The sequence below is a fragment of the Pieris napi genome, chromosome 17 (genome assembly GCF_905475465.1).
Source record: "Pieris napi chromosome 17, ilPieNapi1.2, whole genome shotgun sequence".
NCBI lineage: Eukaryota > Metazoa > Arthropoda > Insecta > Lepidoptera > Pieridae > Pieris > Pieris napi.
Genome location: NC_062250.1, coordinates 1,278,631 through 1,350,719, shown reverse-complemented (window position 1 = coordinate 1,350,719; position 72,089 = coordinate 1,278,631). Strand labels below are relative to the sequence as shown.

Here is a 72,089-nt window from a genome sequence, read left to right as displayed (position 1 = left end):
TAAATTTCGGGTGTAAAATGACAAGTTTACTTATTCGACTATGATATACATTTTTCTTCATACATACATTCATACAAATCTCCATTCGTTTGTATGCCGCTAGAGTGAGAGAGACGGGAGATCGGTCCGTCTCTCTCTCGTTATACCTGCGATCGCGCTCGTGAGGTTTTGGTGTGACACAAGTTTCTGAACATGTCACCCGACTAAAACGATTTTAAAGACGTTATCACGTCAAAAAATTCTATACATTATACATTGAAATAAATAACTAACCTTATCATAAACTAAAATATATTATTAAAGGAGTCCCTTTAGGCAAGGTTCCGAAGATACTGGCAGCGTTCCCCTTTTGAATCGCTAGACTAATTCTTTGTCCGAGATAGCTGCCAGATCTTCGGTCTCCTGTGATGTCGACTAACCTTTTTGATATTTCTTTAAAAAACCTAAAAGCGCTAGGACCAAGGGTCTTGACACCGAATGGGATAAAATCATATTCTGAGCCTAGTATTTGCATGCTTTTTGAGCCGCTTCACAAGCCGCACCAGCTCTGTTGTTGGTTCCATGTAGATGGGAAGGGGCCAGCGTGTCTGAACAGGTTGCATTCCATACCAATACCCGACCCATCTTCCATGGAATTAGACTCATACCGTCCGGTCTTTTGCCATTACGATAATTTGAAACTGAAACAGAATATAACCTGCATTATTGCTAACTTTAGTCCACATTAGAGTAATACGCGCTAATTTTCAATATGCGACAAACTAATTTACATAATTAATTCACTCACATGTTTGCTACGTGAAATATTAAAGTCGCGGTCCCTTCATTTAAATTTCAAAATCACTGAAAGGATTACGAGCCCAATTTTCCTGTTTGTTTCCATTCTTGTGTGTGTATAGACATAGCCTCGTGCTGTTTGTCGCTTTTGTTTGTGCCCGACCTTGAGTAACCTTTGTGTGAGGAAATTCCAGTTGTAAGACAAAACACTAGATAAATCGTGGACGCATGGGTTTTACATTTAGAAAACTAGTATAAGCAATGAAACATTTTAATATAAAAAACGCAAATGTTTTAGTTTAATGTTTAATTTCAGATTTCTTTGTATAATTGACGTAATTGACTTATGGTTTCTGTTTCGTATATATTGTGTAACAATGTACCTAATCTGTTTTAGTTTTGTATATTGTCTAAATGTTTTCTTTTTTATAATATGTGTACATGTAGCTGTAAGATTATTTATAAATAAATAAATAATTTGTAAGTTAATAATCACAGAACTTATATCCATTTTGTTTGATACACAAACCATTCTATAAATTAAATAATTATTTTAAGATACAACTTATTGTATAATAAAATGTAAATGTCTCAAATAAACTCCAATTAATTTTAAAAAAAATTGTTAATTATTATAATTATCTTACCAATGGCGCATCTCAGATTCATTACAACTCATTAATGGAAACATAGGATAGTAAACCGATTCCAATAAGAGGTATATCATAGATACTATTTGGTATATTATAATATATTAATCTTCCAATATATAAAACTCTCGTGTCACAATGTTCGTTCCCATACTCCTCCGAAACGGCTGGACAGATTCTTATGAAATGTTTTATGAATATTCAGTAAATATGAGAATCGGCTACTATCTATCTTTCAAACCCCTAAATGTTAAGGGTGGTCCAACCTAAAATTTTTACTTTTTAGTTTTTTTTTATGATACATAAATACATACAACTCTTAATTTTCACGCTTCTACGATCAACCCCAATTTTTCATTTCTTAATTAATCTTATGACTCTGAGGTTTATATAAATGAACAGAAAAACCTAAAAGTTTTCATTCCAGAAAACCGAACAGTCTCTGGGGTAGCATAGCAAAATGTACCATGTTGGTATGTACTTAAAAGGTAGGCTAAGTACAATCACATTAAGGAATAACGAAGTTCGCGGGGGCAGCGAGTAAGTATATACTCGTATAATGTAGTGCAACTGTTAATCTGTAAACTAGTCAATCGCAAGAAAATAACATTTAATAAGAATGTTCGGACCAATGTTTCGCTTAAGGTGGGAACTGACCAACGTTACGAGGTGTAATGTAACATGTAATGTAATGTTATACAGCGAGCATTCGTGCAGTCAGTACGTCGTGTTACGGGGAAACCAGCGAGCAACGAGCCGCTCGTTGCTTGCATTGAGTGCTCCACCCGGCTGTCGGTTTTTTGGCGAATCCTTTGAGTGTTACGCGGTTCGATCAGTACGCTCTTTGTCAAAAGTCGTCCCGAGCGCACGCGCGTCGCGAGTAATCACACGTCAATCAATCAATCAATCAAACATGGAGTGGAAAAAAGAGAAATCTCTGTATTTTTCTATAAAATGGAAGAAAAGAGGAAGTGTTGTGGAACCCAGCTCATCCAGAGCAAATAAATTCAACAGTTCTTCAAAATCGATCGCAGACATCCGTACAAAGTTTTTATACTGTCCAGTAATCATTTGGTTTTTCAAAGTTGCTATCAATGACAAACCACCATATACGCATCTGTTTTTAAATTAGTTTGATCTCCAGTGACGTTTTTTCTTCTTCTTAATTTGGATGAAACAATAATTAAATAGAATCAAAGATACCAACGCATCCTCGCTGTCGGCCATCTCGTGAACACTGGCGGCGAAAGCGGAGCACAGACGTTTGACGAGCATGTTACGCCGATTTTAAAACACAGCGTAACATGCTCGATGCGTTACACGCTCGATGCGAATGCTACATTACACCTCGTAACGTTGGTCAGTTCCCACCTTTAGATGCTAAAACCCTTTGTTTCAATAGGTTCAAAACGTCTCCTTAACAACGTTTACTAAATAATTACCCCGACACATGTTATCACGTGACTATTAAAACGCTATTGTGTCTCCGTCTAAGCATTGTTCACGTTCATTAATTTCACAACTATTCCCTTTAGCAATGCCCGAGGCTTTAGTATCACGTTGTCACAGGAGTTTATTTGACGTTGCCTTAATTAGAACCGCCTTAACCGGGACGTTAGAACGCAATTAAAAACTAATTAGATTTGCAAACTCAACGCCATTTCTGTTAAATATTATATTCCATAACATTATGTTAAGGCCTATTAATTATTTACGTTACATAGTTCGCATCGCGCTGTGACGCGAGTGTTAAGAAAATGTAAATTTTAAAGTTATTATTTAAAATAAATAAAAATAAAAATGAGGTTCAGTTATCATTACAAGATAAATTATCTTTAAGAAGCTACAATGACATCAATTTCTTAATAAATTAAGCAATGTGGTACTTTTCGTACATTTAAAAATAACTAAATTATAAAATTAACCTGCTTCAAGACTATGTCTCTCCTTTTATGCTAACGCTAAAATTAGAAAAATGTATCTAAGTCATTTGATATATTTAATAGTGATCACGAATTCTTCGGCATATGCAATTTTATGATATCGTGATTCATTAAAAATTAAATATTCTACGTAAATTGTCTTTGATAACAGTCGTATTCAATAATAGTAAAATGTTATACATCCTTCTAATTGTTGTTATATTGTATTTCTATTACATGAGAAAATTTCAATATTTCTCTCAAAGAAACATCAAACATGAATCGCCTGTACCAATTTTTGGAAATCATACAAAAGTCTTTTTTGCAAGGAGAACTAATATTGAGACTGCATGCTATTTATATAAAAAATATTCTGACGAAAAATATGTGGGATATTACAGAGGGACGAATCCAGAAATCGTCGTGCGTGATCCTGATTTAGTGAAATATATTTTAAGCGAAAATTTCTTGGTGTTTCCTAATCGAGGAGTTAAACGTGATCCAAAAATTGAGCCCCTCATGTTAAATATGCTCTCAGAAGAAGGCGATGCATGGAAGTTACTAAGAACTAACCTCTCGCCAGCATTTTCAAGCAGTAGAATAAAAAGCATGTTTCCTATTGTAGTAGACTATGCTGAAAAATTTGTGAAAATAGCTCACAATTTAGCAATGGAAGAAAAAGAATTTGATGCATATATTTTTACTGCACGCTTCACAATAGATTTGATTGGTGCTTGTGGATTCGGAATTGACATGAATGCCATTAATAATGAGCAGTCTCTCTTTATTAAACTACGTGACTATATGTTTATAAAATCTAAATTGCAAATGATTCTTTTTGGAGTATATGACCTTTTTCCTCAATCGCTTATTAATAAGGTTCCTTTATTAAAACCGCAAGTTCGCGATATAATTATGGAAATTCTACATAGCGTTCGTAGTCACCGACAACATGGTGACACTCAGCAAAACGATTTTATCAATATTTTACTCGAATTGGGTAAGGTGGGCAAATTAACTGGCGATTCTTTAGAAACTGATGATACTGGCAAATATAAACAGGCAGAAATTGAATTTGACAATAACAGAATAGCTGCCCAACTATTTATATATTTTATAGCTGGCTTTGAAACATCTTCAACAACAATGAGTTATGCCATGCATCAACTCGCACACCATCCTGAAATACAACAGGAAGTTCAAAAAGAAATTGATACAATACTAGCTAAGCACGATGGTAGACTTTGCTATGAATCAGTATCGGAAATGCTTTTCCTAGAAATGGTAGTAAAAGAATCACTAAGATTATTTCCACCAGCTGGTTTGACGACAAGGGCTTCGCCCAAAGATTGTACCCTACCGGGAATAAATGGAACGATCAAAACTGGAACAAGAATAACAATTCCAATACACGCACTTCACATGGATGAAACGTACTTTGATAACCCAGAGGAGTTTGACCCGAAGCGTTTTTCTAATGAATCTTCACAACCAAGACACAAATACGCATATATTCCGTTTGGAGAGGGACCAAGAAAATGTATAGGTATGATTTAATTTAATTCATTAATATAACAATATTACGTTCATTTGATGAATTTTACCATATGTGTCCATCCGCCCAGTAAAAGATTCACCTGTATATATAGTTAGAAACAAAAATAGTATTTAAATGGAGGTGAAACTTAAATTGTTAAAAAGTAAAACGACGGTTTTTGTTAAAATGTCTCCTCCAGCCACCTCTGACGGTCCTTTAAACAAGAGATTGCTAGGGCAATATCTGACCATATAGCCAGATTTGTGAGAGTGGCCGGCGGGCTTCAGGGACTCGAGCCCTCTCGTCTCTCGCCAAAGCATTACTGTCGAATTTCTGTCAGCCTTCCGTTCCTACCTCGCACAAGGAGGATGACTAGCTAGCCCAAACCGCGATGGAGAAAGCCGACCTTTTGGGCTGTCTCTTTACGTTCAACTGGACTTTGGATTACCAGGGAAGTCACCATCGTCCATTTCGCGGTGTGATACTTCGATGCAGCAAATCATATTCTGGCTTACGTGCTGTCCGAAAAACTCTATCTTCCTTGGACCTGTACCTGACCGGTGCCTGAACTCTCTCGGCACTGTTTCGAATTGCTGGAAGACCGCTTCAATATATCCGATCCCTACAAAAAGCGATCGCTCTAATCCGTCCATCATCGCCCAATAGCTATAACCTCAAGGAGGTTCTCCAAAATATAAGAAACCATTTTTAACAGCCAGCTCCTGAGGTATCTATCTGAGGGCCACCAGCTGATTAGTGACTATCAGTACGGCTTTCGACGCTCAGCCTTCTTGTATATCGTACACATAGATGGACTGAGGCAATTGAATGCAAGGGGGAGGCTCTAGCGGTTAGTTTGGATATAGCGAAAGCCTTTGTTCGGGTGTGCATGATGTCGAGGCAAAATATAAAATTCCTCCTGTATCTCCCCGTTCCACAACTGAGCGTTTTTTAAGGCAGTTTTTGCCGCGCACCATCGCTTTGTGGAACCAGCTGCGCACTGAAGTATTTGCGAACCAATTATACTTATTTTCAAAAGTAACCATGGATGGCTGAATTACTACACAGATGAGCCTCCTGCCCGTTTGTTCTATAAAAAAAGATACTGCTTTGTTTTGTTTACTACTAACTATAAAAGTAGAGTATATAACGGTGTTTCCCACCAAAAAGCCTCCCAAAACTTATGTGATTATAGTATAGTATTTATTTCTTTTCATCATCATTTTCAGGGGCTCGTTTTGGAACATTAAATACGATGGTAGGACTGGCAGCAGTTCTTCATAAATACAACATAAAACCTTCACAGTCAACTCGGAAAAACATTCGCCCAAATCGAGCAGCGCATCTTATTCAGTTCATAGACGGAGGTCTACCCTTAAAACTTACCATGAGAGAATAGTTCTGGAAACAAACGGTTTCCAATATAAAGCAAAATAAATACGTAAATCAAATTGTAGTACTTTTTATTTTCAAGTTACTTTCAAATATTGGAACGGAATCATTTTAGTATAATGTTTTTTTTATTTGGCCCACAAAGGACAAACATATGGTACAACAAACAAATTGCCGTCCCTACAATATGCAGACACGCCCTGCGAAATCAAGTACAAAAAAAATCGGTTGTCTGTAAACTCGGTTTACTGACGATAGTTGAACGTGACAACGTCATAAGAAAATACTGATGGAATGGTTGCATTTTTCAAAAGAAAATTTAATTCTATTTGTTTGATAGATATTTTGTTTGGATATAGAGAAGGAGGTAATTGGAAATCACAATTGAATTGATCGATTACAATATAATCGATATAATTCGATATATACAATAAAGATATACATTATACATATACATGTACCTACATCTGTGCGCTCTAATTTCTAATTTTTAATCTTAGTTTTAAATATGTGTTTCTCAGTAAGTGAATTTTGTATGCAATTCTTATGAGAAATAAAGTTATTCTTAAACCTAAAAAAGATGTCGAACGCTGCCGAACGCGGAGGCCGATTGTGCCTCTTTGTCGCTCGTTCCGCGCTCTCGCTTGCACTTCAAGCCTCAATTCAATTCCTCAGAGCGAGGAAACGCCGCATGTTTTTTCGTGCGTGTAGCCGGCTTCATAGAATTATAAGACGTTGTCACGTCAAAAACAGTGATAATACAAACAACAATAAAAAACTATAAAAATTATTAAAGCTCCATTTTAATATAGATATAATTATTTACTTGTTAAAATTATAACATAATAAGTTAAAATAACTTCCACAAGTCGCATCAATAAGTGGAAAACTCTGATACTGTTAATGGACTCTAAGATAACTTCGAGACGTTCAGGTGTCGAAAAGTGAAATTTATCTTTCGCGTCAATTTGAGCGAAGTTGGAAATAAACTGCACTTGAAATAGATAGAAATACTTTCAAGACAATTCGAATCTTTTTACCAACTTGCCTTTCCCGACTTAAGCATATATCAGTAGCTAGTCCATATCTAATTCATCCATTTATACAAATCAGCCTGGCGATTCTGTAACTCACTTTTCGAAGTCTCACAGTGGTTTTCACAGCGACGGTCGCGCTCAAATCAGTCGTAAAGTAGTAATTTTACGATTTGGCATTCAGATAAACAATAAACTACAATCTCCCTCCTTTCGTAAGTTCGAAAAGTGAGTTACAGAATCGCAAGGCTGATAATATTTATATAATACGTAAGTAATACATATTTCGTTATTTTCGCATGGCTTTGGAATTTTATTATAATGGAGTTATTACTTATTTTGTTTTTTCCTTCTTAGCCCATAAACCGCTAAATCGACGCAAAAGAGGAGGTAATGTTGCATCTGCAAGTCACTAACAGCCGAAAAGTGGTAAATGAAATTTCTCCGTTTCGGAGACATACTTTCAGTCGCAGAGACAGCGGAAGGAGTGTAACAAAATTTTAATAATGTTTCATTTTACCAAAAAATCAGGTAGTGTTTTTCACAGCAATAAAGAATATGGTTTATCTCTCCTAGAATGAATTTTTAAAATACTTGGTGAATGCTTTCATCTCAACCCTTCGCAAGTTTTGCGATTTACATAAGGCGCGTAATGTCGGTAACTTTGCTTTTCCCTCTCAACGTGCTCTGACTGAATCTCGACGGATGTCATGAAGTTTTAAATCAGTACTTCGAAAATGAATTTCACCCTACAAACACGTAATATAAGTATAAAATTGTTTAATATAATAATAAAATGTTTAGTCACTATTTTTCCTTATATAAGAAATTAAAGAAGACAATATAGAGAGATATAATTTTAAACCTAAACTAAATTGTGCGCCAATGTGCGTATATAAAAACTAAATTAAAAACACAATGAAATAAAAAACCATAGCCAACACAGATCAGAATCAACAGACACAGAAATGTCCGATGTCCTATTGGGTCAAACTCAAACTCAAAATATTTTTATTCATATATGTAAACAAGTACACTTATGAACGTCAAAAAAGAAGTTAAATAAATTATAATTTTAAATTTACTACCAGTTCGCAAGTCAAGGGTAAGCAAGAAGACAAGCAATCAAGAAGGCAAGAAGCTTTCCGCCAGTCTTTTTAATCGCTAAGTTTTGAGTCATACAAATTGTTAGAATTGGAGCAAATCAATCTCAAGGATTAGGATCATTTAAGTATTCTTCAAATTTATAATTTTTTTTATTGATTAATTTACGTTTAAGGGCTTCAGTTATAATTCTCTAATTTCGCTTGGGAGTTTGTTGTAAAACGAAAACAATTTCCATATGGGAATTGTATTCGTTTCTAAATATTCCAGGAGTGGTGGAATATTTAGAAACCCACACACATAAAAATACTGTTGAGTTAAATTACCTGTAACTTCTTTTTTTATTACAAGAACTATGTAGCACTACCTTAATGGCAACGCATTTGCAAGCCTCCTGGTGAGGCAGGTGTCCAAGAGATATGGTGAAAACGTCCCAAACAAATTTAGCCCTCAATACTCTGTGCCAAAAGCATATTGCCGATTTTCTCTGCTCTTCACTGGTTTTCTATAAAATAGTCACCAAAGCACTAGAAAGCAGATACCTGAATTGTAACAAGATCGGCCAAGCTCCATTCACCTTAAGTCCGGAGATAGTGCCGTGAAACAATGAATCCTTTGTTGTCATTTTCATGAAGAGAATTGTAGTTTCAGTGACTATTATTTTTATATCCAGGAAACAAACAAAACTTTTTGTTAAAGAATAAATATGGCTTTTTTAAATTTATGATTAAATATAATTATTGATTCATGTTGAGGTTCAATTGTTTATTGGTTGTTTAACAGTCGTTTCGAAAGGGTAATGAAAGAGGCAAGGTTTTACACTAGCATCTGGACAGTATAATTATTATTTGCTACGCGTCATGTCATTTATTCATGAATATAGAAATGGGCAACGCACATGGCAAGAGGAACAGAAAATTGTAGCAATTAAGTACTAAACTGGTGCCCAAGGGCAAACGAAAAAGAGGAAGTCAACTTAGAAAGATAGACCAAATTAAAGAAACAGCAGGCTTCGTCGCTTCATCGCTTTCGCCAAAAAAGGGCACACAGACACCTAAAAGAAGCTTGAAATAAAAACGTGTTTAAATATAAAAGTATCTGAATTAAAAGGCTATTATTATTATATAATTTATTCAAAAAAATATAATTTTTGTTTTAACATATTAATTATTATCAGCGATCGTGATTAAAAACTATAAAGACGTTACTGTGTTGTTAACATAACTAAAAAGGTTTAACACTGCTGTAACTTCAAATCCTCTCAACACTGATGTCGTGTATTCGTAACCCAGCGTTTATAGCCTAATAGATTTTTATATCAGTATACGCTATAAGTTCCTGTTTATGATAAAGAAAATTATCGGAATCCAGCGCTTCTAAAGCTTGGCAAAAACTTGCCATAAAAAAATTATCGAGGAAACCAATATAAAAATGTAAGGTATTTTTATATAATAATCGTTATTTCATTTTCTTTTTTATAGAACGGGCAGGAAACTCACCTGATGTTAAGTGATTCCACCGCCCATGGACACTCAAAGCCAGAGGGCTCGCGCGATGCCGGCCATTTAAGAATCGGTACGCTCTTTTCTTGGCCCTAAGTCGTTTTCTATATTCCTAATTTATAGTACCATTATTACACATATTCTCTCATAAACTTGTCTTTTGATGCCTCGTTGGGAAATAAGTTCTATAGAAATTTTCATGATTATATTGTGGCGCGTCCTTATTCATACTCGTATAATCTTATACAACATACAAATAACCTCTTCTGTATAATTTAGGTTAGGCTACTAAAGCCGCTCTAATGATCACAACTGTCCCCCAAATACCCCCCCATATACCCCAAACTGTCCCTCGAAAGTTTTACTTAGTATATTTACGATATTTGTTGCTATTTTCCCTTGAACAAACTGTATAAACTATAATAGCCCTGACGCTAAGTTATTTATACACTACGCTAATATATTATACAATATTTTATTTATAATTCTTGTTTAATATACGAAATTTAACATAAATATTTTAACCAAAGGTTAAATGTACGCGTGCATGATTTACTTTTACGCGAGTAATACACATTTTAATTAAAACTTTGTTATCGAATATTTCCTACATTAAATACAAAATTCATATAGTAATTTTTAGTTTTTATTTTAATAGACCCGTCAATTGTCACTTTGTTGCATTACATATTTATAACTGCACTATCGCATAACGACGACTCATTGATCTAGTGGTTAGTACCCCTGACTGCGAATCCATGGGTCCCGGGTTCGATCCCCGGCTGAGACTAACATCGATGTGATGAGAATTTGGTGTTGTGCTTAGGTCTTGGGTGTTTAAATATGTATTTATATGTATATCTATCTATAATATGTATGTATATCCGTTGCCTAGTATCCATAACACAAGCTTCACCAGCTTAGCATGGGACTAGGTCAATTGGTGTGAAAAGTCTTTAAAAAAAAAAAAAAAATAACGTAACAGCTAATTGTATTTATTTTTAAAAGGTATAACTTTTATTGATCGCTCTTGGCAAAACGTAGGTAGAAATGTTTTTGTCCTACCTTCATTCTCGCGATGACTACGTTAGATAGTTCTTCCATTAGACTATCACGGCTCTTCAATTGCTTTGTGTATCATCCCAGCTGATTAAGGTGCCGGCGGAGGAAGGTTCAAGGTGAGTGGAGTTGATCTATCCTTAATGGTGTTTTTCGACTGAAGTTTTCTGTTAGTAAAATGATACTAATCGCCATATTTTATGATAATTATTTCTTGTAACAGTCTACTTTACAATCATATACTTATTATTTATTTTACGTTGTTTTTTATGTAGGTAAATTTATTTATTAGTAACAATTATATTAAAGATTCTGTTCAAGTTGTCACTGTGGTAGTTTTTACCTGCATAAAAACATACTTTGAAACAAATGCATTGGAATGCTTAAACGGCGATATTTTTTAATATGTTTTCCTGAATAATGAATACTCTTTTATATAATTACAGCTCTTTTTGTCAAATGATGATTATGCTATGATAAAAAGAAAATTAAGAAATACTTAGATTAGTTTAACAGTGTTTTTTTGTCATTTATTTGGGTATTAAAGTGGTATTCACTTCGTATCGTAAGATACGGTCCTTCACATTAGTATATTTAAACGCTATTGATATATAATTTGTCGAGGTTTAAGAATCATGGGTATACCCGTGCGAAGCCGGTTTGCTAGTGTTACATCAATAATACAACATTTGTTATCGAAATTTTCTGAAAATACATGTAACCATGGTAACAAGCACGACATCTTAAGTCCTTTTATAACTAAGCCAAAAAGGTCACCCTTTGCTTCATTATTTTATTGAAACCACAACAGTCTTACAAGACATGCATATTATCTCTCTAATCTGGTAGTTAGTCATTCCTTTTTCACTAATCTATAAATCTTTTCTATTTTACTTTGAGGTAAACCTTTTAATATAAGATTAAAATGTAATCCAGGATAATGGTAACTGGTTTATGTTTTTGAACTGAACTAAAATGCTAAATTTAATACTCCTTTTGCAGAAAATTGAATAATGCACAAATGCAGTACATTTTATTTACTTACATTCATTAGACATGCATACATTCCTTACATTTTACTTGTATTTCATTTATATTCAAAAATATTGTCTACTACTTACTTTTTATTTGTATTTTAATAATTAAATCGAGACAAGAGAAATTGCCATTGTTTGATGTGAAGTGATGAACCTGATCTATGAGTCTTGGAGCTACATTTGATGGAAACATATTTATTTTTTCCATACGGCCGTTATAGTTTGCGCTCTTAACAATGAAACGTACCCTATTTGGTTGCTTACGCTATGAATTATTTATTCATTTTCCTCTTTACCATAAAATTTGTGCAAAAAATGCTTATCTGTAAGGTCGGTTTATGGTCGATAGTTTAATGTGACAACGTCATAACAAAACATTAATGAAATAATTGCATACTTTTACGAATAAAAATTAAATATTTTTATTGAATTATCACTATTTTGTATGGTGAATGAATCCTCCAACGCATACGCTAATCGACTGGAAGAGAGATAGATGCGGCGTAAGCGTACAATGAGCGTAACGGGACAATTAGTCATGCTTTTTCGTACGTGCAGCCGACGTTCATCGATTTATTAGACGTTATCACGTCAAAACATCTTAACTATTCCTTTAAAAAAATACTATGGGCATATGTAAGGATGTACCTTGAACATGGTTATATTGCTCCTGTTGCATGTTTAAGTAACTTACAATTTTTGCACTTATATTTGTCAACTCCTAACTTAAATAAACACATCATACAATTTTCTTAAAAACCACTTAAAATTACATGAAATTTTTCCCTCATTACCTTAATAAAACTACGCATTACACCACGATTACACCCCACTTTAAATTAACCGATACACCGAACAAGCAACCATTTGCGAGAATAAATTTGCATTTCAACCGCTTTACCGAAAAATCCTTTGCAATTATTTGAATTTAATGCTACATTTGCGCATTCGAAACGCATTCTTTCACGTAAATACTGTATATAAATTACCGGAAATCAGATACGTATTTGCTAGGGGTTCATATAAATTTTTGGTAGCCATTTTCATTAGCTAGACTCCACGACTTTTAAGGACTGTTTCAAATAAAAATACTACTAACTTATTTTTGTTTTAAGTTTAGTACCATTTTAAACGTTATATTCTTTATATTAAAAATAGGAAAATGTTATATTTTCTACCAAGCAAAAATTGTTATCTAGTTACGCACAACACACCTTACTCCCTGGTGTGGGGACTAGCGATAGACGAATGTTGCCACGACCATATTACTGCCATGTAATTTCTATGTAATTTCTTTAAAATTCTCATACTTGGCTTGAGCTAGTTTAATTGATATTATAGATACATCATCTTCTTGATTTGCGTCTTAAAAATTGTCAGTTTCCTCCGAGTGTTATGTTTCGTTATGCGAGCAAATGTTCATGGATTAGAAAGAAAGAAAATTCTTTTTCATATTCACTTTGCTAAAACTTCTTGTAAAGTGCTAATTTGTGTTTTGTTAGTCTAGAAAATGCATCTGAAGTAATCAAAATCGTAGCAAAAGGCGAAGTATTACCTCACTAGGATTATAAAATATATTTAAATTTACTTTGTTCAAATGCAGAAAATCCTACAAACGGTATATCATAAGAATTATCATACAAAAAGCTCTAATTCCATGAAAATACCACAAACAAACTCGCAGACTATTAAGGGTCGAGAAATATGATTTCCCGGAGCGTCTCACTGGGAGCATAAAGAAAACTTTAAGCTGGGTCCTATTCTCTGCAATGTGATATACATCTCTATCGCATCAGATAAATTTGAGTATCGCGACGGCTGGTCACCTTTATAGAGGTTAATACAGCCTGTATTCAATGATTTTTAAGGCTGGCAACACACTCGCGAACCCTCTGGCATTGAGAGTGTCCATGGGCGGCGGTATCACTTAACATCAGGTTAGCCTCCTGCCCGTTTGCCCCCTGTTCTATAAAAAAACTGGGCCCAAGTCCACGATTCCACTTCACGTTCCAGTCTCTTAATTTTGAGAGAAATAATCTCATATAATTAACACTTATAAAATATTTTATTTTAATATACTACACTAAACACATGCTTCTTCTTTTATAATTATTTATATACGTTTTAATAATTTAATGATTTAAATTAAATAGCTTTAACTTCGTAACTGGAATTAAATAAGAACCCATATAGCTTGTATGTTCTTATAGTATTTTAATTGACATTAAATATATTATTTATATATAGCGATTATGTGTAAGGTAATCTTTCATTTATAATTTAAAATGAGTATGATAAATGTATTAGAATAGGATCCTTCGTATTAGATGCCGTTTTATTCGAGGTAGAACTGAGATTTACGAGTGTAAGCTTAAAAGGCGGTAAATGTAACGAATTGAACTTTCATAAACTTATTATGCATTCGTTTTTATATACATACTAGCTGTTCCTGAGAAACAGAACAAAGAAACATTTCAAATAAGTTACATTTTGCAATACTTGTGGAAAAAATAATGAAAAAATAAAAAAGCAAACAATGATAAAAAAAGGGTACATGTACTTATGTACGCGCGTAAGAAGTTATACTTCTTTGGCATTATTAAAAATAGTTTTTGGTTGCATGTAAATAATTAATTACAATTAAATAATCAAGGACTGGATAAAGAGTCTTTATAGTCAATAAAGTTCAGTTTACATTTGGAAAATTAAATAAATAAATATTTATTATTATTCTCTTACATTAAGTGTAAAATAAATTCTATTATTATTCGAAAGTTGTTTTTAAATTATGTCCAATGCCGTAGCATCTTCCGTGAGCAACTTCATGCTGTTAATGTTGTGTCACGGTGCGCGCGCATAGTAAAATTTCACTCTCATCAATTTTTCATAACGTGCCTAAAGAAGTATAACTTCAAAAATAGATAAAAACAATCCTTGATGCGGATATATCATGCTAAAATTTCAGCTCGATCGGTGCAGAACTTTTTGGGTTTTTGCGCACAAACCAACATAATTTTTTTATATAGATATAAGGGTTCAGAAACGAAAAGTAGCGCTGTCTTCCGTACGGCAAAATTGTATTTTGACATTTGGTTCGAGAGACAGAGTTCGACAATGTTAAGTTATACAAAAACCTTATGACTAGAATTGTGCCTTCCTTTAATCAGGTGTTAATAGTTATTTTACCTATATATAACTAGCGGACCGGACAGACGTTGTCCTGTACACATCTTAAATACAAAATTTCAAATTTAAAAGCAATCAAAAAACATCTAATTGTAAATAATCTGAACTACTCTCGAAGCCACTTAAACTGACATATTTATTTAATGTCAGTATTTTGAGTAATTTACCCTCTATACGAGTATAGTACATAAAAAACGAATTTCTGTTTTGTAGGAGTTTGTTTACATACAGTAAGAATTAAATATATGAATGTGATAACTTTTTAGAGATAAGTTCTTACACTAACTTTCAATAGCGGTACCAACAGCGATCCAGATCTCAATAATGAGTTTTTGTTCCGCGCGATCCCAAGGCGCTACGGATATTTAGGGAACTAAATAGAACATACAAAAACATGCGACTTCCATGATATCGTGCGTTCGAACACGGCGTGTGTTCAATTAATACTTATGGTGGAAGTAATCATCGTAAGGAAACCAGCACACATCTACGACATACCCGGTATGTGTAGTCGAAGGCAGGAAGGTGGTAGTAGTGAGTGAAAAACGTTGCATGATAATAAAAACAAAAGACTAATATGTATTCCTTTATTTGAATTGATTGGTCTTGAATTACAAAGAGATATATATAAGGTACAATTCTTGATAGTCAAATATAAATAAGCTTAACTAATTAATCTAATAGCCTATACAGTTCTTATTAAAAACTACAGTATAAAGTATAAACCGTCAAAACATTGAACCTGAAGAAAAATATAATATTTTAGATCCGGCATTAAATAATATCCGGATATTAAGGATATATGGCAGTTTCTATGGGCGTGAACAGTCTCTGTTGGGGACAATTTTAATGCGATATTACATAGCATATAAATCATACCGACCTAAGTTATAAGCTAATGCTGAAACATATTAAGATTATACCTTATAACGAAGTGTTAATAAATAAATAAAATGCCAATCAATGGATATAGAAAATAGTGTTATTAATAACGTTTTAACAGGAACAAAAAACTAAACTGAAAAAGGATACATGAAAAAGAAAAAGTGCACATGAATCACGATAATTTTAAATCAGTCTCACATCAGTTACTACGAAAGGGATACGATGTGGACAGCTAATGTTTGTACAGTAGAGATTTCAAGGATATAACTTTCGGAAGAGCGTAAGCTATAGCTGGGCTCCCAAAAAAGTGAAACCGTTTTTACACGCTTTATATTAGCTTCAACTGTATGTATGTATGTATGAATGTATGTATGTATGTATGTTACCGACTCCTTCGGACTCGATTTTGACCCTTTTAACTTTTAACGGACAGATTTAATTCAAACTTTGCGCACCTGTCAAAGATCGATGACAATGCAATAATCCGAAAAAAAATGAAAAAAATTTAACCACAAAATCGCTCTGTGCCATATTTTTCGTCTATCGAGCAACCCACGCTTTTTCACAATAAAACCAGTATTTTTAGTTCATTACCATTTTCAGCCTAAATTAGGAATTATTTTTCACTTTTTAGTTTGATGTGCTTTAAAAGCGTGTTTTTTAGTTTTTTTTAACTATTATTTATTGAGATAGGAAGGAGTTTTAGGATTGATCAGCATGGATTATAAGAGATAGACAACGAGAGCATCACATCGCTGACGAATGGATAACCAGCCATTTTGTAAGACAATACCTGAAGTGATAATTAGTTTATTTATATTAAAAGGGGATCAAGTCATAGTTCGTTAGACAATATATTCTTGCGAGTGGTCAATATGGCAGGTTTTATAATGATAAGAGGTTGATTATAAAGTCAAAGTCAAAAATAATTTATTCATATAGGTAACACAATGTACAAAACGTCAAAAAAGAAACATACATTAAATGCTTCTAATTTTACATTTACTGCCAGTTCTAAATCAAGGGCGTAGAACGGAAGAGGAGAACTGGGAATAAACTCTCCGCCACTCTTTTTATTATGATACTTATTAATGATTCTTTGATTTTTGGTTTTTTCGGTTGTAATCACTTCCAAATAGAATCGCCATAGTCTCTAAACTTATTCCGCATACAAAACGTATGAGTTCGCGTGGCCCCGTTGCCATTAAAGACCTTAATGTGTGCACGGAATGGAGAGATTTTCAATTTTAAGTACTCAATTAAAACTGCAAAGTAAGCACTTACACTCGAGTGACATGCAATTACTCATATTTTTAAGATTCCATGGCCAATTTCTTTTTGCTTTTTGGATTTTACAGTTAATTAAGTATCATGTGCACTGCTAGTTTATGTTTTCAACATAATGCAGGTACTAAAATAAAATTGATTCATGTTAAACTCATATTTCACGTATTTTGGAAGTAAACTTTTTCTTGTTTAATGATATTTCAGTTAACCATTTACGACTAGACATCATTTAGTAATATAATTATGTCAAATAGCGATTCAAAGGGGGAACGCTGCCAGTATCTTCGGAACCTTGCCTAAAGGGACTCCTTTTAATAATATATTTTAGTTTATGTTAAGGTTAGTTATTTTTTTTTCAATGTATATTATTTTAGTTATTATATTTTAAGGCTAGTATTCTCAATAATTATAGTAGCTTTTTTGTTTCATCGAATTTTAAACTTTCATTATTTTAGTTTATACCAAATTAAAGATTGATATTATATCAAACCTATCTATAACCTAAATGAAATATAACTAGGTTTGTGAAAATAAATATCAACCGTCCATTAGCTACAGCCAAAAGCAGGTCAGTAGATTTCACAAATTCGAATTTTATTTCCAAGACACGCCAGTTTTCTCCAAGGGTAAATGCTAATAGCGAATATGAATGCGACTTAAATTCATAGCCAGAGTCAAATATTTGAACCTAGATAAACACATTTTGGATAGAGTACTCGAAAATCCTCCGTCCTCGAAGTTACACCTTTGACAAGCAAAACCTGCCACTCACACGCCAACGTCCATACAACTTATCGACACGTCAACCTTGCCTCGAAACAGTGTCAACAACTAGGATGTTTGCTCCGTATTCTGAATTCAAATTTTCAGCTCGCACCAAAGCTTCCAAATGTAAGTGAATGTAGAATTAAAAACACAAAAGTATAATCATACATTCAGAGCATCGCATCACCTCGACGTCCGTCGTTCCATAACTGAGCGTTTTTAAAGGCAGTTTTTACCGCTCACATCCGCTTTGTGGAACCAGCTGCCCACTGAAGTATTTCCAAACCAATCCGACTTAGGGTCCTTCATGTTAAGAGCGTCCCGATTCATCATAGGCCTGTAACGCACTCGCGAACCCTCTGGCGATCAGAGCCTTGTTGTTGTTGTTGTTGAACTGCCCGTTCCCCCCCACCCCTATTCTATAAAAAAATCTTCATTCAAAGTATCAGGCAGGTTGAGGCTCGGTTTGGGTATCGTCATCGTCTATTTTTATATGTAGTCACCACCAATTTCCTAAATATTTTTATTCTCCTAAATGTATGTAACATATAAACATGTTTAAATTACGTATATATTCCTCAAGAACATTCCTGTCTTAGTAACGCCGCTTTGTGTTCAAATCATTATCGTACAATTCCCAAAAAAGATTTACAAAACATAAAGTTTTCACCTCCACCAAAGAAACATTTCATTATTCACCACTTAACCTGGACTTTGCAGGTGCAAACTATTTTCGTCAATTCTAACGTACGAACCGTTTAAGCGCTTAAAAACCTCTTGCAACCACTTCAAGTTAGCAGTTCTTTTGGCGTAACTCCAGTGCGGTCAATTGCTTTAAACTCGTTCATAACAGTACTTGCGAGTGTCGGGACTTCACAAAGATTCAATTATTTTTTATTTTTTTTATTTTAAATGTGTTAATATTAACGATAGTTTGAACTGAAATAGCTTTAGGAAGATTAAAGGGTACGTAAAGATTTTACAAGTGAATAAAAATATATGCAAATATCGATTTTTAGTAATAAGATTTATTTATTTATTTTCCTTATTTCCTATTTTTACAGTAACTAAATACTACAATAGAAAACTAAACTAAAAACATAATATAATCATAACACGTAAAAACTTAAAACCTAAACCATATTATAACTACTTATAAATAATGCAATTCTTGTGAATTCAGTCACTGTGCAACTAAATATATCCGTCTCACAAGCAATAGTGTTTAGGGTGCGCAAAACACGCGTAAATGGTGCTTCTCTGAGTAAGCTCGTACGCCTATATAATATGTTACAATATGTAACCTAACATTAGTTAAGTTATATACTTTAGTAAATAATTAGAAACGTAAAGCTTTTTGAAAGAAACATTTTTGTTTCCGTATTCTTTATATGTAACATAAGTGTAACTTAGATTTAAGAACCCTTCAATAATCCAAGTTACTTTTTTGTTAGCGTCGCTAACCCACTGCCCTTAATTTTATGTAAGTTATAAGCTCATGTATTAAACTATTAAAACCAGTTGACACCCAGCTTAAAACAAAGTGTTTCATATAACATATAATATGTGAAAATACAACAACCGCTACCGAACTTAACTCAAGTATTACTCTCTTATGTCTTAAACTTATGGATTTACTTTGATACTGTCTTTGCATGTTGTTTCCACAGTAATGTAGGTACACGCTAGGAGAATTCTTTTATCATCTCATTTGTTGACGAAATTTTATTATTATTTTATAATAAAATTGTAATATTACTCTTATTATTAATTTCCTTCCTAACATTACTAACATTTTATAAAACAACTACACGTCAATTAAAATGAGTGGGGACACGCTACACGCTTGATTTAAGATTTATTTTTACTTCATAGACCGCAATAGGGACGGTTAGCCGGAATACGGCATGCCGCTACGGCAGAGCGTATATACCGCGACCTGCCGCAGAGGCACACCGCATCGCGGCCAGCCGCTAGTGCGTTGTAGGCCTAAGTACTGACTTTGAATAAAAGCCATTAAGTCATACGGTAAAGATTCAAATAAGACAAATATAGAATCTAAAAAAGTCACAGCCCTATATATCCTTTAATCTGTCATTAACTAATCGCACATTTCGCAGTTGACAGCTCAGCTGTTAGCTTCTATCATATGAGATAATTTGATGAAGGTCTGTAAACTTTAGGTTCGTATTTGATAACGTATATTCATCTTATTAAACAGTGAACCATTGTTTTAACTCTAACAATGTAAAATTAAAATCAACCAAAAATATAATTGTCATAAAAAGCTTCTGATTAGCGAGTTAAGTCTGGTATTGCTTCCATTTTAAATCACTTTAACTTTAGTTTTTATCTTCTACTTCTTTTCGTGCCTCTCCATTACTGGAGGTTTGCCGTCAGTCTCTTGAAGCGTGTCTTATACCAGATGCAGCAACTTCTCCGCAGTCGCAATACCTTATATGATTTCTTCCTTCTACCTACACGCCATGTACCCTGGATTTTACCCATGATAATAAATTGATGGAGGTGGTAGCGGTCATAGCGCAACACGTGGCCCAGGTACGCAGTAATTAGTTAGTTTTTCCCTTTTATAGATGTGAAGTTTTTCTCCTTCATAAGTGTAATATTAGCCTGTTTCATGCCACATTGAAAAGTATTTTTCTTTACCTACCAAGTGCGGAATTTTGTTAATTAAATAAAAACATTCTATAGTTACAAGCATTCAACGCAATCACTTCAATTTACTGTACACACTAAAAATAACAGTTATAAGAGGCCGTAGTGATATCAATATCGGCTGTCAATATCACGCATCCGATATATGAAAAAATCCGGTGCTCAATATGTTTTCGAGGATATTACGCGATGTAGGGCTTCAACTAATCGCTGTGAATATGAGGAATATCGGAAATCTTTATATCAGTTCCGCAACATATGTTTTTAGAAGGGGCCCAGGCTTTGAGATTTTAATGTTGATTTAATCACAGGGTAATAAATGCCCATATAACCGTTTAGAGAAAACTCTTTGGTAATTTACAGTTCTATATTTAAAATGCATGTTACTATTATAAGCCAACTGGATATTTCTTTACGAGAACCTACTGTACAAGTTTCCGTGAATATCACAAAAAAGTATTAATACTTTAAATACTAACTAACAAAGTCTATTTTTACTTTATAAAAAAATCCAGTGGCACTACAACCTTTATAGCTCTGGGCCTCAGATTTCTGTATCATAATCATTCACTTTTTAAGCCTTTATTAAATGGGACAGAAAGTCTATTGGTACAGGGGATGAGAGTCGTATGCTCTAGCCACTAGGCCTAATATGAATATTATTAGATACATATTACATTTATAAAAAATATTCATTTCTTCATTTATAGAATCCTTTGAAGAAGATAAACCCTTTCAAATATAACATTCATCTCCTTACGCCCACGTAAAATCCACGGCGAAATGAAAATAACACTATTATATAATCAAATAAATATAAGGTAAATTATATATTAAAATATATAAGCATCGTGTAAACTCTTTAACAACTTAGGATAAAATCTATTGTAATCGACTAGAAAACTTTTGGGACTGCTTGAAGTTTACTCTACCATACAAATATAATTAGTTTACTCGCAGCAGAAAATTTTCAGTAGTAGATTACTATAATCTACTACTGAAGATTTTCTACCGATGGAAGGCTGGTGACCACGGGACTTCTGTAGTGCTATTATATGCACCAGCCTCCTTCGAAATAAACGACGGGAAAATACATCTGTCAAAGTAGACATGGGGCGAAATTGGCTGTGACAAAAATGAATTTGGAATGGTAAAGAAAAATCTCCTTTTGTATAGCAATAATAATTAATAATAATTTACCAAAACATCAAAAAAACTTTCTTTTATTTATTTATTCACATATTCGCAAAAAAATAAAAGAAACACAACAACACAATACATAAAAATTGTAAGGAATGCAACGGGCCGCCTTATCGCTAGTAAGCGATCTCTTCCAGGCAACCCTAGTTAGAGAAAAACAAAAAAAAATAAACATGATGAGTCTACTAGAGGTTTTAAAAATCGTCTTAATGTAATACTTTTGGAAAAAAAAATATTATATTAATGATCATTTGCGTGAAACAATTAATATTAATTTGATACCGTAATATATTTTAATAATGTGATATTTTATAACTACAAATAATGACTAGACTGAATTAACTATAATTATATGACTCATATGTAAAATTCCTTTAAGACAAATTTGCACGCCATTATATGTGGCAGTATATGCGACCTTTAGATTGTCTGCATGTACCAACAAAACATTTTTGTACCATATTATTAAAAATAAATTATTATTATATTCAATTCAATTTCAAAAATTCTTTATTTTGTTTCACAAAAATTTATAGTGCTACATATCCAGTGCACATTATTTCCTGGAATGTAACAAGCTTACAACTAGACACGTTTTTACAGCTATTTTGCTTTTTTTAAAACTTATAAAATTTATAAAACTATAGAAACTTAATTGTTAATAAATTCAAATTCAAATTCAAAAATCATTTATTCACGTAGGTAACACAATGTACACTTGTGATTCGTCATTAAAGATATAAATATTAATGCTTCTAATTTTACATTTACTGCCAGTTCTCAAATCAAGGGCGTAGAACGGAAGAGAAGAACTGGCAATAAACTCTCCGCCACTCTTTTTAATCGCCATGTTTTTTTTTTTTTTTTTTTTTTTTTTTTTTTTTTTTTTTTTTTTTTTTTTTACACAACGGTTGTAAGGAGCTGCAACCATTACACCATGTTCCACATGACATTTTAAGTAATTAATAATAAGAACATAAATAAAAACAAAGACTTGTCCCCTATCAGCAGGAGGCATGGTGAAATAGGAGCACGCACTTACATTCTCGTGGGAACAACACGCAAACACATAGTCGAAATAATTAACATCACCGCATACACGAATTCAAGTACGACCAGTCACCACAAGCAGCACCCGTTCACGAGTATGACGCATGGCCAGCCATCGGCCCCCTCGCCATATTTTAGGGAGAGAGACAACCCGACGCATGGACGCCGCCACAAGCAATGACATTTAAGCGAGCATGACGATCCTTGAAATGTGGACTTGGCTACATAAGAAAATAATAATAATACTGAAATAATTGGATACCACATGGATCACGGTTTGTTCCCACTTTACATTAAAACAGTCGTGGATGTTGACGATCGCCCCAGAGTCTGGAAATGCAGCCGAGAGATTCAGTCGTGTTACCTATAATATATACTGGAGCAACTCATATCCAAGCACTAGGATCGTTTAAATATTCATTTATATTATAATAAGCCTTAGTAAGCAGTTTTACTTTAATGTACGATTTAAATTTATTTATTGACAACGCTTGTATCTCACTAGGGATTTTGTTGAAAAAACGTATACAATTGCCTTGGAAAGAATTACTCGTTTTATGCAGCCTTCTGGTTGGTGCGCTAATTTTGTCTTTATTACGAGTACTATAATTATGGAAGCTACTATTCTTTTTAAAGATATCTATATTTTTCCGCACATACAAAATATTCTCATAAATGTATTGACTTGCCAGAGTCAAAATATGTAATTCCTTAAATTTGCTTCGGACCGACTCCCGTGGGGACAACCCACAGATCGCTCTTATAGCCCGCTTTTGCACTACAAATATCGATTTAATGTCAGCTGCATTACCCCACAAAATAACACCATATGACATTATACTATGAAAATAGCTGAAATAAACAAGCTTTGCTGTGTTCTCATCCGTAAGATCGCGTATCTTTTTAACTGCGAACGCTGCGGAACTTAGCCTATTCGAAAGACCTTCTATGTGTCGGCCCCACTGGAGTTTACTATCTAAAGTAATTCCCAAGAACACCGCATTATCAACAAAGTCTATTTCCTCGTCTTTAATTATTATTTGAGAATGACTACTTTTTACATTTGTAGTTACAAATTTAACACATTTTGTCTTCTTTTCGTTTAACTTAAGATTATTTGTATTAAACCAGTGAACTACACTGGAGATGGCACTGTTTACGTTATCAAGTGATGGATTTTGTCGTTTCACTTTAAATAAAAGCGAAGTGTCATCAGCAAACAGTACTATCTCGTGAAGCTCCTTTACAAGAAATGGCAGGTCATTTATATAGACAAGGAATAAGAAGGGACCAAGTATGGAGCCCTGCGGTACTCCCATAGTAACAGAGGATCCCTGTGATATAGCTCCATTTACATTTACCTTTTGAATTCTATCGCTCAGGTATGATTCCACAAGATTTAGCGCCCTTTCGCCAATGCCATAGTGTTGAAGTTTCTTGATTAGGATTTCGTGATGGACACAGTCAAAAGCCTTTGATAAGTCGCAAAAAACTCCAATGGCATCATGAGAATTTTCCCAAGCATTTAAAATCTCGGAAATTAATTGAATGCCAGCATCTGCTGTAGAGCGACCTCTTGTAAAACCAAACTGCTGGCTATGCATAATTTTATTATTATTAAAATGTGTCAATAATTGTTCAAGAATGATTTTTTCAAAGATTTTACTCAAAGCCGGCAGCACAGATATGGGTCTAAAATTTGTGGGGTCCGAAGTGCTGCCCGTTTTGAATAACGGTGTGATTTTACTTATCTTCATCTGGTCTGGAAAGACTCCACAATCTATACATTCATTAAATATTATAGCCAACTCTGAACTGATAGTATTGATTACTGATTGTAAAATGAAAACAGATACACCCCAAAGATCTTTAGTTTTTTTTTATTTTTAGCTGTTTAAATGTTTTTATAATGTCATTGCAGCTAATGCGGCTAAATACAAACTTATGATTGCATACAGGAACATTCTTTTTCAATAATAAAAGGGCGGCTGATGGTGAAGAATTTAAAACGCTGGTTGTATTTAAAGGAATGTTAGTAAAAAACTCTTCAAATGCAGAGGCTACTTCGAGGTCGGAACTAATTACTTTGCCGTTTATGTTCACTTTGAATTCAGTATCCTTTCTGGAGGTTCTTCCAGTCTCCTCGTTTATAATTTTCCAAGTAGCCTTTATCTTATCAGAGCTGTTGTTTATTCTAAGACTTAAGTGTTTCGCCTTAGCGATTCTACACTCTTGCCTAAAACTTTTTGAGAATATCCTAACATAAGTTTTAAATTCTTCACTGTCATTATACTGTTTTTCATCATACAACTCATACAATTTTTGCCTTTTTTTGTGTAGCTCCGGAGTTGCCCAGTCACAAAAGGTAGGTTTCTCCGAGACCAAAAAAGTCTTTGGAGTGAACACATTTTTGAATTCACCAATAAATGAATCAAAGAATGTGCTATATAAATTATTAGGGCATTGGTTACTACGCAAAAATGGCATTTTAAATATCAAATTTTTCCTAAATCTATCTAACCGATCCTCTGTTATAGGAATTGTGCATATTTTCTTTTTTTGATCTTTACATTTTAGTATTTCAAATTCAAACAATTGACCAGAGTGGTCAGATGTAAGTTTGTTGATAATACAGGCGTTGAGAGGAACTATATTACTATAGATATTGTCAATACATGTTGCCGTGGTGGCTGTTACCCTAGTTGGTACAATAAAAGTATTAATTAAATTATATGATTTAAACAGATTTAGCAAACGTTTACTTGAACTACAGTTGTCAAGCAAATTTACATTAAAGTCTCCACTAACAATCAATTTTTTCTTGGATTTTTGCAATTTGTACAGAACCTGCTCCAATATTTTTTCTAAACTATCATATTGAGCTGAAGGAGGGCTATACAAACTAACAATGATAAATTGCTCCAGCTCCACACAAGATACTTCTATAAGGCGTTCCACAGAGAGGCTCACTATGTCCTTCCTTTCTTTAAATTTTATTTTTTTACTAAGCAATATTAATGAGCCACCGTGTATTGCATTTCCTCTGCAGAACGAACTACCAATCTGATGATTACAAAAATTGAACATAAGTTCACATGTCTTTAACCAGTGTTCTGTAATACACAGTATGTCAACCTTTTCACTGCTCAAAAACATCTCAATTTCTAGTAATTTACTTTTCATGCCTTGTATATTTTGGTGAACCAGATTGATAGTATTGTTCTTAAATCTACTTAGCTTACTTTTTAATTCTAGGCCAGAGAGACTCTCTGTTGTCTTAGTGTCTAATTTAAATTAGATATACAATTTCTTGGAATATCTTCCAAGGTCTTACTAACTAAAACCTGCTCAATAGAAGCAGGTTGTCTAGCCAAATTCTTGGCTGTTATATACAATAAATATGATAGCGAATCAGCTATCTGTCTTATAATTATTATGCCGTGCCGTGTAATATTATTATATTAACAATTAAGTTTCGTATAGGCTTGGTGTTTAAACACAGATTGAAATACCTTTATAAAAACGAGCACAGTTAGTCTTGTGAATAAATAAAACTCACAATTTAGACATCGTAAGAAAACATACGGTCTATCACAAAAAAAATTAACAATAAAACGGAATAATGGCCACATGCCTGATAGGCGATAGCACGAGAATATTCTAACTAATAAAGGCTCTATTGTGGGAGTCATTCGTTTGCGTGTGTAGTTTGACAAGCTGAGTTAAACTTTTCATACATTGAATAGTTTTACTTCGAAATTGGTTCATAATTCATTTGATAACGACTGCAGACGACGGCTCACATGCCTGGAACTTACAACAAGTGGTAATAATAGGTCTGCGAAAACCTGAAGGGTCAGTTCATATTCACCCACCGACGGCGATTTGTTAATACACTGTGATTTTCCAAATCCAATATATACTTTATTAAATTATGGGGTTATTTACATTATTTTAATTTCTGAACTAGCATGAGTAGCTTCCACACGCAGATTTCATATATACCTCTTCAACAATAATTGATTCAAATTACGTAAAACCTAAATTAATTAGACTTCAAGAGAGTTACAGTAGAGTGTGATTATGGCCATTATACAGACTAATTTTTTTTTATGGAATCTCGCTGTTGGCCTTAAGGGCCTTTACAGCTCAGCCCTGCGATTCTGTAACTCACTTTTCGAACTCATTTCTGAAGCAGTCATTTTATGATTTGGCATTCTGATAAACAAACAACTACAAGCTTCCACCTTTTCAGAATGCCAAATCATAAAATTACTGCTTCACGACTGATTTGAGAGTGACCGCCGATGCGAAAACCGCTGTGTGAGTTCGAAAAGTGAGTTACAGAATCACAGGGCAGCTCGGGCTGTTTTGGTGAGCATAGCTCGGCCGGAATAAACGTTTTCCCGCGACTAGCGCAAGGGCGTCTCCTGCGAGACTCGGACCGCGGCTTGGGCCGTCTCGGGGTGGTCAATCGCCTGAAGGGCAGGACGGATGTGAGCGAAATGCAAAGTAATATACAGGCCCTATCTTCATACTCTTAAGCTTTGTAGGCATTTTAATCGTACCACTACTTCTTTCGAAGAAATCAGACCTCTTTCTAATATTAATAAATAATATTAATAATAAAGCCTTATTCAAACAGTTAAAAAAGATAGTAACATAGTTATATTTTATAGATAATAATATTATTGTTTTTAGTGAGAAGTTATTTGAAATCCCCAAAAAGTTTACCGAGTTTTATTACTCGTATCTAATTTATTCATAAGTGAGTCAAAGACAAACTAATCCAATAAAAGCTGTCAACAATTAAATAATTGTGATACGTTTAAAAGAAATCCACATTTCCAAATGACATTAATTATTTAACTGCCTCGATTCAATTTTATGTCCTCGTAATTTAAATATATCGACAACTCTGATTTTAAAATGTCTGATATTTAAGTCACTTTAAATTAAGAGCGTTTTATATATGTCTAGTTAAAAGCAAGAATAGCCCATGCCAGATTCAAGCGAACACATAAAAGATTATTTGAAGACTTTTGAACGTTTCTCAATCCGTACAGGGGTTAGGCCAAAAGGCTCACTGGTAATGGCTTACAAAGCTAATATCCGCTCATTATGCGAACCCGCAGCCAAAGCCCTGATTAAATTTGAAACCATAAAAAATCATTGCAAGCTTCGCGTGCTGGCCAATATTCAATTACAATATCATCTACCTATTGCAGGGTGTAGGTAACTGTTAAAGCTTTGCAAAAAGTACTGAACGTAACCATTTTACGTTATAGCTTTATTGGAAATTCATTTGCTCCGTTTTATTAGATTTGCGAAATATTTGTATTGCAACACACACTCATATTAACATTGCCTGACATACATGATCACAACAAACTTTAGTGAGTCTTGATAGATTGAAAAATTCTTCAGCTTTGCACGGCTGAATATGTTTTTAATTTACGCATTTATTAGTATTCTTTTATCTTGTTTTCTTTATTCTGTTTGTGAAAAAAATTATAATTCATTAGTCTTTTGTTTTCTTGCCTGCTGTTGTCCTTTTTTACTATCTAATATATAAAATTCTCGTGTCACAGTTTTCGTTGCCATACTTCTCCGAAACGGCTTGACTGATTTTGATGAAATTTTTTGTGCTTATCCGGTATCTATGAGAATCGGCCAACATCTATTTTTCATCCCCCTAAATGTTAGGGGTAGTCCACCCCGATTTTTTTTTTTAATTTTTAGATATTTCTTTTTGTTTTTATTTTTTATGATACAACAGTAAAAAATACATACATCCCCTAATTTTCACCCCTCTACGATCAACCCCTATTTTTTATTATAAATGTTATACATGGCAAAGCGACGTTTGCCGGGTCAGCTAGTTGTAATATACAATTCATTTATAACCCTATAATGTACTCGTGTATATATGTGTTCCTTATGATGAAATTTATGAGAGGGGTAGATAGTCATTATAAAATCTAGCAATATATTTGTTATATTTAAATTTCATAGTTAACTTAAAACCCCTTTGTGAACCTTCAATCATTTTTAATTCTACCCGAATGAAAGTCATTCATTAGGATAAACTCAACAAGTTTCTCCTAATACGTTAGTGAGGTAAAAAGATTAATTACTCGATATCTTTCAGCCAAATGAACTGAGACGTGTAATCACTTCCCTATTTATTGCTTAATGAATATTGATTCTCACTTATGTTTGAGTTTTATTTGAATAAATTATTTAAAAGATATAGTATTTACAATAGTCTTATAGTCTTAACTTATAATGATAATTTTCTTTAATCCTACATAATCATGTTTCATATTTACCATCAAGTTTACCGTATTTACAATGTTCTTAACCTAAAAAGTCATGATAAAAATTATTAAAATAAAAATAAAAAAAAGTTTAAATTTAAGTTTAAGTTTTATAATAATTTAATATTGATAAATAAAAAATTAAAATAAATACAAAAAGAAATTACTTACACATTATTTTAATGAATTTCTTATGAATCAATTGAATTGCACTTTTACTATTTAAAAAGTGTTTAATGCTATCACTAAATAATATATAAAGGTAATTATTTTAATAGCACGCTGCAAACATAGGCCTAACATACAAAAATATGAAGGTATACAGCGCCGAAATGCTGCCAGCATTACAGGTACACTGCCGCAGAGACCAATCTTGTTAAAGTTGTTTTAATTTTTTATAAATTTTAATTATAATTATTACTATGTAAGAATATTGTGCTTACAAAATACAACTTAAAATATATAATCGAAATCTGCTAAGGCGGTCTTGTCTTTTCACACGAAGACTATAATACTATTACTATATTTACTCTACTCGTTTAGTCATAAATGTACTATAAAAATAGCTCTTTATGTTTTTGTATCTGCTCCTCAACTCAAAAGTCTACGAAAACAAAAGTATTCATCTCTCCATACTTTATCGAAAGTTGTTCGGGGCCATTAACGTATATTTTGTTTGAAACTCATAGCCCAGATTCAGAAGTATCTTGTAAACTTGGAAGACAAAGAGAGGGATACAACTTGCAAGTGCCGTAAAGATGTTTATGCAGGGACACGAATCCAATGCTTTTACACAGTACGACACTTGCTATCGTATCGTATGATATATTTTATATAATTGAGATATCGTGAGTTGCATGTGGTGAATAGGCAGTAGAAAAGTATATTAAACTAACTTTTATGATCATTTTAAAAAGCAGTTTTTCGATATCTGTTTAGTTAGGAAATTCTCACACGAAGAGCCCAGTAGAAACTCGGCTAGACGTGGAAACTTCCATATCAAATAAGTTTATGAATTTTTATATGCATAGTTAGATTAATAATTTGGACGTATATTACAAAACTTTTATCCATTATTAAAAAACAGAAAAGGTACAGAAAAGCATTTATTGTCATTTGCAATAAACTTTCTACGATATCATTACGTAACTTATTGATTTATTTGCTCAGTATTCCTACAGCTACTCACTAAACAATATCCAAACAATTGTATTGTATAAAAGCCAAAAACGGAATACACATTCAAACATTAAAAAAATCACAGTTTCACCTATATACACACAGTATATAGCAAAGTATATAATATGTATTTATAATAAATTCTAAATTCTAAGTTCTAAGATTCATTGATCATTATAATAAATATTTAGTATAAAGGAAGAATAACAAAGCCATTATTAATAAAAGGTACCAGTATTTTTAAAATTATTTTTTATACATTTTTAGTTACTAAAAATATCTATTTGCTGGTAATTTGTAATATTTTTTGAACATCGAGAATGATTGAATGTGAATTACCTTTAGGTAATTTATTAATACTTTAGTATTAATAAATTTCTCGTGAGATATAAATATCTCTTGTACGTGTCATACTAGCCTATTGTAAGTTGCAAATCAGACTGCAATCAGAACTGGTGTGGACAGCTGTAAATTTGTTCGGAACTGCAATATTATGGCGAGGGTTCAATAGAGAGTTCCGTAGGTGCTGCTTCGGTGATTAGTTTCTAGGGAAATGCAAATTCAAAGTCCTTTCTGCGCGTGTCGTGATTCAAACTACGTGAACATTTGAATATTTTGAAATTTGTTTTCATAAAAAAGTTAAGCTTTTTCCTAAGTAGCATCAAACTGATATATTATGTTCCATTCTATAAATATTAATCCGATCTTCCCTTTACAATAAAATAAAAGAACATATTAACATTTCTTTATAGTGTATTTTAAGTTAAGCCTTGTGTTTATAGAACAAACGGACAGTGACAAACAGAAGTGATACCCATGGACACTTTCAATACCAGAGGGCTCGCGAGTGCGTTGCCGGCCTTTAAAGAATTGGTACGCTCATTTCTTGAAGGATCCTAAGTCGAATTGGTTCGGAAATACTTCAGTGGGCAGCTGGTTCCACATAGTGGCGGTGCGCGGTAAAAACTATTACTAACCTAATTCTTTTACACGCAGTGTAGTAATAGTAAAGTTTATAGGTACCTCTTTTATTTATATTTATTTTTTTGTGTAATGTTTTAAATAAATAAATATTAAAAGGTGTTAACGCAATCAAAGTAGCTATTAAAGTATACGCTCCCATAATATGGGACCAACGCGGCAGTCGCGTAGCCTTTTAAGTTGTTTGAGCGATGCAAAAGCAAAATACACAGGTAGACTCAATGTATCGAGGTCACTCGTTCAAATAGAAGGTAAAATCAATATGTAGTAAGCTTTTACAACTGTAATTGGCAGTATCTTTATCGAAAAGATAAAAGTCGAATTTCCCATTTCGTAAATTGAAAAACATTACGTGAGTATTCCTTTCAATTGAATTAAATTTTCATTTTACAAAGTGTTTTAATAAACATTTTTATTTTAATATCGTTAGGGATAAATGTCGTGAATGACGATGTCATCTCAAATCAGAAATGTCGATCACAGATATACCGAGATTATGTGTCTTTTCTCTTCAATAAACAATTTTAAGTAATCAATTTGACGTTTATGAATGAAAGATATTGTTTAACTTTATTTGAGTATTGCGATTTAATTAGGCTTCAAAGTGCTTAACGTAAATGTATGTTGTGGCAAATGTTTATAAGAAACTAAAATTCATATAGAGATGATCCTTTGTAATATATAATACTAACAGACTCGGCCAAGCGTTGCTGTGGCTAAGGTTTTTGATATATTACATAGTAGTAAACTATTCAAGGGAAGCGGTAGAAGAACACCAGTCATGGGGATCACCATGTTTTTTTGGTGGTAATGCCATTAAATTGTAGCTTATTTGAAACGTTGGTACTTTCAACACAGCGCCATCTGTTAGAACTAAGACTCAAAGAATAAACAAATAATTTGCAATAAAATAGTATTGCGGGTATAAATTGAGCTGCACACGGTGTGCAATTTTAATTTAAAATCGGTTAAGAAGTTTAGGAGTTCATCGCGGACAAACAACGTGGCACGTGATTTATATATATTAAGATATACAAAGATATATAGATAATCCAATATTACGGAAAAGTACAAGTTTCAACAATATAGATTTTTTGTAATATCTACGGAATCTAGGTCATGAATAATGTATGTAGTTTGGTAATGATAGGTAAATTGTATTGACAGGTATTTGAAGTTGGAAATTTCAATTAATTGTTAAGACTTAAGCTACTACTAACCGTCATTAAATAATAAATATTACAATACGAAAGCTTAATCTATGTTGTCTAATAATAAATTAATTAAACAATAATATAATATATATTTCGGAGAAATATATCGTCACTCCAATTAGCGGGATAAGTGGGCGTCATATGTGTAAGGTGCGAGCACAAAAGACACAAAAAATAATCGTATAGTATTTAATATAGATTGATTCCTTTTAACATTACGAATAACACTTTTAGCTTAAATTATTACAAGCTGGTTCAAGGAACCGATCTCACTTTTAATCACTATCTACTCAACCACAAATCACATAGACCCAACTCGGTCCAACGTCTCATGTCCACAATGTCCCATTGAATACTCATTCAGAACTACCCTGCGTTACTGAACGCGCTGTCCAAAGTTAAGATGGCTCAACAATAAAAATCAACGGTCAATTAACTCGAACAGAACATTTCCTGATATAAAATTAAGTAATAAATGCCATGCACACCTGAAATAAAATAAAAATAAATCAGTGACGCTACAACTATTACAACCTCTTTAGCTAAGGGCCTCAGATTTTTGAATGGGTTTCATGATCGTTTTTCAATCTAATAATCAAGTAGGTGATCAGCCTCCAGTGCCTGACACACGCCGTCGACTTTTTGGGTCTAAGACATGTCAGTTTCCTTCACAGTTCAAGCAAATGTCAAATGCGCACAAAGAAAGAAAGTCCATTTATGCACAACCGGGGATCGAACCTACAGAGTCGCACGCTGTAGCCAATATGCCAACACTGCTCCCCGTCCCTTGTCATCTCAACAATAACCAATAAAGTGCTTGGAGCACCGAACCATTACACCATAAGACACCAATACTTAGACTACAATTATAAATATTTATACATGGAGCGCCTTTTTTCTTCAGGGTCTCAAACTAGCAATACACCGGCTGTACGCTGTGCAGGATATAACTAATCTTATGATACATAACATCATCTTATATATTATCTTATATAACATTTATAAGTACATGTAGTAGATACATGTATCTTATGTTCCATAATAATAAACACTTACAATGCTTACATGTATTTTAGACTGACAAAAAAAACCTCTTTCATCACAAAGCCATCTATATACACCAAAGTTTCTCGTCATATAAATAAAAATTGATCATAACGTATAAACATTAATCGTTAGCAACAGGTTGTATGATCACACAATAGGTACTCCGCTTAATATTTGTTTGCAAACATTGTGTAGTTGTTTAGAAGTGGCGTAATTAGTATTTTCCGAGCCCAATTTCGAGTGAACAAATATATTTAATCGTTTGTTTGGTGCATTATTAGCGCTTCGTGTGTTTTCATTGATATTTTCTCTGATTTATTTAGTGTTTTGTTTGATGGTTGTAGATAATGGCGCGTTTTAGGTACTTATAACTAGAGCTATTTAATTATTACTTGTTTTATATTGGAAATTAACATTTGTTTCGTCGGAAACGTTGCTGGTTTGCTTTTAGACTTTAATTTTAATCTATGTTAGCGATGCTTAGAGGTAAACGTGTCAGCAGATTTCTTATTAAGTTTTTTTATTACCTATAAAAGTCGATCTTAACAAAATGTTAGAAATGTTTTTTTATTCATCACTGCCTACATTAAAATATTACTTCAACTTCAATTTCCCACCCTTAGACTCTCCTGTGATTGTATGAGGTAAGGAAAAAGAGAATAATATAAATGTAATATTATTAACTTAAAACCTTATAGTTAAATTTAGTTAAAGACAAATTGATAATCATCACAGTTATATTAAATGAAACTCTTTTCTATTGATGTCAAAATAGATAAAAATATAAAGAAGTTGAATTACACAAACAAGAAATAAATGTACAAAATCACACAACGAGAAACGTATAAAACAATTATATTATTTACTCAACCGTAAGATAATTCATAATTTAAAAATCCAACACGAAGCTATCAAAACAGCTAACTGAAAATTCCATCCTAATTTGTATGAAACAGAAAGTCTCATACAGAATACACTCGTTACAAAAAGTTTGTGTCAACCCGATACGGATATGTACGAGTTAGGTTGACGGTGATTTAATTTTTTTAAGACATCTTAATACATTATAATAATAAGACTTGATTTAGGTGACAATTTCACAAAACAGGAGATTAATTAAATTCCATAATGAAGACAATGAATGGGCGGGCTTACTGGTAAAAGCAGTTTCATTCAGACAATCCAACATTAATAATTTAAACTTAAAAAAAACACAATACAATGTAGTTTGTTGGTTATGAATGTTTTAATGGTTAAATATATCGTTTGTTAAAACCTAAACAACAATCAAATATTATATAAAATTAATAAATAGTATTTAAAATTTTCTTAACCTACTTTATAATAATCTATATATATAAAAATGAAACCCGTTTTCCGTTGTCACGACATCACATGAAAACGGCTCGACCGATTTGTCTGATTTTTTTTTGTTGTGTTTGTAATTGTCAGGAGAAGGTTCTTATAAAAGAAAAAAAGAAAAAAATTGCGCGGAAAATTAGAAAATTCAAGAATACTTAACCACCATACAATTCGAACTTTTTGGAACTATAACACAACATTGACAGAATGCGTGCTGCAAATATCGTCAGAGGATGTAAGTAAAATGAATATCGTTCAAAATAAATGCTTCGATCGGAGTTATTATATTGATAATATAATAACATGCCAGCCAGAAAAACAAACAAAGAATGTTGTATATAACATAAAGCATTAGAATAATAAACACTTTGTTTCTGAAATATTTTTTAATTCATTATACCAATTTGAAATCAATATTCATAGTTAAGACAGGGCAACGTCCGTCGGGTCCGCTAGTAATAATATAAAATTAAAATTATAATAAAAAATTTGGTCTAAGTATACCTTTAACGCTGGCAGCACTTACTCGCTGTTTTGGGATACTTTATAGGATAGAAAAGCACCAGCTCTGGGGTCACCGGTACTATCTACCAGCCGCCTAGTTAAATCTTCAATTAGCGCCTGCGCGCTTAAACCCCACGGCCCAAGAGTCTATTCCTAAGGGAACAAAATCGAAGTTGGAGGAAAGACTAATGTAGTTTTAAGTTCTGTAATGTATTTATTTTTGTGTTTACATTATTAATTATTTTTTAAATAAAGAAATACATATAACATACATATAAAGGGTCTTTCATTAAGGGCTTCATATCTTCAAATTTAAATAAAACAAAATTTGTGTTAGATATCATCAACAATTTTTATTCATTTGAATGGCCTATCGATGCCATTATGTGTGGAATATAACATCGTTCAAATGTCCGCCCCGGCTTCTCTGGGTGGCGCGCATCCGAAATGTCCAAAGAAATATGGACCGATCATGCCGCCAGCCCAAAATCCACACCAAACAGTGACTTTTTCGGGATGCATTGGACGCTCTTGGATCTCATGTGGATTTGTATCGGCCCAAATTCGACAATTTTGTTTGTTTACGTACCCATTCATCCAGAAATGATGAAAATTAGGGTCAGTTGCCAACTGCTCCAGAGCCCATTCAGCGAACACAAGTCTTTGTCTATGGTCGTTTACCTTCAGCTCCTGGGTCAGTTGAATTTTGTACGGGTGCAGGCTAAAGTCACGACGCAAAATTCGCCAAATTGTGGTCTGTGAAAGGCCGAGTTCTTGTGAGCGACGCGAAATCGACTGCCTCGGATTCTCCTGCATGCTCTCACGGACAGCGGCAAAGTTTTCGGTAGATCTTGCGTTTCGTCGACGTACGGGTGTTGGTTGATCGTTTACTGAACCAGTGGACTCAAATTTATCCACCACACTGCGAATAGTCCTCTCGGTAGGTCGATTATGGCGCCCGTAAAATGGGCGAAGCGCGCGTAACGTTGCCCGAACAGAACACTCATTTTGATAAAACAATTTTATCATTTGCACGTGTTGTTGAACGCTATATCCATCCATGGTGATTTGGCAAAACAGACTGAATAAATGACAGCCAATTTGACAGATGTAGCTTCAACTAGATGGCCGCTATCAACTGTAAAAGTTCGGAAGTCCCTATTGAAAGACCCTTTACATTGTTGTTAGTTGTTTCACACTATTTAGACGCAGAATAAATATGTTTGCCTAGTGTTATTTAACATGTTCTTATTCAATTGTGTATATAATAAATTATTCACATCTTATAAGATTCATCTGATTTATCTTTTAGGTGTCCACCTAAAATGGTCAAAAATTATTATCTTTCTGTTACTTAAGCAATCTTTCAATATAATCTTGTCCTATTTTTAGTACGCCTTTATTAATAACTACAATTAAATGGCTGACACTCAACCACTGATACTGACCTTCTTTCTATTCCCTCCACTTGTTAACGTAATTTGTTTTTTTTTCCTCTATGACCCTTACGTATATTTTTAGCTTAGCTTCCATATATCGTCTACTGGTCTTATTTGATTGAAATGTTAGTACTATTGCTCTACTCTTATCTAACATTACTATCTATCAATAAAATACCTCAAAAATATGTATTCCTTAACAGCATAGTCAACCTACGAACACACCACTAATATTCAGAAACTAGGAGCGCGGTGTAAAAGCAAAAAGCTCGGATCAATTGAAAGCTCGCGGGTAGATGAAACCGGTGGTTTTAGGTCGCCAAGCTATCTCGCACATTGGAATAAAGCACTATGTTCTTATATGCACTTGTGCGAAAGGTAAACATATAGCATATGCACATATAGCATAGCATTACGTTGTGGGCTGTCCTACATTTTACGGTGCTAAAATTAGAGCTTAGAGACCTACCGTAGACCATTTTTTGGCAGCTGATGACCTCATCTATCCCCTATTTGCGTTTGATCCACGACTTTTTGGCCACCCTGTATATGAAAAACTTATTGATTTCATGGCAATTTAAGCCATTTTAATTTTATTTACAAGTTCCGCCTATAGGCATTTAGTAGCTGAACTAGAATATTCTAAATATTAGTCTGAATAATAGAATAAAGGCATCTCATTTGCTGTGAAAGCACAGTTTCAAGTGTAAAAACCGTACGTGGTCTACATTTGTATCGATAAGGCCCGCATTGTATGTTACCATTAAACATTATTGCAGTACGTGAAACCTTCACGTTTTACGATCGTAAGTTTATTCTGTGCCTATTCCTAAATTCTTCTGTAAAATAGTCCTCAATTTAATACATAATTTATTTTGATGTTCTTCACTATTGTGCGTATTGATATGGATACAATAGTCGAAGTGTAAATAATATCAATAATACAAATAGAGATTATCCTGTTTAATTAAGGTAATTAATCTTATGTTACGGAAAAGTACAAGTATCATCATTATAGCTTTTTTGATATATCTACGCAGTCTAGGCAATGTATAAGTAGTGTGGATAGTATTGACAGGTATTTGAAGTCGGGAATTTCAATTAATTTTTAACCCTGAGACTAAAGTTACTGTTTATGATTTATGAGGGCGGTCCGAATGTTTACTTACTAACTGATAAGAGCAGTTTCATCAAAAGAACCTTAGATTAGTATTAGTGTGAAAATAAATTAAATTTAGAATACAGTTTAGTGCAAACGTTTTTCTAGAAAAATATCTATATTTGCATATAATTTTACTTATCCTTAATATATATTTCAAATCGTAGTTTTAACAAAAAACTTAACAAAACTTTATATTCAAAACAGCAGCTTATAATGTCATACCCATGGGGTCGTTGGTCATCCGTGTCGCCGGAAACGTCAACGGACGTCCGCGACATGTGTACCGTGCCTTATACATTCCAATGCTCATTTAAATCATAACGTTACTTCCTTAATTTCAAATTTGGAAATATATCACTTGTTTAGATACTGTAAGGAGGTTTTATTTCTTTTTTTAAATCGGGGCAGTAATTGGAAGCTCGTCTAAGTTTTGTTTTACGACTAGAAAGCTTTAATCTATGAAATGTATTGTTTATGTTTATTATCGTTAGCAATGACAAGTCACACGCAAATTACTAGGTTTGTAATACAATCTCAATCAGGTAACGCTATCTTTACGATTCTTAGAGAAATGACGGGTTGACAGTTGACATGTTTTATTCGCATTATAACATGACAGGTTGTAAATATTAAATAGTAAATATATTCACGATTGATTCTTCTAGTCTGTTAGGAGCCTGCTGGTGCTCTCCTTTCCCTTTTGTTCGGTATATAGCTTCCCTTAGCACAGCTGTTACAGGGAGACCCGTAAGAATCATGCCTTGGTCACATTAGCGGGTTGGCAATCTTCCCCGTGGCCTTTTGCCTTCTACCTTGGTGACAACAACCAGCTTGTCCAATTTATATATATACGAGTAAATATTTTTTATTTTCCGTTGAAAGCAGTTTATTTTTATACGGTTCAGTTATTTAAAAAGTCACACTAATAATATAGTGATACCAAGCAGCAACGTAATAGAACGATGAGCTTTAACTAAGTATTCATATTTTACTAGAGTCCGTCGTGTACAAAAATGTATAAAAGCGGTAATTTTGAAATATATTCCATTTTTAAAAGTATTTTCATACACAAATTCTCACCACCATAAAACCATCGTACTAGCTTCGCATCTACAATTAGTAGGGAACTATTGGATGATCCTACAGTGCAGTGGAAAATTTGTCTTTTAAATTAAAATTATTTAAATAACCAAATAAAAATTGTAGACTTTAATGGTAAAAATATTTATTTCCTACTTTTACCAGTAACTTAATACTAATACAATGGAAAACATATTAATATAAAAATAAAAACATATTATAAACAAAAAAGAAATCATAAAACCTAAACCTTTTAATAACTAATTATAAATAATGCAATTCTTGTGCGCAGTGCAACTAAATATCCGTCTCACATGCAATAATATTCAGGGTTATAATCATCTTTATAAATATCATAATGATTTCACTCCTGTTACCATTATTACCTATAGTGCCTGCTAAAACAATTATAAATCGCGAAACAAACAGCCTCCTACCACATATCCGTAAATCTAAAACCACCACAGTGTTCCACACTTTAAATTCTTATTTGTCAACCAATGTCTTCCTTTTGCGAAACTCAGGAATTATCGTAAATAAAGATTTACACAGGGTAAGCGAAAGTAGGGTCAACGTTCAAGATTCAATTAGATTCTTTATCGGTTGGAACAAATCCGTTTTATTGCTTAAAGCTAGTCCTCCACTTCGCTGATTTATTAAAGCTTTATTCGTTTTAACTATAGATTTACGCGTGATCTTGAAATTTGGGCTCATGCGTGGCCGATATAATTATGTGCATTATGTTATTAATACAAAGTCTCAAAAGACTCAACGTTCGACGCCGTGTGTAAAAAACAAGGAAACGGATAGACGGATTTAAGCCTAAGAATAAAGTTTGTTTTGGGACTATTTGTTTTTTTTTTAGAAATTAAAATTTCTTTATAGTATAAGTTTGGACTATTTGTTCTATTCTAAAATTATTCAACCGAAAAATGATTTTAAGGCAACTAAATTTCATATATTTAATAAATAATTTATAATTTCTTCATTACTCAAAAGCAAAGAAGTTCATTTTTAATACTAATATTTCGTTCCTCATAGGCTTCACGTTCCTTCATTATCCGTGTACCATTAATTTCAAAACTATAGTAACTTTAAACACGCAAGCTTAAAATAAAATATAATTATGTTAATAATAAATTTTGAGCAATTCCCGCGAGAACCCGTTACTACATGAAAATTATGTTATGTATGTATATTTTTATGTCATAAATTTGTAAATACAATGAGATCAGTATATATACAGTCTTTATATATACTGACTATTAAAGTATATATACATTAATACAGTCAGTATAAATATGAAAAAATATGACGCAAAGGTTCCAAAAACTTATATCTTACAAATGATTGGTCAACAGACCTTAGCTCACACCGGACGAAAGCAGGCGATAAATATTAATTAAGCGTAATACAAACGGTGACAATAATACTGATGCAAGATGAACTCTATTCTTGATCTGATAGCTTATTACGATGATATGGGGGCTGCGGGTAAGAATGTAATTGTGTCTTTGAATTGGTTTAAATTATATTTAATTTTGGATAAATTCATCTATGCTTTTATAGACACAAATAATAAATAATAGTTAAAAAAAACTAAAAAACACGTATTTACCGCAAAAAAATACGCTTTTAACGCTGTGCCATATTTTTCGTCTATAGAGCAACCCACGCTTTTTCACAATAATACCAGTATTTTTTGTTCATTACCATTTTCAGCCTAAATTAGGAATTATTTTTCACTTTTTAGTTTGATGTGCTTTAAAAACGTGTTTTTTAGTTTTATTAAAATATTATTAATTTTTAATTATTTTTTTCGGATTATTGCATTGTCATCTATCTTTGACAGGTGCGCAAAATTTTAATAAAATCTGTCCGTTTAAAGTGGGTCAAAATCGAGTCCGAAGGAGTCGGTTACATACATACATACATACATACAGGTGAAGCTAATATAAAGCGTGTAAAATAGTCCAGTGGCAATCTCTACTTCTGAAGGCCGCGTAGCGCGATTTCTTTGATGATTTAACGGATCTCTCTATGCCGACGACATGTCGGTTTTGGCTTTAGCGACCGCTTACCTGCCACGACACGATGTTTGCTTTCACCGTACGAATTTTTACGCGTAGAAAATCCTTTGTTGTTCAGACTTCGAATATCACGGCCTTAGGGTTGACACAAATATAACTAGGGCACACGACCGAGTGTTGGTGTCACTATAAAATATTTTTTTACTCAAAGTACTAGGAGTTTTATAAGGAGGCTCAGCTAAGACCTGTGACCGTATTTTAAAACGTGAACTACAGATGCCGTGGTTACAATTACATGGAACTAATGTTTATTCCATCGAGAAGATATTGCAAATTTTATCTTTTGGAATGCCAAATGTGTTGGGAATTAAGTTGCATTGTCTCATATTTTATATTCCATGTTGGAGTGTCTGTAATTAGGTTATTTTTTAGTAAATATTAATTTTATTTAACTATTATTTTATTAGTGTATAGATGTCACTCAAGATAGTATGGATCAACTAAAAATGTGTGTTGGTAAAAAATAAATAATTTTTCTTTCTTTCAATCAATTGATATTTCCAACCATCCCTTATCTAAAATGTATTGTATCAATATGGTAATGGCATCAGTAATTGCCGTAGATATGATCAGATGTAACAATTATACTAATTTGCATAACACGACGACAATTACTGGTAGTGACACTAAATAGTTTAACGTTTATAAACATATGGTATCTTTTGTTATTGAGGTAAGCTGCCGTAACCGTACCGCTACCGTTTTGTAGTTGGCTTTTTAAAATAGTGCTGTAAAATATGCCGTAGATTTAGAACTTTGTATGATGTAGTAATCTTAATAAATAAAGTACTGGAATGGAATGGAGGCCGAGGACTAGTCATCGAAGCGTTGTTTGACATCCCACTAGGCGTACAGGTGACCTATCGTACTAGAAATTCAGAGGATTTTGACAACAGTGGACGACACGCTGAAATTAAACAAAACTAATAAGTAATATACATTTTAAATGCTCATTGCATTAAATGTAGACTTAGATATTTAAACAACTTAAACGGTTCTGTAATAGAAAACTACTGTTCAACTAATGTTCGTTTTTAGGTTCGATTTCTGGCAGAACATTAATTGGGTAGTAAAGGCTCTTTGGCACACGGACCTCATTACCTCAAACACATTTACTATTAAATAATAAACTATTCCATAGATAATAAACTATTCCATAGATAATAAACTAAAACACAATCTCCATTAAACAAGTGAATAATTTAAAATTACTTAACACACTTCCGATATGCTTCGCTTACCACCGGACGTCAGTTGCCTCGGTGGTTAGTTACCGGCCCGGGTTTGAACCCCACACACGTTGGGATCACTTACAATTTTTATTTTACGTAATACATCGTAATAATATAACAGCTTGCGTAATACTTAGATCCTTCGAATCGAAATCGAAATACGAAGAATCCTTAGATTGTGTTTGTGAAGTGAAATATGTGGTGGATTATTCATTTCGCAATAGTATTGCAATGTAAGTATATTTGCACATGTTCCAAATATCGCGATTTTATATGCAGGGTTCTTCTATAATGTATATGTTACGGATTAGCACAAAAGATGGTTTTCAAAGTCTTCGACGTTAAAAGGAGATTATTCAACAAGATCCGTTACCTTATACTGTGTGTTGTGCATACCAATAACCTGATAGTATGCGTTTAAACAGTTAATATTTAAATGCTCGGCCTTTAATTAATTAATTGTGAGGAGACAAGCCAAAAATATTGAACATCGGCGCGTGCGTGTGTGAACTTGTTTGTAAAATATCAAGCATATAAATCTGTCCCATGTATGGGATATTACTAGTTTATAGGTTTATTGTAGATAAGATAATTATTGAGCTTAAACACCTTGTGAGTTAACCAATAACCAATGGGGTTTAAACATATTAATATGTTTAACGTTAGTTATAATTAAGAATAGCGCTCGAACAAAACTCTTTTATTATTTAAATCGGTAGTTCAGTACAACCTTAGCCTTAACCTTAAATGGCACATTTACTTCATATTTTATTATACACACTAAAACCTTTCTTACATTTAAGAGTTGTAGAAAATAGTTGTAATGGTATTAAAAGACACTATTTAACGATGGAAAAGTATAAAAATAGGGAAGAAAGAGTCACATTTTGTACTAAACGTTGACAATTCGATACACCACATATAATGCTTTAAAATATTAATCTATGAATTATCATTGTGTTATCATGATGAATCGTACGCCGTAACTTAAAAACCTAAAGGTATTTCCTTTTTGGGAAAAAATTCTGTTCACCATAATTGTCATGTATTTTAGAATACATAGCTTGTAACATATACTGTAGATAATGCATTATATAACATGTTGTGTACTTAAATAAATATAGAAAACGTATATAAAAACAATTTGACGTAAATGCTATTTTGTTTACGTCAAATTTTCTACTTTATGTCAGACTGTTGAAATAAAAAATATTATTTCCATTATAAGTCAATGTCCAATAAAATATTCTATGAAATTAGCGTAGTAATTTTTATAAAAGAAAAAGTCGTCAGCCGTAAATTACCCATTTCCATTGACACGTTGACGTATAAATGGTTACTTGTAGTAATGACAGTGATAGTTAAATGGTGTATTTGTGACGATGCACTAATTCGATTTACTGTCGAGGGCATTGACCCTAACAATCGATTGCAGTTTGCATTATTCGTAAACATTCGATTTGCTTTTTACTCGTCAAGGGTTTATCCATATTCAAATTACACTTAAATGCGAGTTTATATCATTATTTACACAACTCCACGTTTTCAAATGCTTTTAAATCGTAGTCAGTAAGGGACTGCCACATAACGTTGATTTAACTTTTTGAAATTATGATTAAAGCTAAGTCATATTTACATCTTTTGCTGCGAATTTATTTGACATTATTTGCTATATTCCGCTAGTATTATTTAACTTTTAAAATTACTAGTGCTTAATAAAATGTGTACGATATAGTTTGTCTTTATGTTTTATTTCACCGGTTTTGAATTTGTTTTTTCTTTTTAATGAGGGTACAATTTCATGGGATTCCCATAAAACTAAATCTTCTGGAGAACATCATTAATGGGGTATTTATAAAAATATTAGTATCCGATCTGATAAAATTACGAATAATAAAAAAAATACAATAAATGTAAATTGTATATTGTAAACCATTCATTGGATAAACGAGGCATGTTATTATATAAAATTTTCCACCTTTGCAGTTGCAGCAATCATAATTTTATATTTCGCAATAATTGTTTTCCCTCAACAATACATATTGGCGCAAAGGCTGGCCGTTGCCTTTTATATTTGTAGTTTTAAGTGCAAATAAGTGATAAATTAGTAAAATTTTATATAAACTGAATTTAGCAAATAGAAAACAATATTTTGTTCAACATCTTAAACGTAATTCATCCTTGATTTATACAGAAATTTGTTCGACTAAAATCTTTTGGTTGCGAAGGAAATAATTGAATTCGAGATTCCAGAAGCGTCCCAGGAACTCGTCTCAGAGTAATTCTACATAAATGATAAATCTTTGTCACCGCAAGGAATCGCTTCGCGATTACTACCTAAATTCCTAATATCTTGATACTAAGCTACCATTTCTATAGAAAACCGGTAAAACGAAGCTTTTTACATGTTAGTGTAACATGTGTAACTGTAACAGTGTAACTCGTATACAGTGTATACGAGTACACATGATTGGGGTTCAATTTGGCTAGATTTTGAATATTCTTAGCCTCGTGGTATGGCAGCTGGACCGACAGAATTATATAATAAATTTACTAGTCAATTATTTACATACAAAAAACATAATTGAACATACAAAAAAATAATTGAATCGAACCGTCTAGTTATATAAAAATCGATGTTACTCTTAATGAATTTACAATGTACTTTATATATTCGCGGCATACCTATGCTACTTCTTCGATACAAAAAGTCAACTCAAGATCTGTGTGCCACGATATCGCTGCGATTTGTAATTTTGTCACACACATAATATGTAAGACGAATATATTATTTCATAATTTATAATTGTATCTATTTTAATATAGACAATTCAAAATACTATATATTTCAAAAAATTTAATAGAACTAACAATATACAAAAGTCGATGAACTGTTGAAAAATCCAATTTTAGCACATATTTTTCTATCTAATCATATACCATAACACAAACACGCAAAAATGTTTTATTGTACAGTTAGACATGTACACGTAATAAAAACATCAAACTGATCTTCAAATATTATTTGCTCAAGATTCTTATGCAGATACGAACATAAATTATTTGATAGTGGCAAATAAGAACTTAAATTATTTTATATATAGAATGCTAGTTTAAATGAAGGAAGAAAGAAATTAACATATTAATAGACACATTATTTCACACAAAATTTTACAGACAATAACGGTAATTTATCGGTAGTGAACGAGACCTAACCTAACCTAACCTAACCTAACCTTAATGAATGAAAAAAAAATCTAAATAACCATTTAACTTAATTACCATTTACCACAATATAAAAGAATATAAGGTGAACAAGTTCTTTGGAGACAAAACTCAACACACCACAGACAATCATTGTCCAAAGTCTCTAGCGTCTAATAATGATAACTTTAATCATATCATAATTTTGATAAAATAAATGCAATAAAGAATAAAATAAATAAATTTATAAGAAGCCGCTATACGTCTAAATTAGATTATTCCACCATTTAAATCCTTGTTTAATCGCTTTCAACAAATCCATGCATTTCTTAATACTTTGTCCCTTCAGCTGAAGTATTCTTGTCAACTTTCAAAGAATAACCAAACTTCGCAAGTTGAGTGATCGTGAAAGTGACTCGCAATTTTAATAAGTTACAGAGATATTTTGCTACTGAATTTTATAAGCCAGACTTGTGGAAAACTTTCTTATAATAGACCCATTGTAATTTGTAAAAGTAGCGAACATGAACAGGTGTGTGACAAGTCTGTTTAGTACTAAGTAATATCTCTGTATAAACTAAAATGTCTAAACTCACTTAACTACTCTTAAGGAAACCTAGATCCTATGTTTGGTACGATTATTTTTGCTTTCAAACATCAAACATATTACAAGGAGGACAATCACAATTAAAGTAAATCAGTGGCGCTACAACCTCTTTACGTCTGGGCCTCAGATTTCTGAATCTGTTTCATGATCATTTTTAAATCTAATAGGCAAGTAGGTGATCAGCCTCCAGTGCCTGACACGCGCCGTCGACTTTTTGGGTCTAAGAAATGTCGGTTTCCTCACGATGTGTTCCTTCACCGTGAGCGAATTGAAAATCCATTGGTGCCCAAAAAGTCGACGGCGTCAGGCACAGTAAGCTGATCCCCTACTTGCCTATTAGATTTAAAAATGATCATGAAACAGATTCAGGAATCTGAGGCCAAGACCTAAAAAAGTTGTAGCGCGGCTGATTTATTTTATTTGATTTAGGAAAAAAAGCAGGTGCTTTGTTAAAAAAGACATAACAATATATTTAGTGGTTTGGCAAAACAAATACCTACGACTCCCAGCCTAGACTGCACTCACGTCATCACAGGCTTTTGTCTGTCTGAGATATAAAACGTTTAATCACTGTCTTAGTGCTGTTCACGCGCCGATGGCCAGAGCACAAAGGCGCCATAACGAACAGGAAGCAAGCTCTTGTGAGCACGCGCGGTTTTTTGTGGAATTCCTTAATATATGAACTTTTTGTATCACCTGCGAAGTTCAGTGGTTATAACGGAATTTTGGTTTCATTTGTGTTTTAATATAGACAAATGTAAAATTTTTGAAGTTATACTTCTTTTGGCGCATTAGGGGAAAATGATGAGAGTAAATTTTCACAACGCGCGCGCACACCGTCACAAAAAACCGACACCTTGAAGCTAGCTATAGTCATCATTTTAGTTTTTTTCTATTGTTAGTGTCATTTTTTCTACAAACGTAGAATAAGGCCAATGATACAATCTTTAAAAAGATATTTATCTTGTTACGCCATAGAAGGATTACTTCTAACGCGTGTTAACTACACTCATGTTTTTTTCGCCTTTATTATAAAGCACATATAAACATGGTATCACTTATTATGACTAGAAGGACCGGCTTCGCAAGACAAAAGGTGAGCTCCTACCCGTTTGCCCATTGTTCTATAAAAAAATAAAATCAGCAAATTTGCCCATAATATGAAAAAAATGTTTACGCTTCACCTAGTGGGTTAACAGCCTTAGCACAATATGGCACCCTCTTATTACGTCTTCTTATTATCAACTCAGCAAAGTGGAACGATGCGCACGCGCCGCCGTTCCGCTGTGCAATCTCGAAACACATGCCATATAGTTGTCTCTTTCACTCGTGTTAAATGTATATTTTATCTCTCATACGTTACGGTTGGTTATTTGGAGCGTCTTCATCAGATAAACCTTGAGTTAAAACATATGGTCTAATTCCTTAAAGGTAGTTTTATGGCCGTGCATTCCGCTTTTTTAATAAAAAAATAATAATATCAATTTCACTATATTGTTGCCTTTTTATAACTAGCTGACCCGGCAAACGTTGTCTTGCCATGTATATTATTTCTAGGGAGCATTTTTTTTACTTCAATAAAAATAACTATCTAATAAAAAATAGGGATTGATCAAAGAGGGGTGAACACGAAGGGTTTTTTTATGCAATTTTTGTATGCGGTATCATAAAAAAAAATTTAGGGGTGAACCACCCGTAACATGTAGGGGGATGAAGAATAGATGTCCGATTCGCAGACCTAACCGATATGCACACAAATGCACACATTTCACGAAAATCGGTCGAGCCATTTCGGAGGAGTTTAATTGCAAACACACGAGAATTTTATATAATAGATTATAAAGCACGTCCTTGTTGAAGGATGTACTTATTGGAAAAAAATATTTAATGTTGGAATTTACCCTACTAAATCTATATAGTTAAAAATTTATCGCAATGCTATGCGTAATAAATTTAATAAAATAATAATTTCGGTTTAATTCTTGAGGTACGTTTTTATGGAGAGAAATTTTAGAAAATCTGTTTATTTTCAAGGGTTGCCCATAAACTAATAAAATTTACAATCTTAGCTTGTAGCTAACTTTTCATTTACTATTAGATACAATTAAACTTTTTAAGTCTTGGATAATCAAATTATAGTAAACTGTTTAATCATGGCATGGCGCAGCTGTGTCATAAAACTTAATAAAAAACTTCAACAATTGAAGTTGGTTAAAAAATAAATACCACTTATCTATTTCCTCCTCATATTGCAACCAGTTTAAAGGAAAATATTGCGTTTGCGCAGCGTGAACGAGGGTGTGCATCGAAGCGTGGAGTTTTGTGTGCCATAAAACACAGGTGTACAAAGAACAGTGTAATGCCTTTGAAAATTATTACAATAGAAAACCTATTTGTTTTATTTCTTATATAAAAATATAAATAAGCTTTATGGGCACCCAAAAACTATGAGTGGTTTAACACAAAGATCTGCGCCAAAATACATCTTAATATATATAAATTACGTGTCACGTTGTTTGTCCGCTATGGACTCCTAAACTACCGAACCGATATCAATCAAATTTGCACATCGTGTGTAGTTTGATCCAACTTAAAAGATAGGATAGCTTACATCTCAATTTATACCCGCAATATTATTTTATTGCAAAATATTTGCTTATTATTTGATAGTCACAATTCTAACAGATGGCGCTGTGTTGAAAGTACCAACGTTTCACATAAGCTACCATTTAATGACATAACCATCAAAAAGCATGGTGGTCCCCATGACTGGTGTTCTCCTACCAACAAAACACACGGGCTATCATAATTAAGAGAAGTGAATAAACATACAACTTTCAAATGCTATGAAAATACATATATTCTCCAAGTAGTTTGGTACAAGAGAATTTGTTTTTCAGATAAACATAACACTTTTTGTTTAAACGATTTATTTATTTTACCTGCATAGATATATTCTCGAAACGTTTTGAATACTAATATAACTTCAACGTTTTTCTATTCCATTTTGTCGAAGTTTTAATGGCCATGTAAGTGTTCGAGCAGTCACATTATAATTTAAAAAATACTGCAGTATTCCGAATATTATCGTAATCAGAGGCGGAACTAACTGTGTAAGGATAGGCAAAGGAAAGTTCACAAACGCGCAATCTAGAACGAATATTATCTAAGTTAGCCACCATGACTATGTGAATACTGATGAGGTTGCAAGTATGAAGCCAAAATACTAAGGTCTAGACTTAAAGATAAATCATGAGTTATATAAGAAGGTATAAACGAAATCAGTTATCCAACTTTTTTTACTATTTAATTTAATTTTAAATAAGCCTTAGATTTTTTTAATGTAATAGGAGGCAATGGGCAGGAGGCTTCCCTGATATTAAGTGATACCGCCCATGGACACTCACATTGCCAGAAGGCTCGCAAGTGCGTTGCCGGCCTTTCAAGAATTGGTATGCTCTTTTCTTGAAGGACCCTCAGTCGAATTGGTTCGGAAATACTTCAGTGGGCACTGGGCAGCTGGTTTCACATGGCGGTGGTGCGCGGAAAACAACTGCCTTAAAAATCTCTCAGTTGTGGAAAGACATATTGTTATTATTGCATTTGCTTCTATATTTATTTTATAAAGAAAAGGCAATTTCATTTTAATATATTTATACGATTTGGATTAAGTTCAAAGATTCTTTCACCACTACTACGTAATTTAAAAAAAAACTGTATTGTAAATATAATGCCGTGCAAACCTAGGATATAGGCCACTATAAATATAAAACAATTTATTATTTTGGTCTTAGATTACTTCCGTTTCGTTAATCAATGTTTAGCTTAGCTTTTGCTTCAGCCTTATACGCCTGGGTTTTAGACTGGGCTGTTTCCTCAAGATGTCTTCGCCATAGAAGCAAGAATTTTTTGCTCACTTAGAAAAAAAGCCGTGATTCGGACATACTTAACAAAATTATCTGAATTTAGGCCAACAGTTGGACATAATATGCTTATTTAGGCTGTAATAACACAAACATATTTTAATGCATATTTTTTTTAATGATTGGACAATTCACACCATTTGACCTAGTCCCATGCTAAGCTGGTGAAGCTTGTGTTATGGGTACTAAGCGGATATACATACATATATATAGAAATATAAACACTATAACATAAATACATATTTAAACACCCAAGACCTAAGCACATCACCAAATGCTCATCACATCGATGTTTTGTCTCAGCCGGGGATCAAACCCGGGATCCATGGATTCGCAGTCAGGGGTACTAACCACTAGACCAATGAGCCGCCATTGTTGGGTGAGTGCCCAGTGATTGAGATACCTATCAGAAAAATTCTGATATAAAACAAAAGAAGACTTTCAAAATTATTAATTTCAAAAAGCAATTATTAAACCAACCTTTTCAATTCTTAAAAAGATTCTTAGATTTTAAAGGACGACGAAACAATTTCAATTCGCTTTAATGACGTTTTCGGTCGAACGGTTACCTAATGTAGTGTAAATCTACCTTGAATTTCGTAGATTATATACTTATATAACAGACTTATACTGGCTAATATTGATATAGGGGGCTCACCTGATGTTTTAAGTAATACTGCCGGACACTCACATTGCCAGAAGGCACGTTGCCGGCCTTTTAAAAATTGGTCCGCTCTTTAAAGTGCAAACATATCTTTATTGGTTCTTAATGCTTCCTAAAGAATTATTTACTAGGTTAAAATAAAAAAGCTATTTCTCAAGTTCTCATATAAGAAGCAACAGATTTTTTTTTTATCCATAACTATTTAAAGTAGACTTTAAATTCAATTCTTTCACACACCTTCAACCACTTAGGCTTTAGTTTTATTTTTAGTTACTATAGTTTAGTCGTAGCATATAGTAAACTCTTTGTAAATTTTCTATCTGCGATTGAACACCAGTCTTCAATCGCGGACCACACCACAAGACTGCTATAGTCTATGATTGGCACCACCATCTCACAAAGATGGTCAATACGTGGAATATGTCCTGTAAAATGCAATATTGTGAAGAGAAAAATAAACTTTATTTGTTAATATAACTAAAATTGATTGTAGTTTACGTTAGTTATAATTGTCCCCAAAACGCTTTATGAGTAACATTATTTCTATAAAACTATACAAGTTACTCAGGAATAATTTAATTTTTATTGTAAAATGTTCATACAATGATATCTAGTATTATCCCACTACATTCTTAAGAAATATATGAAGGTCGGTGATTTACATACATGAAAGGTGCAAATGAACGTTGTTTCCATTCTGTATCAATTTGTGGAGATTTGGGAATGGTAATGTTTCGGTGATATTTTATGTACGCTACGAGCTTATGCTCACTTTTTCGTGAAATGTTTTTGTACTGAATCTTTAAGCTTTGTTTATTCCCTTTCTATATTTTAGAAAATGTACTTTTTTGTATATATACGTATAAGGTAACTCTTAATTTAAACATTGGTATGGAGCTTATATAATCCATTATGTATGTTTATTAACATTGACGTATACTTAAAAACACACCAATCTTATACGAATATTATAAATAAGTTTTTTTTGTAATAATAATGCTCAAAATCTGAATCTACTAGTCTAGGTCTAGTAGTTTTGAGCTTGAGACCGTTCTTTCGAAAAAATAAAGTTGCATTCTTCCTGAGGAATTTAGGCTGTATTTATTTCCAAAATATTTAAATGCCCAGCCTTGCGATTCTGTAACTCACTTTTCGAACTCTCACAGCGGTTTTCGCAGCGGCGGTCGCGCTCAAATCAGTCATTTTACGATTGGGCATTCTGATAAACAATAAACTACAAGCTCCCTTTGCTTGTCAAGACGTAATGTGAAATTGCTAAACAGAATACCATGAGATTCCAAAAATGACGTGAGTGCGAGGTGAACTCACGGATTAACAGAATCGCACGGCAGTATTTCCTAAAATCATTAGATATTTCAAATTCGAATAAATAACGAGTTTTCATACCACGTAATTCGTAGTTTACAGAAATTAATAGAACTACATCTAATTTGGGTATCATCATGACGTCAGCTAGGCTTTTAGTTGATATAATTAATTTAGTTAATTTTCAATTATTTATATCACAATACCGATTGTAATAATTAAAGTAGCAGGGCCAAGAGCTGAGATTTGTACGTCTGACATGACTCCAATTAAACTTATAAGACTTTAACATTAATTATCAACTTTTAAGCCGGTTGACATTTATTTTATTAAACTTTTCAATTACTTGCTGTCCCAAAGGCGTACTGTTGAGTTTGTACAATATTCCAATTTCCTATCTCCGCTTTTTATTTTCGAGACCAAGGTTTATTATTAGCTTTTATCGCTACGAAGAGCGGTTTGTTTGACCGAAAAATATTGAAGATTACTAAATTCAAAACAACCATTAACGCGAAATAAGAACTAAGTTGATCTTGTATTATTTATGTCAATTTGAAATAAAAAAATATTACAAGCAAATTGAAGTTTTTAATTATTATATTTTTGTTTACACCAATTTTGATGAATTTTATGCAGATATACAGATAATTATGTATATAATACATATAGAATATTTTTTAAACCACTTAAGCGTTATTAAGTAATATTAATATGTATTAAATGTTTACATTCAATGCTAGTTATTGTTGAACTAAAAATCACCGCGTTTTTAGATTTTTTGGTATTAACACAATTTTTGTGTAGTTTTTTTACCTTCTCTGTGTTATCTCTCCTTTAACAAGAGTTTATTCTTTAAAAGCAAAAAAGCTTTTGCATTCAGGCCTTAAATTATAAACCGATTTAATATTTATTGCTTTATTGTGTACAAAAGTGTAAAGAAATATATAATTTCGTACATGATCGAAGACAATTCATACAAAATGCCAAAAATTTTGGTTTAATATAACAGTAGTTTTTGCAATTATTCTTAGCTGCTAACTTCGTTCTACTGTCAACTCTTAAACAACGATAACTTGGGAACGTAGTTTCAGACTAATGACTTAATGCTTGAATAATCAAAGGACGACATTCCATTTATAAACTTAAAAAGATATTACACAGAAATTTGTATTATTACAATTCATTACTTCAAAATGCCTATTAAAATCTATATTAGGTTGCAGAGTGACGGAGAGTATATTGCCAGTTATTCTAATCCATTCCCCGCCCTTGATTTAAGAACTGGCAGTAAATGTTTTCTTCTTCTTCTTTTCGTAAATATTTTGAGAGCATTTAATTTTTGATTGACGTTCATAGCAAATAAATTATTTAAATAGGTACGTGAAAAATGTTTGTCATATTTGATAACGATAAAAGTAATAAAAATTCAGTCAGTTATCGGTTTATAGTTTATGGATAAGTGGCAACTATTTAAAAATCGCCTTAGTTATATATAAAATACTAAACATTCATACATTATCAATCCCGCGATATTCTATAAATTTATTAGAAATCTCTGAAAAATCTCTTGAAAACTGCACTTATTTAACCACCGTAGACATCTCGTAAATGTGTAATTGAATTGCTGTTAATTTATTTTCAGGTGCATCATCAGTCCGTATAATCAGCATGCGAGTTCCAGAAGTGCTGCAATATGGAACTCGAGAGGCGGTAACACTGGACTGCGATTACATCACAAAAAACGTCACAGGGCTTGTCGTAAAATGGTTTTTCTCTGACCGCTCGCAGCCCGTCTACCAGTGGATACCACCGCAGAAACCTCAAGCTCTTGGTATATTGAAGAATAAGGTACATAGAGCGTTCAATAGTTTTTTTTTTATAGAACAGGGAGCAAACGGGCAGGAGGCTCACCTGATGGTAAGTGATATCGCCGCCCATGGACACTCTCAATGCCAGAGGGCTCGCGAGTGCGTTTCCGGCCTTGTAATTTTAATTTTAAAATTAAAAGGCCGGCTTAATTAAATATTTTTTTAATTTCACACATTGCTTACAATTTGCATAACTTGTTTCTTTACTTTTATATTGTGTGACCTTGTTGGGGTGGCTGTAAATATATAAATAAATATATTTGTATATAATCGTGACACTAGGCCCACCTGATATAGGTGATACGATCGCCCATGATGAGTACGTTGCCGGACTTTTGATATATTATAACACAATACCACCAACTGCTTCATTAAATAAATTGTTTTTTTAACCGTTGCCTATATAGCCAGCGGCGTTCTGTGGTTACCAGCGTTAGTTTAGCCAGATTTGTACCCAGGATTAGTAAAGGGGGAAGGCACGTAAGATGTATTTAATGACAATAAAAAAGGTATTTTCACAATACCATGCATATTATTATGTTCATTTGTCGATCGGTAAATAATAAATGAGTCTTTATTCGAGTACTATATAATCAAGATAACATTAAGTTCATGTCATTATATTTAACATTAGTACACGACCTCCAACGGAGTGAGGGCCTCCAAATAATCATATCCCGCTATCCCTTTTATTCCAACTTCCCAGGTTTCTGGTGGGCGTCTTTTCTATTTTCTTCCACTTTCCAAGGAAGTAATTTCCAATTAATTTTATAATTTATTATATCATTCCAGTTGGACTTAAACTACAAGATATCGCACAATCCATACACGCAACACCGAGCTCTAAGGATAGTTCAGCCGAGTACTGAGTTGACTGGGAACTATACATGTGTCGTCTCCACCTTCTTAGCTGAAGATGAAAGGACCCGGCCTATGACAATATTTGGTAAGATACGAGAAAATTATTCAAACTTACATGCCCTATTATTGCTACGACACGAGGATAATAGGAACATATACTCGTACTTAACCAAGGTTTTTTAACTAAATTAACGGAAAAGATCAAATAGTAAGGGCGCCCGTTGTAGCTTGTAATTGTTATTTACTTATATTTTCGTGCACATCTTAATATATATAAATTACGTGTCACGTTGTTTGTCCGCTATGGACTCCTAAACTACTTAACCGATTTCAATCAAATTTGCATACCGTGTGCAGTTTGAACTAACTTAAAAGATAGGATAGCTTACATCTTCATTTATAGCCGCAATATTAATTTATTGCAAATTATTTGTTTATTATTTAACAGTCACAATTCTAACAGATGGCGCTGTGTTGAAAGTACCAACGTTTCACATAAGCTACAATTTAATGGCATAACCACCAATAAAGCATGGTGGTCCCATGACTGGTGTTCTCCTACCGTTTCCCTTGAATAGTTTGCTACTATGTAATATAACAAAAACTTTAGCCACAGCAAAGCTTGGCCGAGTCTGCTAGTATAGTATAAATATATAAAGTGCCAATGTTAGGAGGACATTTCTGAATATCCATTTTGATCCATTAATTTTTTACAATAAATCAATATAATATCGAGTACTGGACGCACGTCACAGCTCTGAGGTCGTGAATCAAGACACTAATAGTTTTATCATCTAACCACACACGGGACACGAACGCTTAATCCGCCCAAATGAATAGATACAACAATCTGCGACCAAGGCCCGTGCTGTATGATAATAAAATATAATGTTTCAAGTTAGTAGATAAACCAATGGCGCTACAACCTGTGCCTTAGAAATTTGTATATGTTTCGTGATCATTTGTTTTTTCTAATAGGCAAGTAGGTGATCAGCCTTTAGCGATGAAGTTTTGGGTCTAAGTCGTGCCGCTTTCACAATCTTTACTTTTGTCCTAAGAGTATTTAATGAGAAAAGAGAACTTAGTCAAATCTGTTTAACAAAAAGTGACTGTCTCTTTCTATAATAAGCTATATTGGCTTGAATAACGTTGTTATAATTTTACAAACCTATTCCATGCATGTTCTAAATATGCAAATTGCTTGTACCAAGTGACGTAGTGACGCTTCGAAAAGGAAGTAATTTCCGCTTCGACACAGAATTATAATATTTAAATATCGTTTAATAGTTAAGTGTAAAACAACATTACGCATTAAATAGGTTCATTAAGTTAATTTAAACGTGAATATGGTGTTGATGTTCTTAAATATTTTAACAACCGACTCACGCGAACGGCACATAATTATACTATACCTGAAATTTTAGCATGGTATATAATCCTCATCAAGGATTGAAGGAGATGGAAGTTTTTATCTATTTTTTATAATTTTTTTTTTTCTTTTTTTTTCCACAAGTGTTGCAAAATTAAACTTATATGAAATGTTATATATATACTTTTTCTCTACCTACGCTTTTTTTCCATGTAAAGGAGGATGTGTTATGCGAGGAATAGCTATAAATATAAAAGACTAAAAAACCAATTTCAAAAGACGAGAAAAGGAGTTTCGTACAATACTCTATTTTCCAATTCGTATCCTGTCGCTGAAATTGACGATGAAATGACAGGTACACAGAACAATAAAAACAGCTAAATCTACCCATCAGGCGAAAACGCTGTATGAGGAAACGGCTAATGGAATACAAATGACCGTTTTGTTTATGCCATAAAATCCATCAATATTTGAAGCTAGAAGACGAAGAACGATGATATGCAGTATCTAGATAATCCTAGCTCTTATAAAATATATATTAAATTATTAAAAATGACACAAACGTTTTAACCAGCATGGGGATTTTCAAATGAGCCCAATAGTTAACTTTGTTAAAAGATATTTAATACTACTGAAAAATAAGGAAGTAACCTTTAGATTTTTTTTTTGGAATTCGTGGCAAATATAGCATTGATATGGCAATAATTCAGCCTTTAATCATAATATCAAGTAATCAACTAGATATGGTAGAAGATTACTGAAAAGCACACAAAGATGGATGTGTAGCTTATACGTAAAAAAAACTTTTAACGTAATGTTAAAAACTTTTTAGTCCTCGCGTAAGCTAAAGACATTATATGTGATTATTCATTACTTTAATATCAATAATTAATATTTTTATTGATTGAAATTCGTTCTGAATGAATACAATCTCAGAAACTACTCGTTCTACATAAAAATATACTATCGTGTCGGATAATACATATTTCGAGGCTATACGCAACAACTATAGGTGTCAGTGAAACATATTGCAAATACAGAAAAAATATTTTTATACACTATAAATAATATAAGGGCCTCATAGCCTAGCGGTCTTATTAATTGGCAACTAGGTGAGGCGTACCGGGTTCGATTCCCGGTTCGAGGGCAAGTTTTAATTTAATTTAAATTTGTTCTCGGCCTTTGAGAGGGTTGTGCGGTACCGGGCGAGTACATAAACCGTACATGGAGGGCACGATCGAATTTCTAAGGCAAGCAGTGAGTATGCTACCTAAGAAAGGAGACTGTGAAGGTTTAAAACGTAGCAATACGTTCTAGGCCGAGGATGGCAAATTACAAGTGCGAATTATAAAAAATCTTATACTTGACGCTCGTTATGAATAAATAAATAAATAATAAAAAGTATTTAAATTTGATTAAATTAGTCCTGACATTGGATTTCTACGAGTTTCAAGGTATATAGAATAACACCGCAATAAATTAATAGTCATTATCTAGTCTACTAACATCATAGGCTACCTGCCTATATTCTATAATCATTACAGTTTGCGTGATCCCAGCCCGTTGGATGTTGTTTCGAAAACATCGTTTCGAGGACGTTCACATTACAAGCCTTTACAAACCTTGTCACTTTGGCGGCGTAGCGCTTTGGCTACAAAATGTACACCGTCGTAACTGCAGTTTCTGTCCAATGTCGTATTATGTGATAGTAATTTTCTAATTAATCTTAATTGGAATGAAGTAAATTGAATTCCATTAGAGAAATATAACACATTGATTTCTGGCATTGACCTAAAAATAGACTACATGAATCTGCACACATTTTTATGTAAATAAACTAATAAACTTAAAATTATGTTTTATAAATTACAAGGTGAATTAATACAAATAAAACCTATTTTACGAAACCCAGACGATATTTTTTAATGTTTCAATTTTGTATAGAGATCAGCGACGCTGTAATGTTGCAAGATTGAGGATGCCGGTATTTAGTCATATTGCTAACTACGTCTATAAGAAACATTCTTATAGACAAGTAAATGAGAAAGAATATCGTAAAGGTTCACTATATTAATACTGGGATGACCTCAGGGCTGGGAATTCGTCAAAACGGAAACGTCTTAAGCATATAGTTTAATGGCCCATACTATTATTCCAATAACAACTATATATTTACTTTTTTTTTAATTATTCGTAGTAGTTATTACTTACTTAGTTAGTCGGATATTCGCTTGTATTTGTTATGTATGATAATGTTAATCGATTTTGAATTGTTCTATTGGTTCTATGGTTCGTGAGATAAACGAGAAAGTTTCCTGTACATCTATCCAGTTATGAATCTGACCATGACTAAAGTAAACCACTCCAAACGTCGAATTATATGTAAGTGGAAAATAGAGAGTGCAAATGCAATGGAAAAAAAGTAGACAAATATCTGTATTAAATTTTAAAAATCTCATTACCCTCCCGTAACATCCCCTCCAAAGCTCTCTCTCTTCAATCGGCAGCTCCTGGCTTAGCGTCGTGGTCAGCAGGGAAACAACTGGAGCTTACTATGTGTTTTTACCGGTTTCTGTCCAGCGCCTCTCTTATTACAGTGAGGACGATTTTTCTTTTACTTGATCGGTCTATCTAGCTGGTGAACGGCCACGTTATCTTTTGCCTTCTGTGTTACCAACCACGATCAGTTACTCCAAGTTCTCATGGCCCCTGCGTATTGTATGGCCGAAATAAGATACGATTCGCTGTTGGTGTAGTTGAGTTGGGTCAGGATCGATGTATCGCTACAAAACCTACAACCGTAATTTTAACAGAATATTTATTTCCTCAGTGCCTGAAAAACGATTCGACATGATCATGGACAGACTCAGCGATGGTTATCTGAACATAATATGCTCCGTTGAAGGTGTCTTCCCACAGCCAGAGCTCGTCATTTTAGCGGGAAACAGGTAAACTATAATCATACCGTATTAGCTGTAAAACACCTCTACGCGCTGGGCCTATTTCCCCGTTTAAAGAGTAAGTTTACTAACGTCCGAACCCAATAACTAATCAACAATCTCAATCTCTGGTTTATCAGACCGTGACAGTCGATCGATCTCCTATCTGCATCCCAATAACCAAACCCTACGAAGACAACCCATTTTTGGCGATGGTTAAAATGCTCTTTGTCGTTCCATTTTTCCGAGTTTTTATTCATATTTGATAATTAATGTAAACCAAAGTAAATAAAACCGTACAAATAACATTAAAATATACATGTGTGTGTTTTTTTAATTATTTAAAAAACTGGTGTAAGTTAAAATCTGTTAAAATAATTAACTGTTGAAATCGAGCTTTTGTCAACTGTCATTTTCATACAAAGGTCTATCCACAGACACCGATACAACCTCCCATAGATAGTTTGTATCGACAGGTGGCTATTACTAACCGTAGATTGGTTATTGGCACACTTGCTACAACATTTGTATTAAGATTAGTATCTCAGATGGTGGATTATGGGTTGAGAGAGGTTATTGGGTTAGGGCGTAAATAAAATACTTCATTGTCCAATTGTTTTATGAAGTAATAACCCATGAATTACGAACCATGATTTATCAATATTAACTTTTTATAAAACATTTCTTATTCTTAAACAATAGAGCAGTGTTGGCCTGGTGGCTTTAGCGTGCGACTCTCATCCCTGTGGTCGTAGGTTCGATCCCCGGCTGTGCACCAATGGACTTTAGTTCTATGAACGCAGTTTAACATTCGCTCGAACGATGAAGGAAAACATCGTGAGGAAACCGGCTTGCCTTAGACCCAAAAAAGGCGAGGGCGTGCGTCAGGCACAAAAGGCCGATCACCAACTTGCTTATTAGATAAACAAATGATCATGAAACAGATACAGAAATCTGAGGCCCTGACCTAAAATGGTTTTTGCCAATAGATTTCTTAGCTGTATGTTTCGGTTCAAGGTAATTAAAACTAATTTAATGTTATCCTTGTGATTACATTTAATTAGTTTTAAAACGTCTAAGAATTTATTTTATAAAACAAAGCATACCTAGTAATATAGTACTAAAATTATTATTTGTTTAAAAAATATTAATCGCCAAAACATTTTGTATCTTCATAATTGCGGGATTCTCAAATTTCGTATCAATTAGCAATGAAAAATAATATTCGCCAATTATTCTATGAAAATTGTTAAAATAATTTCAAGTATCACATTGACATATTGATGCGTAATATTAATCTGTTTTATAATTTAACATCAAGTAATCAACGTTTATTAATGAATTGATAATATTTTCACTAAAATTAATTATGTTAAAATATACCACGCTGCAACTTTCAATTGATGCAAAATTTTATTAATATTCAATATAAATGCGAAAAACATTCTAATTACACAATAAGGGGACAAAAATTTGACTACAAATACCCATTAAAATTGACATTAAATTGACAAATGACATAGTATACTGAAAGGAAATTCAAAATATATTACCAAAGAAACAAATTTTTATACAAATATATTTCAAAAGCATATCTACTAATGATATAATAACAGCCAAATTGTCAACTGTGTTGAATAATAAAAACAAATAACATTGCCTAAAAGGACATTAATAATATCTCCTAAGTTGCCTAACAAACTTAGGGTCTGTTTCACAATGAACGGAAAAGTTCCAAATTAGCTATTTATTACTTATTGGTAGGATAAACACTATTGTTGAGTTTCACGACTGTCAGAAAGCGCTATTCGTCACATAAAGTCCATCATAAGTAATGAGTCCGATGAAGTGTCAAATAGCACAATTTATCTTCCAAATAATTTATGTGTTACATATAGCTATTTGGTACTTTATCCATACATTGTGAAACAGACCCTTAGAATTACTATTATTAAATCACCCTTCATAGATCTGGGCCTTAGATTTGTGTATATGTTTCATGATCATTTGCCAATCTTATAGGAAAGTAGGTGATCAACCTTCTATGCCTGACACACGCCGTCGACCTTTTGGGTCTAAGGCAAACTGGTTTCCTCACGATGTTTTCCTTCACCGTTCAAGCGAATGTTAAATGCGCACTTAGAAAGAAAGTACATTGGTGCACAGCCGGGACTTGAACCTACGACCTCAGGGTTGAGAGACGCACGCTCAAGCCACTAGGCTAACACTGCTCAATATACCCTATAACCTTTATCGATTTACGCCGTATTATTCTCAGTCTTAGTTAGTCAATTTTCCATAACAGCCTTCAAACTATTCGGTCTTGACTGATGTTAAGAATGCTCGAATCCACTATTCAAAGTTGAGTATATCCGCTCCTAATCACGGACGATATTCATTGATTCTAACAATCCGTAGTGCAGCCGACATCTCGGGAACTTGCCGAGTAGTCCAAATCGCTCCAAATACGAACACTTGTACGTTCCTTAATCCGGATATATACGGAATAATCATTCGTTGATAAACGCCTACTAAATAATATAGACTGACTAGCTGACCCGGCAAACATTGTTTTGCCATGTATATTATTTCTTGGTTTTTTTTTGAGTTCAATAAAAATAACTATCTACTATACTAAAAAATAGGGGTAGATCGTAGAGGGGTGAAAATTTAGGGTTGTATGTATTTTAAATGCCACATAAAAAAATTTATCAAAAAACTAATTTATTTTTTGGGGTGGACACCCCTTGTCACTTAGGGGTTTGAAGGATAGAACGTAGCCGATTCTCTTCTCTGACTATTAATATAAAATTTTATAAAAATCGGTCGAGCTGTTTCTGAGAAGTATGGGAACGAACATTGTGACACCAGAATTTTATTAGATTAAAATTTTTTAGTCCCAGTGAAGCCCAAATGTTTGGTGACGAAACACTACAAGAGCAATGAAATCGTAATTTGACATTGTATTAAAGTTTTCAAATACTACAACTATAAATACAAACAGTAACGTTCGCGTACGTGTTCTGAACCCGTCTATTGCCAATACCCCAGAGTTTAAGACTAAATAATTCGGATGCTCCATGAAAGTTGTCTAACTCCGACATCTTGTACGGCGCACTCGACACGGAATCAGTTTGCCCAGCAGGCACCAGGTATTCTCCTAAGCCTTGCACTGTAAGCTTGGAGCGATTGGCTTAATATCTTTGGATACATGTGCGCCTGGTACCATTGGATATTGTTCGTGGATTTATATTGGAAATACGTTTTGTCGAATAATTGTAGATTCTCAAATGACTCATCAATATGATGTACACAGTTCTTTCTAGTTAACTAACTGTTATTTTTTCAACCTTTTCTTAAGATGCATTTATTATGGTTTCATTTATATAATCACTGGCCAACTATTTTTTTTCTGAAAAGGGTTCCCAAATCTTACACATTGTAACATAGGAATGCGCTGTATCATACTACTGTATAAATAAATAAAGTATAATATTTTATTATGTATGTATATCTTTTGTTGTGAAAAACAATAAAAGTTCTAATTAGTTCAAATTAGCACACAGAATAATATATTTTTTATTTCCAGGCCGTTAAATGCGAAATCATCCTTAAATATGATCGATGGAAGATACACCGCTTTAACAAGTGCAGTGGTCAAAATCGACTACTTGCCACCCACAGTAGAGATACTATGCGACATGCAAGTACCACTCGCTAACTATTTCAGTAGAAAACGGGATATATTTTATAGAGGTAAGTCTTTCATCTTATGTGTACGTTTCTCGAATATATGTACGTCGATATCGACGTGGTGTGACTATATAGCCTCGGTTATACGTTTATTTGTCAGTATTTATTTCATAGCTTCAAATCCTTTTGTGCCAATAAACCTGAAAAAATAAGCCGGCAGTAACCTGACATGCGAGCGAAGTGCATTCTTACTTTGGCAGGACATGAAGTTTTTTTAGAATTGAATATACGATTTGTTGGTAATTAAAAAAAATTAAATGTTAATTTAAAACATATTTATATTTTTATTATTTTCAGATCCACCACCCACTACTCTAGACCCACCAGGGACCTCCAACTCCCAGTTTGCAAAAGATGACGGTAAGATATTATTTTCCTTTCACGCAGTTCTGTTAACACATGTATTATAGGGAAAAATATGAGATCATTTCTGTATTTAAAAAACGATGAACTATTTAACATAGAAGTCGAATCATGCATTCCGCTCGATTGAACAGTTTCAACCAGTCGACAAAGAAATGAAGAATCTCTAGTTTTCCCCGACTATGTAACGCGCTTGCATTGAGCAATGGCACCCTCTAGCATTGGCACATGGCACATAAAGTGAGCCTCCTGCCCGTTTGCCCCCTGTTCTATAAAAAAATATTGTTCTCGGAGGTATTTTAAGTAACTTATGTGCGTATAGATATTAGCAAAATAACATTTGTAACTACTATTTTCGTACTACATATATTTGTTAACAACTTTTTGTATTATATTTACAGCTAATTTTAGAAGTGTCTCTAAGTTTTGATCAACATTATTTCTTTGAAGTCCTGTTATGTTGATTCCTATAAATGATTCAGTGTTGTACCTGTCGTAGCTATACATTGGATAGTCAGTCGGGACATGTAATACCGTCTCTTCAGCTGTATTGTTGCAAGGACATGTAGCATTTTACTTAACTGTCAACATCTGTGTGATCAATACCCTTGATTTAAATGTCTATAATCCTAAGTTATATAAGGAGACTGTCTATAAATATAGATAAGAATTGCTGTCAGCTTATTTACTGCCAATAACATATACAAATAGCTTTATTTTTTTACTTTAATAAATAACACTTTATATTTACTATTTTTGTTACAGGTCACTCAACGCAGTGCAGATTGACCTTAATTATTGTAATGCTATTCATGTACTTTAGTTTATGGTACTCTTGACGTATTTTTTAGATGATTTCTGTATATACTAATGTAAATAATTTAGAAACGTAAAAAGTAAAGAATATGTGATAAGAACCGCTCAGAACGAATTTAATATGTTTAATACGTTTATATTAAAATTAAAAAAAAATAGCTGTTTTAGAAACAACACACTACAAATGCGATATTTCATTATTATTATTAATTTTAAGTAATAAAAATAAAACAAAGATAACGTTTAGTAAAATGTCAAATGTGCCTTAAAAATCTACGGCTCGTAGCTATTAAGTATGGTATATTGATTATTGATATTGAGTTGATTACTCTATATATCTTTATTCTTTATACAGTTAAAGTAGCTTTGTATGTGTTTTGAAATGTTTAATAATGGTATGCTTATGTGTGGATTAAAAATGTACAGTTTTGACGTTTAGAGAAAATTTCACATAATGTTTAATCTAATTTAACGTATTGTAAAAAAAAAATCTGAAAAAAAAATTCTTTACGATACAGTGCTCGCGAGATTTCGCCTTGAGATACGGCCTATTTCTTTTCTTTGTTTTACCAATGAAATTTTCCAAGTTAATTTTAATTTTCTAACAATCCTTTACAACGGAATCCCGTTAAGTGCAAAACGTGTTTCAACTCGCATAGCTATTATGCTTTCATTACAATATTATAAAGTTAATTTAAATTCTTATAAACTTTGTTCGTGCCAGTTTTCTTCCAAGTTCGTTTAATTATGTAAATTTTAAATTGTGAGAGGAAATGGTAGGGATTTTACGGCTTTCTGATAAAACGTTTTAACGGGAAACTTACGAAAAAATGTTAAACTTTTATTAAGGCGAAATTCTTATGTATAAATTATATCGACTCACTGCTGTATAAGGATTAGTAGGCGTTAGTGCTTTTTCTGGCACGAAACGGTTTAATGGCTAAACTACTCCAGAAACTTACACTTTAAGTATTAATATTTTATTAAAAACTAACGTTTCTAGAGATGTTATGTCTAGATATTTGCACAAAAATCCTTATTTCTAGACATCATTTTTGTGCAAATATCTATTATTTTTAATCTTCAAGAATTAAAAGATTTCCCGTACTCTCAATCTTTTAGAATTTTTAACTGTGTCAGAATAGTGGAGGTATATTGTTAATGAATGTTAAAAATAATTATAAACACGCAGGTATACTACATTTCTGTATTTTGACTTTGGTAAAATCATCCACAGAAGAAAGAATGTAAAGCCGGTAAAATAATATTCTTAAATGTGTAAGTTTTTGCACACTGTTGCTACCATTATTATATATTCTATTAAATAAAACATAAACATTTAAAAACCGTAAAATCTATCTTAGTAACATTATCCATGTTATACACCATACGCCTATAATGGTTCTAGATTGTCTTGTTCTTTTATATTCGAATTAACGCGAGAAAGATAAGGACAAAATAGTACCCTGAGGGTTATATCTTTTTATATATTCAAAGATAATTTCCAAAGACATTTTCTTCTAGTCGAAAATAAATGTATTCTAAATATATCTGGTTTTTTTTATCCCATTGTTTATAAATTATGAAATATTTAAAGTAATCTCAATCTCATATCTCACAAAACTTTCGATATTATTTATACATTAAACACAGTAATTTGTCTTCTTCTTCTAACTGATACGTCAATAAAAAGCGGGCTCGGAAGATGGACTGTCTTTGGCCACATCTATCCCCAACAAACCACGAAATACCTTCTAAACCACTACACTAGGATACAAGAAATATTACAATATATAATGTAATAACGTTAAATACGACCACCAGATCTGGGGTCACTGGTACTATCCAGGCGCCAATTTTAATATTTAATTAGCGCCTGTGCACTTGAACCCCATGTCCCTACTCCAAAGAGAACATAATCATCGATGCAGGACTATATTTTTGCAAAACAACTTTTTTCAAAGAATCATATCACAGTCCAATATATTGAGTGCGACACGTGTAACAGACCGTCTTAGCTTCTAAGATTCCACTTATGCAATATCTAACTTACCTACATTCAGGTGATCACAGGTATTAAATTAATTAAAATAAGCAATACGGACAGTGAAAATATATAAATCAAACTAATAAGTGGATATGGATGCAGCTGCTTAAATTTGCTTTCCATGATTCAACATGCCAAGTCCGAGATTCCGTAACCAGCAAAATCCATTTGTGTAGGCAGGACTTACCAGAAGCTCAGACATATTTAACTAAGTATTAATTTGTGTCCCCAGTTAATGGTACCTAGTAAATAAACAGAATCTTTAAACATTTGTTGCTTCAGCTTGAAAAGTTTAAGATTAATAATTAAACATGGCGTGTTTAATTATGTAGCTTTAAGTTTCTAAGGAGTTCTAATAACTTTCTGTTTAATCGTGTACACGTGTTCTCATTGTGTACTTTTATACATAAAATAATCTATAAACAAAACGTAAGTAACCATACAAATATTTATTACAGAAATACATATATTATCCATACAGACTATGACAATACGATAATGTCGAGAAACATTAAATAAAATATAATAAAGTACATATATAAAATATTAAACACATAATATACACAATATCGCTACGGTGAATTTACTCTGCGAACATATTAATGGGGATTTTGCCATTGGTATCGCAAATAACCTAGGCGTACGCTGTCGCACATATCCCATAGGTACTAAGAAACCCAGTACACTTTTAATATAAATGAAGTATATTATTATATAAGGCGTTATTATACAAATAACGTTAACGTTATTGTATAAATCTAAAATTATTTTAAAAGCAACGTTTCTGTACAAATTGTTATTTGGTAAGTTTAGTTTATCGTTACGTAAAATGTATGTCAAGATAAAAATATTAACACCGAATAATTACGTACTTTTTCTTTTTCATTTACCTTACATAAACCAGTGGCACTACAATCTCTAGATTGAACCCTTCTGTATCTGTTTTTATTTTTTAAATAGGTAGATTATTTTGGGTGTTGGGTCTAAGTCATTATTAGCCGCCGGCTTACTCACTTTTTTTTCACCGCCCGAGTGAATTGCACATACTATTTACATGAATTTTTACAGAAAATCTAAATAAAAGCCTCCTATTCATAGTATCTAGGTTCGAAAGATCATTCATGTTCACAAAAAAACTTTGCACCCAATATGGGACGAGCCGAAATCAAAAGTTGACATAGAAAGTATTGTTGCTAAACTAGAACACAAATGGAACAAAAGATTGCAAAGCGAAACAAAACACGACTGTAATGAGTTAGAAACAGTAGCTTCAATAAAAGCGATTGCATTGCGCACTGACGTTGCGATTTCCACGCAATGCTGACGTCATGTTGTCGAATTGGATATTTTTTAAAGAGACGACCATATGTATAGATATACATTGACTGGAGGTAAAGGCCTCCTCCAGCCTTTTCCTACTGACTCTGTCTATCGCTCTCTTTCTCCATTCGTTTCCTGCCACCGCTTCTATTTCTTCTATCCACCTTTTGGGCGACCTCTTCTCCTTCTTCCTCTTGGTCCTTTCCATACAGTTGTCTTTAAGGTCCACCTATTATCTGTATATCTTGCTATACATAGCAATATGTCCAGTGTATAAATAAATGCAAATCTATATCAAAAACTTAAATATAGCTTATTGTAAAATAGAATCACATTACACAAGGTCTTAGTTTTAATTTATTACTCGTCAGTTTTAATCTCTCGATATAATCTGCTATCAAAAATAAAGTATTCTGCATAGAAACTATCACAAATCACACTTTCAATTTTGTTGTCCATCGGCAAACGTCAAATTCTTCGTATTAGCTGCCGCAGCAGCGCAGTCACAATGACTGCTATTTTTTCCTATCCCAATCCAATCCTCAATACACTCGTGCGAATTGGAAAACTGGACTACACCTGCTACTCTCTGTGATGGGCGCAGTTCAATTTTGAAAACCGCATATTGAGGAATTTTCGTAGCAAAGTAATCAAATCAATGATAGAATGGACAGCCGTCACCGCCCGAAACGGTTGTAAAAATAAATTTTTACATTTTAACAACACGGCGTACTGTTTTGAAGTTCTGACTGCTCATGCGAAAATTGAATATAACGAACTTGTTTGATTTATTCAACAATAAGTGTAATTTGTAAAATAAGTTTATGTATGTATTGTTTTATGATTGTTGATTTTTTATTTCTGTTACAATATTTATACAGAAACATTTATGCAATTTTTTTTAGTTACATTTTTACATCACAAAAAAGGAAAAAGATAAAAGAATACAAAGAAAAATCAACAATTAATGTCAAATAGAAGTATACTAATTTAACAAATGACACACAAATGTATATTTTATTGTCAGACATAAATCACGCCACGTAGTGTTGGCCCTGAAATATGTTAGGTTCAATCTCTTAAATAACTAAATTTAAAAATTTGTTTGACATATAAAACAGGAGAAACGTGGTTCTGTATTTTCCAAAAATGTGAGTGAGCGAAGACTCGTATACAAATAAAGTAAGAAGTCTTTCAACACTGTGTGACTGTGATTGTCTGTCTGCTTTCACGCTTTCCAAAAGAAGTGTTTCGCAGTTTTTATCAAGTAGATTTCGTTTAGCTTATTGAAATATCATGGAAAAAGTTATAGGCACCTAAAAATTACGTGTTGTAGCCTGTATAATACAATTCTTTTATTAAAGAAGTATATAAATAGAATAACGGAGACGTGAATAAGGAGCTATTCAAACTCAAACTCAAAATAACTTTAATCATATAGGTATACACACGACAATAGAAAAGATGTTAAATTGATTCTAAATTTACATTGTGGGCTAGAAGAACTGGCAAGAAACCCTCCGCAACTGTTTTTAATCGCCAAGTTTTGAATCAAACAAATTGTTTGAACTGGAGAAAATCAATACCAAGCATTAGGATCATTTAAATATTCGTCAAATTTATAATTCATAAACGTCATATTTATTAATGTAACCAACATTTTGAATGTAAAATTTATAAACTTAACGATTTATATAAGATTTAATACATATGGGCATATTTTCCAACTAATTCCTGAAACATCGGAGGCACATTATAACGGCTTAGGATCCTACCGCGGATAAATTTCCCTCGAGATACGTATATCACAACGCAGGGACTGATGATCTAAAATAGTGTAGACTCAATTTTCTTTTTATGATTTTCATATTAATGAGGACATTTTTAACTTTTAATAGCAAAGTTATTTCCAAGATTATTAGTTCTTATAACAAAATGGCCTATTGCCAATGTTAGGCCTAGGGGTTTAGTGGGTAGAGCACAGTGACTGTAACCCCAAGTTTTATTAAGTAATACAATTAAATCAATTAAAGGGAATTAATCTAGCATAAATATTATATATAGCATAGCACAAGCTGAAAAAGCTCAAGTAGTTTCAAGTTCTTCGGCGCTCGCACCAGATAAAGACTTTACTTATAATTATAGTTCGATTAGTGGTTATCTGTTGTTTACAAATTAATAGATATTGGATGGACAATTTTATTTGTTAATTGCTAACTATACTATAAAATCTAGCGACCATCAGTATTATCTTAGTATTTTGACATATACTAGGAATGCTTCAAGTAATTTTGATTTAGTTAAATATGTGTTCGTTTCCCGTGAAAACAGGTAGTTTTCAAAAATCGTAACTCAGAATTAGATTCAAACATTTAACGGCTATAGTCACATATCACAGATGAAATAATAAATAGTATAAAACCAAACTTCATTTTAAACTCTATTTTCAAGCATTTATCAAATTAAATCAAATCAAAATCATTTAGGTAACACAATGTAGGAACGTCAAAAATAAATACATATGCTTCTAATTTTATATTTACTGCCAATTCTCTAATCAAGGGCTTAGAACGGAAGAGAAGAACTGACAATAAACTCTCCGCCACTCTTTTTAATCGCCAAGATTTTTGTTTAAATGTTTGTAATGAGCTGCAACCGTGCAACCGTGTTCCACATGACATCTTCAGTAATTAATAATAATAAAATCAATTTAAAACAAAGACTTGTCCTCTATCAGTAGGAGGCATGGTGAAACAGGAGCACGCACTTACATTCTCGTGGTAACAACAAGCAAATTTATGAACTACACACCTCAATTCGGTATTTACGGATAGGTCTGTTAGGTATAACATGTGACCATTTGGGGTTAGAGTGGATATAAGCGATGGTTAAACATCAATATCAATAAAAGTCATAATTAACCGAATAGTTGTCGAGCCGTTCGTATTATTTGAATAGGAATTAATAGCAAGGTCGGCTAATGGCTCCGAATTAATGCTGATACAAACTTTTAATGTATTTTGTTAGTCCGTATTTCACGCTAACCACAGTTAGGGTTTTACCAACTTATACGCAATAATTAATAGTTTTTCTCTTATAATTATTTATTTCATAATGTAGAAATAATAGAGGTAAAACAATATCGTCTATCGCATTATAAATGCGGTGTTTAAATCCGACTTTGTCCCTGTTTTTGACGACCTAATCAATACATATGTACAAATTATTTTATTTATAACGCAATAATTAATAACTTTTCTCTTATCATTATTTATTTCATAATGTAGAAATAATAGGGATAAAACAATATCGTCTAACGCATTATAAATGCGGTATTTAAATCCGACTTTGTCCCTGCTTTTGACGACCTAATCAATACATATGTACAAATTATTTTATTTATAACGCAATAATTAATAACTTTTCTCTTATCATTATTTATTTCATAATGTAGAAATAATAGGGATAAAACAATATCGTCTAACGCATTATAAATGCGGTATTTAAATCCGACTTTGTCCCTGCTTTTGACGACCTAATCAATACATATGTACAAATTATTTTATTTATAACGCAATAATTAATAACTTTTCTCTTATCATTATTTATTTCATAATGTAGAAATAATAGGGGTAAAACAATATCGTCTAACGCATTATAAATGCGGTATTTAAATCCGACTTTGTCCCTGTTTTTGACAACCTAATCAATACATATGTTCAAATTATTTTATTTATAAAGCAATAAATAATATTTTTTCTCTTATAATTATTTATTTCATAATGTAGAAATAATAGGGGTAAAACATTATCGTCTATCGCATTATAAATGCGGTATTTAAATCCGACTTTGTCCGACTTTGACGACCTAATCAAAACATATTTTTAACTGATTTTATTTATAATTATTAGATCTTAAACTAGTATCAGTGTTATCGCTTCATTAGCCACGATTTCATTTCATATATCATTAATTAACGCAAGTCTTATACGGTCCGCTTGAGGTGTCTGAAACTAATTACTACGTTATCAAATTGAGCTATATTTATTTTTACTTTACCTTATACAAAAACATACATATAAAAAAAATTAAAAAGTAGGATACATAAGTTATAAGGCAACGGATGGCCGAACAAGAGTGGCGGAGAGTTTATTGCCAGTTCTTCTCTTCCGTTCTACGCCCTTGATTTGAGAACTGGCACTAAATGTAAAGTTAGTAGCATTTCATATACATTTCTTTTTTGACGTGACAACGTCTTATAATTCGATGGAGCCGGCTGCACGCACGAAAAAACATGACTCATGCGGCGTTACCTCTGAGGCGTTCCATTTAAGGCTTGAAGTGCAAACGAGAGCA

At 32.9% G+C, this 72,089-nt stretch overlaps 2 protein-coding genes across 2 annotated transcripts; both read left to right on the top strand.

Moving 5' to 3' along the window:
* Positions 1 to 3,508: 3,508 nt before the first annotated feature.
* LOC125058101 (cytochrome P450 6B5-like) lies at positions 3,509 to 6,337 on the top strand. The gene is made up of 2 exons (XM_047662138.1): positions 3,509 to 4,895; positions 6,116 to 6,337. Exons 1-2 carry the CDS (start codon positions 3,542 to 3,544, stop codon positions 6,283 to 6,285), a joined length of 1,524 nt encoding a protein of 507 aa, XP_047518094.1. The 5' UTR covers positions 3,509 to 3,541; the 3' UTR covers positions 6,286 to 6,337.
* A 36,365-nt stretch (positions 6,338 to 42,702) lies between these two features.
* LOC125058089 lies at positions 42,703 to 65,914 on the top strand. Its single transcript, XM_047662128.1, has 7 exons — positions 42,703 to 42,906; positions 54,040 to 54,245; positions 55,058 to 55,211; positions 59,326 to 59,443; positions 63,024 to 63,190; positions 63,485 to 63,547; positions 64,316 to 65,914. Exons 1-7 carry the CDS (start codon positions 42,870 to 42,872, stop codon positions 64,387 to 64,389), a joined length of 819 nt encoding a protein of 272 aa, XP_047518084.1. The 5' UTR covers positions 42,703 to 42,869; the 3' UTR covers positions 64,390 to 65,914.
* The last annotated feature ends 6,175 nt before the right edge of the window (positions 65,915 to 72,089 follow it).

Excerpts from the sequence above, each read along its gene's own strand:
- LOC125058101 (XM_047662138.1), top strand. The coding sequence starts at position 3,542 with ATGTTATACATCCTTCTAATTGTTGTTATATTGTATTTCTATTACATG. Across the intron at positions 4,896-6,115 it reads GGGACCAAGAAAATGTATAG|GGGCTCGTTTTGGAACATTA; the intron begins GTATGATTTAAT and ends CATCATTTTCAG.
- LOC125058089 (XM_047662128.1), top strand. The coding sequence starts at position 42,870 with ATGTGGTGGATTATTCATTTCGCAATAGTATTGCAAT. Across the intron at positions 54,246-55,057 it reads TTGGTATATTGAAGAATAAG|TTGGACTTAAACTACAAGAT; the intron begins GTACATAGAGCG and ends ATATCATTCCAG. Across the intron at positions 63,191-63,484 it reads ACGGGATATATTTTATAGAG|ATCCACCACCCACTACTCTA; the intron begins GTAAGTCTTTCA and ends TATTATTTTCAG.